Source organism: Oncorhynchus mykiss, chromosome 17 (assembly GCF_013265735.2).
Source record: "Oncorhynchus mykiss isolate Arlee chromosome 17, USDA_OmykA_1.1, whole genome shotgun sequence".
Taxonomy (NCBI): domain Eukaryota; kingdom Metazoa; phylum Chordata; class Actinopteri; order Salmoniformes; family Salmonidae; genus Oncorhynchus; species Oncorhynchus mykiss.
Genome location: NC_048581.1, coordinates 73,131,168 through 73,203,256, shown reverse-complemented (window position 1 = coordinate 73,203,256; position 72,089 = coordinate 73,131,168). Strand labels below are relative to the sequence as shown.

General features: G+C 43.6%; 1 protein-coding gene, 1 long non-coding RNA gene, 1 other non-coding gene and 1 pseudogene across 3 annotated transcripts; all 4 read left to right on the top strand.

The window, feature by feature from the left end:
* Positions 1-631: 631 nt before the first annotated feature.
* LOC110493248 lies at positions 632-11,392 on the top strand (annotated as a pseudogene).
* A 20,101-nt stretch (positions 11,393-31,493) lies between these two features.
* LOC110494530 (G-protein coupled receptor 22-like) lies at positions 31,494-50,597 on the top strand. Its single transcript, XM_021569665.2, has 2 exons — positions 31,494-31,762; positions 48,907-50,597. Exon 2 carries the CDS (start codon positions 49,020-49,022, stop codon positions 50,526-50,528), a length of 1,509 nt encoding a protein of 502 aa, XP_021425340.2. The 5' UTR covers positions 31,494-31,762; positions 48,907-49,019; the 3' UTR covers positions 50,529-50,597.
* A 6,851-nt stretch (positions 50,598-57,448) lies between these two features.
* On the top strand, positions 57,449-59,972 carry LOC110494528. Its single transcript, XR_005036707.1, has 3 exons — positions 57,449-57,697; positions 57,847-58,041; positions 59,731-59,972. It is a non-coding gene; the product is annotated as an uncharacterized LOC110494528 (long non-coding RNA).
* Positions 57,477-57,549, top strand: trnaf-gaa. Its single transcript has one exon. It is a non-coding gene; the product is annotated as a tRNA-Phe (tRNA).
* Positions 59,973-72,089: the final 12,117 nt, after the last annotated feature.

The window sequence follows — 72,089 nt, the reverse complement described above, 5'->3', positions numbered from 1 at the left end:
TTCATAACATTCTGGAGTATATGCAAATTGCCATCATACAAACTGAGGCAGCAGACTTTGTGAAAATTAATATTTGTGTCATTCTCAAAACTTTTGGCCACGACTGTAGACAGAAGATTTAATGACAGAACTTTATAGCTGTGAATGTATGAATGTTAAATGGATTTCATTAGCACCATTTTTATTTAATTGTGTGTATATAGTGAATAATTACCATACATTATTTTTGTAAAAATGTATTCCTTTTGGACAGACAGCCACGAGACTATTATAATGAAGTGTTGTCTGTGGTCGGATACATTAGGATACTGATATTTCAATTGTCTATTGTATGTGACAAGACATATTCCATCTGTTAGTGGGCTGTCAAGGGTTGCCTTTTCTATCCAGAAATATTGCTGTTTGGAGCTGTAATTATGGTTTACTTGTCTTTGTCAGTCATGTTTCTCTCATACAAATGTTTTAAATATTTGTAAAAAGATCCCCAGTATTGTGTTCAGTCAGTGTGATGGTAGCCTTCACTGCTGCTGATGTTGTTGTAACTGCAGTGTAAAGACTACATTGGTGAATTGTTCCCTGTTCATCTCCAGGTGCTGTTAGCGGTGGATCCTGGTAGCAGTGGATCCAAAGGATGGATAATGCTATGAAGTCCCTCAGTCTCCTGTCCTCTGCTTTTCTCTCCAAGTAAGTGCCTGATGCCGCAGATGGGATAGGGCAGTGAGCAGTGCGATGGCGATTGCATAATCTGTGGACCTGTTTTAGGTGGTATGCAAACTGAAGTGGGTCTAAGGTGGCCAATAAGGTGGCGGTGATATGATCTTTGACTAGACTCCTCAAAGCACCATGGTGATGGAAGTGAGGGCTACAGGGCAGTAGTCATTTAGTTCAGGTATCTTTTCCTTCTTGGGTACAGGAACAATGGTAGCCATCTTGAAGCATCTGAGGACAACAGACTGCGATAGGGAGCGATTTAAATATGTCCGTAAACACACCAGCCAGCTGGTCTGCACATGCTCTGATGAGGTGGCTAAGGATGACGTCTGGGCCAGCAGCCTTGCGAGGGTTAACATGTTTAAATGTTTTACTCACGTCAGCCACTGAGAAGAAGAGGGGGGGCCGCAGACTTTGTTAGCGAGCCGCAACGGTGGCACTGTATTATCCTCAAAGTGGGCAAAGAAGGTGTTTAGTTTGTCTGAAAGCGTAACTTCGGCATCCATGATGTGGCTGTTTTTTTAGTCCGGGATTTCCTTTAGACCCTTCCACATCGTTCTCATGTCTGAGCCGTTGAATTGCGACTCCACCTTGTCCCTGTACCGGCATTTCGCTTGTTTGATTGCCTTGCGGAGGGAATACGTACACTGTTTATATTCAGCCATATCGCCAGATCTCTTCCCATGGTTAAATGCGGAGGATCCCGATTTATTTTTTTTTGCGAATGCTGACATCCATACACAGTTTCTGGTTAGGGTAGGTTTTAATAGTCACAGTGGTTACAACATCTCCAATGCACTTATTTATAAACTCACTCACGGAGTCAGCGCATTGATCAATATCATTCTCTGGAACATATTCCAAAACATGATCAAAACAATCTTGGTGTGTGGCTTCCGATTGGTCAGTCCAGCGTTGAATGGTTCTCGTCACTGGTACATACTGTTTGAGTTTCTGCCTATAAGCCGGCATGAGCGTTGTGGTCGGATTTGCCGAAGGGAGGGCGGGGGAGGGCTTTGCATACATCGCGGAAGTTAGAGTAGCAGTGGTCGAGAGTATTAGCCAATACGTGTCGCAAAATCAATATGATGATAACATTGAGGTAACATTGATCTCAAATTTGCTTTGTTAAAATGCCCAGCTATAATAAATGCAGCCTCAGGGTATATAGTTTCCAGTTTACATAAAGTCGAGTGAAGTACTTGGTGTTTGCTTGAGGGGGGGATGTACACAGCTGACGAGAATACTCTTTGTTGGTAGAATGGCCGGCATTTGATTGTGAGGAATTCTAGGTTGGGTGAGCAGAAGGACTTGAGTTCCTGTGTGTTGTTATGATCACACCATGAGTTGTTAATCGTAAAGCATACACACCCGCCCTTCCTTTTCGCAGAGAGGTGTTTATCTCTTTCGTCACGATGCATGGAGAAGCCCGGTGGCTGGACCGATTCCGACAACATATCCCGAGAGAGCCATGTTTCTGTGAAACAGTGAGAGAGAGAGAGCCATGTTACAGCCTCTGATGTCTCTCTGGAAGGCAACCCTTACTCGAATTTCGTCTACCTTGTTGTCAAGAGACTGGACATTGGCTAGTAGTATACTCGTGAGCGATGTGCCCGTCTACGGAGCCTGACCAGAAGACCGCTCCGTCTGCCCCTTCTGCGGCGCCGTTGTTTTGGGTCGCCTACTGGGATCCGATCCATTATACTGGGTGGTGGTCCAAACAGAGGATCCCCTTCGGGAAAGTTGTATTCCTGGTCGTAATGTTGGTAAGTTGATGTTGCTCTTATATCCAATTGTTCTTCCCGGCTGTATGGAATAGGACTTAAGATATCCTGGGGTAACAATGTAAGAAATAATACATAAACTAAATACTGCATAGTTTCCTAAGAACGCGAAGCGAGGCAACCATCTCTGTCGGCGCCATCTGGAACCAAACCCTTTTGGAACAGTTTTTTCTGAGTGCACTATCCTGGCGTAGCAAGCGCCATGCTTTACCAACTGAGCTACAGAGGACCACATTTAGAGTCAATATCAGCATAATTTTCCAATACATTTGACAGTTTTTGACTCTGTGTGTTTGCATGTGTCTCCCCCAGGTGTGTGACAGCCAGTGTGTCAGCCAGTGCCTCCATGACCCAGCAGCTCCTTGTCAGGTCTCGTCGGCCTAAGCCCTTCCGGGTCACCATCGCTGACCGCAACGTTGAAAGGGAATCATGGCTAACGGGCTACGAGACCTACTCAACAAGGTAAGGAGAACAAAGGAGGAAATGTGGAAGGGATGAAAGAGAAGGAAGAGGGTGCTTGAGAACGAGTACACATTTAATAAGAGAGAAGAGTGGTAGGTGGGGAGTTTGACCGGGGCGGTACACCTGTCAAACGGTAACGCAGGTGTCCTAAGGCGAGCTCAGGGAGGACAGAAACCTCCCTTGGAGCAAGAGTGGAGTGATGTACAGTAAGGGAGGAGAAGGAAAGAGTCAGGTACTACCTCTTCATCATAAATTTAAGCCACGGAACAATGTGACTCAGATGGTTAAAAGAATGGAGGACTGAAAGGATGGGTGAGTCAGAGACTTTCGAATGGAAGCAGAGAACTGGCAGAGAACTCATAGGCTTGTATGCTGCAGTACGTGCCAGTGGTGTAGGCAGAAATCCACTGATGGCAGGGCCAGCAAAAATGTTGGTGTGGCAAAAATATGAGCACTCAAAATATTCATTCAATTATCATAAAAACCTACCCTATACACTAATGTAGTCGATTGCACACAACAAACCATCTAACGTGATTTCACATTACAGACCAAATGGTCTTGTAAATCAACGACTCTTGCAGTTAACATGCGACTCACATAGACCTACACATAATAAACCATAGGCCTATAGTTAATAGACTATGGGACTAGAACATAATGCCCTGCTATAACAGTAATAATCACAATATGCAGCCATAGCCTATATAGACTAGAACAGTGGTCACCAACCTTTACTTTGTCGAGATCACTTTGAGTCAAAATGCAAGGGGGGTGCAATTCCCAGTCGGTCGTGGGAGATCAAGTGTGATAGGAAATTTACATTGACTGGAAATATTGTTTCATGCAGAGAGGTCTGATTTTCTCCTTGTAGGCCTACCTTTTATTATAAATAACATGGAATCAAATCTTGAGGCTAGGCTTAATGATGACACTGGTAATAGACCAGTTGTTGCAATTTCACTGGACTGATGGTTATGTTTCAGCGGAGTGAGGAAGAGAGTATGAGTTGAAGTGGAGAAGCATGTTTCATGATTTCAAAAAGTGTTGAAAAAATGATCAGCACTACAACGCTGTATTTGTCTCTGCATGTATTGAAACTGTCTTTTAGGTGAAAATCACTGATATCATTTAACTTGGCAAATATGCTAACATCCTCTTTTATGCACAGTCTCTTGAAAATGGCAATTGGACTTATTTTTGGCTATTGAGTCTTGGCTAGTTAATGGTGAGTAGCCTACACTGTGTAGCCTAGCCTACACAGCGATAGCTACTGTTTACTGCAAATGGTATCCGTGCGAAGTGACACATGCCAGAACCCGCCCATTATTTTGAAATTGATTGAAGTTCAATGTTTGTTTGTTTTTTAACACTTTTTTGGGGGGTGGGGGGTAAATAATAGGCCTAAATGAAATAGTTTCCATGTGCAGTACTAGATTTTATGTAAGATGGCCTTGAATGTCCTGAGGCATCTGACAGATAGCTTATTTTGTTACGTTACAGCCTTATTCTAAAAAATTTGTTTTTAAATCCTCGATCTACACACAATAACCCATAATGACAAAGCAAAAACAAGTTTGTAGAAATGTTTGCAAATGTAAAAGATGTATAAAAAATAAATAACACATTTACATAAATATTCAGACCCTTTACTCAGTACTTTGTTGAAGCACATTTAGCAGTGATTACAGCCTTGATTCCTCTTGGGTATGACGCTACAAGCTTGGCACACCTGCATTTGGGGAATCTCTCCCATTCTCTGCAGATCCTCAAGCTCTGTCAGGTTGGATGGGGAGCGTCGCTGCACAGCTTTTCAGGTCTCTCCAGAGATGTTCAAGTCTGGGCTCTGGCTGGGACACTCAAGGACATTCAGAGACTTGTCCTGAAGCCACTCCTGCATTGTCTTGGGTGTGTGCTTAGGGTTGTTGTCCTGTTGGAAGGTGAACCTTCGTCCCAGTCTGAGGTCCTGAGTGCTCTGGAGCAGGTTTTCATCAAGGATCTCTCTGTGCTCCGTTCAACTCTGCCTCGATCCAGACTAGTCTCCTACAATCCTGTCTCGGAGCTCTAAGGACAATTCCTTTGACCTCATGGCTTGGTTTTTGCTCTGACATGCACTGTCAACTGTGGGACCTTATATAGACAGGTGTGTGCCTTTCCAAATCATGTCCAATCAATTGAATTTACCACAGGTGGAATCCAATCAAGTTGTAGAAACATCAGTGTGATCAATGGAAAGAGGATGCACCTAAGCTCAATTTTGATTCTCATAGCAAAGGGTCTGAGTACTTATGTAAATATGGTATTTCTGTTATGTTTAATACGTTTGCTAAAATGTCTAAAAATCAAATTTAGCTTTGTCATGATGGGGTATTGTGTGTAGGGGTATTGTTTATTTAGCATGAGGCTGTAACGTAACAATGTGGAAAAGTCAAGGGGTCTGAATACTTTCCGATGGCACTGTGTGTGTATACAGTACCAGTCAAATGTTTGGACACACCTACTCATTCCAGGATTTTTCTTTATTTTTACTATTTTCTACATTGTGTGTAGATTATTGAGGGAAGAGAACAATTTAATAAATTATTACAATAAAGCTGTAACCTAAGAAAATGTGCCAAAGTGAAGGTCTGAATACTTTCCAAAGACACTGTACAGTATATATAACCTCTGAGCCTTCTTCCCAGAGTCCACTAGGTGGTGCCATTACACCGGGTCACGCAGGTAGAATGGAGAAGAGGCCTCACTTCTGTGTATTATCATCACATTTTATTTGTCACATTCACCGAATACAACTGGTGTAGACATTACCGTGAAATGCTTGCTTACAAGCCCTTCCCAACGATACAAAGTTTAAAAATAAAGTGACACAAGGAATAAAATAAAATACCCAAGAATGGAGCTCTATACAGGGAGTACTAATACCAGGTCAATGGGTAGAGGTACAAGGTATCTGAGGTAGATGTGGATATGAAGGAAAGGTAAAGTGACTAGGCATCAGGATGAATAATAGTAGTCAAATAAAGAACAGAGTAGCGGCAGAAAATAAAAGTGTGTGTGTGTAATATTTTGTCAGTATGCTCGTGCGTCTGTAGTGAATGTGTGTGGGAGTGTCAATGTTTTTTAGTTTTTTTTTTCACCTTTATTTAACCAGGTAGGCCAGTTGAGAACAAGTTATCATTTACAACTGCGACCTGGCCAAGATAAAGCAAAGTAGTGCGACACAAACAACACAGAGTTACACATGGGATAAACAAACGTACAGTCAATAACACAATAGAAAAATCTATATACAGTGTGTGCAAAAATAAATAACAATATAGGGATGAGGTAGTTGGGTGGGCTATTTACAGATGGGCTATGTACAGGTGCAATGATCGGTAAGCTGCTCTGACAGCTGATGCTTAAAGTTAGTGAGGGAGATATGAGTCTCCAGCTTCAGTGATTTTTGCAATTTGTTCCAGTCATTGGCAGCAGAGAACTTGAAGGAAAGGCGGCCGAAGGTGGAGTTGGCTTTGGGGGTGACCAGTGAAATATACCTTCTGGAGCGTGTGCTTCTGGTGGGTGTTGTTATGGTGACCAGTGAGCTGAGATAAGGTGGGGCTTTACCTAGCAAAGACTTATAGATGACCTGGAGCCAGTGGGTTTGGTGACGAATATGAAGCGAGGGCCAGCCAATGAGAGCATACAGGTCGCAGTGGTGGGTAGTACATGGGGCTTTGGTGACAAAACGGATGGCACTGTGATAGACTACATCCAATTTGCTGAGTAGAGTGTTGGAGGCTATTTTGTAAATTACATCGCCGAAGTCAAGGATCGGTAGGTTGGTCAGTTTTACAAGGGTATGTTTAGCAGCGTGAGTGAAGGATGCTTTATTGCGAAATAGGAAGCGGATTCTAGATTTAATTTTTGATTGGAGATGCTTAATGTGAATCTGGAAGGAGAGTTAACAGTCTAACCAGACACCTAGGTATTAACCTATTACATAATACTCAAATGTTCCCTATGTAAATACCCATCATGAGGTTGCAACAACATAGCCTACGAATTCATAACATAAGTTCATAACATAGAGAATCTGTCCAGAATGAGCCCTATGTGTTTCGATGGGCATAATATGCAGAGTTAAACTTGTCACCTGCTTCCCCGCCCTTGGTACCAAAACTCCCATTGTTAGGATGGAGACATGAGCACCTCGTCATTTACAGTAGGTGCACAGGTTGAGAGACGAATTGGAGTAATCAAGATGACAAACTGTGACACTTTCAATACAATCTTGCCTGCGTCTAGCTGATCTAGGGTGTAGACATTAGTCCTAACAGTTGCAGACCAGAGTTTCTATTGGACACATTTAAGTAGGTTTATCCCTGTTTTTGTTCCTTTTGCTTCCATTTAAGAAACTATTTTCAACTGAAAAATAATGAATCAATCACACATACAGTTCACTTTCATAGCAGCCACATATAAACAGCATCATCACTTTGCTCATTATAAAATTCCTTCTCACATCTACGCACTCTCCTCCACTTACCTTTTCCCTTCGCTTATGGACTTCAGTGCACAACACAACAGCTGTCTGTGACCAGACGAGAAAAAATAATTTCCAAGCCAATCCTTCATACCATAACCACTAACCACTACACACAGCCTACATCGTTGTCAATTTCACCATATGGGCTAACATCATAGTCAACATTGCTACTAGAACTAAGGCGCTAGTAAACCGCTACAATTACGCAGTGCAGTTTAGTAGTTACACCCGGTGGCAATAAATTCATTAAAACCAAAAGCTTACCTTGGGTTCCTGTGATAGCTGTAGCCAGCTAGCTAACATAAATGGCATTCCTCTCTGTTTGAGCTGGGTGTTTTGAGTAGGCTAAATTAGCAAGCTGCATTAGTTAGTTAGCTGTGAACGTGAGAAAAATATAACTCTCTCTCTCTCTCTCTCTCTCTCTCTCTCTCTCTGCTGCTTCTCCAGGGTTTACCAAGAATGGCGAGACAAACTAAAAACATCCAGTCAGCTCAGTCCTGTGGGCAAAACCGCTCTATGATGAGAGGTTGAAGGAAAATGTCACGAATTGTGCAAGCTAACAGGCGGGCAGCAAACAGACAAATAACGGCGAAGATCCTTGTCATGGATGGGCTATTGCAGTAAACATCGGGTTCCATTCCCGTCAGCTAAAAACAATAAGAAGTGGCTCAAGCAGGCATGCAATCATCAACACTGGACAATTGAGGAGTGGAAAAACATCGCCTGGTCTGACGAATCCCAGGGGTGTCAAAAACAAAAGTAACAGTCAGTATCTGGTGTGGCCACCAGCTGCATTAAGTACTGCAGTGCATTTCCTCCTCATGGACTGCACCAGAATTGCCCGTTCTTGCTGTGAGATGTTACCCCACTCTTCCACCAAGGCACCTGCAAGTTCTCGGACATTTCTGGGGGGGAATGGCCCTAGCCCTCACCCTCCGATCCAACAGGTCCCAGACGTAGTCAATGGGATTGAGATCCGGGCTCTTCGTTGGCCATGGCAAACACTGACATTCCTGTCTTGCAGGAAATCAAGCACAGAACGAGCAGTATGGCTGGTGGCATTGTCATGCTGGAGGGTAATGTAAGCATGAGGCTGCAGGAAGGGTCCAACATGAGGGAGGAGGATGTCTTCCCTGTAACGCACAGCGTTGAGATTGCCTGCATTGACAACAAGCTCAGTCCGATGATGCTGTGACACACCGCCCCAGACCATGACAGACACTCCACCTCCAAATCGATCCTGTTGCAGAATAAAGGCCTTGGTGTAATGCTCATTCCTTCGACGATAAACGCAAATCCGACCATCACCCCTGGTGAGACCAAACCGAGACTCGTCAGTGAAGAGCACTTTTTGCCAGTCCTGTCTGGTCCAGCGAAGGTGGGTTTGTGCCCATAGGCGACGTTGTTGCCAGTGATATCTGGTGAGGACCTGCCTTATAACAGGCCCTCTCTCAGCCTATTGCGGACAGTCTGAACACTGATGGAGGGATTATGCGTTCCTGGTGTAACTCGGGCAGTTGTCATCCTGTACCTGTCCGGCAGGTGTGATGTTCGGATGTACCGATTCTGTGCAGGTGTTGTTACATGTGGTCTGCCACTGCGAGGACGATCAGCTGTCCATCCTGTCTCCCTGTAGTGCTGTGTTAGGCGTCTCACAGTACGGACATTGCAATTTATTGCCCTGGCCACATCTGCAGTCCTCATGCCTCTGTGCAGCATGCCTAATGTATGTTCACGCAGATGAGCAGGGACCCTGGGCATCTTTCTTTATGTGTTTTTCAGACTCAGTAGAAAGGTCTCGTTTGTGTCCTAAGTTTTCATAACTGTGACCTTAGTTGCCTACCGTCTGTAAGCTGTTAGTGTCTTAATGACCGTTCCACAGGTGCATGTTCATTAATTGTTTATGGTTCATTGAACAAGCATGGGAAACCGTGTTTAAACCCTTTACAATGAAGATCTGTGAAGTTCTTTGGATTTTTACGAATTATCTTTGAAAGACAGGGTCCTGAAAAACGGACCTTTCTTTTTTTGCTGAGTTTAGATGGGTGTAACTAATAAACTGGCTAGTCAGTGTATATGATAAATCATAAACCCCTCATTTAGTTACCTCTACAATCGTGGGTATAATAAAAGCACCATTTGAGCAAGAGTTGAGTGGTGTTTGTTTATCCAAAGCAGGACATTTTTATATTCATTAAATGATGAGCTGCCACCTGAATGGCATAACCCTGTGTGTTTACTTGGCTCCTGTCATGCTGAGCATCTCTCATTAACATAATGCCATTTAATCTCCCGTTGTCCATCTACCGTTCAGAATGAATTAATCTGTATTCTATAGCTAGTTATATTCTTTTGCAGATGAATGAAGCCCTTGGGTGGAGGGGTGTGTGCATGGGGGATCTAACTAGTCTTGCATTCATTTATCTTAGTTTGACAGCCAGAATAAGAGTTTATCAATGCAGTTTTCCTTCACACTCAATTTGAGTTTCCCATCGAAAATAAGCTGTTGGAGACCAGACTTAATTCCTGGGGGAAATTGATTTGCTTTTGTTTCTCTTTCTTTCCCCATCTCAATATTTCTGCTCCCAGACCACTCTTTGCAGAATGCGAAATGAGCTCAAACCCCAGGCAAGGAAAGATGTGGCTAAAATAACCTTTGACCTGTACAACAACAACCCTCAGGATTTCTTTGGCTGTCTGAATGTGAAGGCCACCCTTTATGGCATCTATTCTGTGTCCTACGATGTGCGCTGCTACGCTGCAAGAAGATGTTGAAAGTGAGTGATCTGTAAGTGTGTGTGACTGTCTGTTTATGTGTGTACACAGAGGTGTGGCGGTTAGACGTAGGAGGAGGTTATTGATATGTTCAGATTCATTTTGGAGGATTATGTCATCCATATTGAGCGCTGCCGATTTTCGGTTTTAGCTGAGCGGTTGTGACAGCAAGGATTTAAATTGTGCAAAATCGACAAATAATGTTTTCTAGGCTCCTTTATTTTCTGCTTGTATTGTTCTCTATAAAAAGTCAGTGGAAAGAGAATGGAAGTTTTATCTAAACTAGGAGAGATCAAGGAGATGCGGGTTCCATCCCTGTAAAGTTAATCACACTGTGATTCCCATCTGTCTGACTCTGGAGGCCACTAATTTGTTGGTGTTTCTCCATTTGCCTTACTATATGCTTATGTCTATCGGTTTGCCCCTCACCTGTTTGATCACTGATCTACAGTCCAGGTATTAGTGTCTGTCTGTCTTGCATCTGTTTCCCTGTTCCTGTAGGGAGGCTCTGAGATGGACCCTGTTCTCCATGCAGGCCACAGGCCATGTCCTTCTGGGCTGCTCCTGCTACATCGAGCAGCTCCTGTACGAGGATGACCGGGCAGACAGGGGTCTGCCACCACTGCCACAGGAAGGCGAGGTCAAACAACAACAGAGCATCCTGATGTGCTGGACTGCTGTGATGGGCAAGACTGTTGTTTGACCTATTCCAATACTATTAACTTGCATCCTTCCCTTCTCCCTAATAATCCCCATCTAAATTGATTGTGCAGGTGAAATAGAAAGTTCCACCACATAGCTTGTCCAGTCATGGCAGATTAGTGGTCATTTCATGGAAGAGAGAAAGGCAGAAAGGATGGATTTTCAGGATATTCAAACAGGGAATTGACTGTGCTAAAAAAAAATGGGTACACAGTGTTGCATCAGTCTGATGATGTCATGGTTACTGCGGCAGGTACACACGCCTTTTGGTTAGGTCACTCCTCTAGATTGACTTTTGGGATAGGAAATGCTATGTTGTCCCACACTATGTAAATACCTGGCTGCAGTCACTTGTGCTTTGTTACATATGTTTGTGTATATGGCTTGCAACACCCCACAAGAAAATGCCTACTTTTCTATTGCAGTGACTGCTTATGGACTATACTTTCAACTGATATTCATATTAATAAGCAAAAATAAATAATATGATTATCAACCTTTTTGAGTGACTTTATTCCCCATTCAACATAGATATGTGTGCATGCACACACAATCCCACCTGGCTCCACAGTGTTGGAGGTCATTATGGATGACATGTCTGACTGGCTCAAGGCACACTAATTGGCATAAGGTATGGTTGTCTCACCCACACTGCTCTAATTGTCCCCCAGCCTGTCCTGTCCTGCCAGCTGGAGCCCATCCTTCTTTGGCCTGCCAGGGGGTGGGAGAGGGCCAGGGAATGGCACCCAGCTGTAGGGGGCTGAGGGGGCCAAGGAAATGAGCCATTACATAGACACACAGAGAAGATGATGCTTTTGGCAGCAGCAGCACCAACAATAGGCCCACTCTCCCTCTACCATCTCAAGGAAAATGGTGTAATTTGCTTCAAACAAATTTTGGAACATTCTAGCCAACCTGCCCGACTTCATGCGTCTCATTAATTCTCTCCATTGACTCCAGACACTTAATACTCTCCATTGACTTCAGACACTCCATTGACTTCAGACACTACTGCTCTGATCATCGTAGCACTTGATGTTACTAAAAAAAATAAAAAGACTATTCCAATATTGAAGTGGTCAATAATTGTTTCCTTTCAGGGTTATTTGATGCGAGTCATGAAAGCAATAGAAAGGAACGGATGTAACTACAAACCCAGACACTTCAAACTCTCTTCCTCACATTTTCATAATCCTTTTGCTATTTGTTCTATTGACGAAGCCTCCTCTCTCCCCTATAGACACACACATACACATGATCAGTTGGTACAGTAAGTGGCCACTTCACAAGCATTTACCCAATGCTCCATGAGGCTGGTTTGTTTGCATTGTTCTGTGGAGCGAGAGAGATGGCCACAGTAAATGTAGAGGGCCTCTCTAACCCAATTCCATCCAGCTGACATATCTTAATGTGATTGTGGTTAATGGAAACAAGTATTTTGAATGTAAACCATGCAATAATGTGTTCACATGGATGGTTTCTGTTTACTGTTGCAGCCAAATGTACAGTCGTGGACGAAAGTTTTGAGAATGACACAAATATTAATTTTCACAAAGTCTGCTGCCTCAGTCTGTATGATGGCAATTTGCATATACTCCAGAATGTTATGAAGAGTGATCAGATGAATTGCAATTAATTGCAAAGTCCCTCTTTGCCATGCAAATGAACTGAACCCCCCAAAATAATTTCTACTGCATTTTAGCCCTGCCACAAAAGGACCAGCTGACATCATGTCAGTGATTCTCTCGTTAACACAGGTGTGAGTGTTGACGTGGACAAGGGTGTAGATCACTCTGTCATGCTGATTGAGTTCGAATAACAGACTGGAAGCTTCAAAAGGAGGGTGGTGCTTGGAATCATTGTTCTTCCACTGTCAGCCATGTTTACCTGCAAGGAAACACGTGCCGTCATCATTGCTTTGCACAAAAAGGCAAGAATATTGCTGCCAGTAAGATTGCACCTAAATCAACCATTTATCGGACCATCAAGAACTTCAAGGAGAGCGGTTCAATTGTTGTGGAGAAGGCTTCAGGGCGCCCAGGAAAGTCCAGCAAGCGCCAGGACCGTCTCCTAAAGTTGATTCAGCTGCGGTATCGGGGCACCACCAGTACAGAGCTTGCTCAGGAATGGCAGCAGGCAGGTGTGAGTGCATCTGTACACACAGTGAGGCGAAGACTTTTGGAGGATGGCCTGGTGTCAAGAAGGGCAGCAAAGAAGCCACTTCTCTCCAAGAAAAACACCAGGGACAGACTGATATTCTGCAATAGGTACAGGGATTGGACTGCTGAGGACTGGGGTAAAGTAATTTTCTCTGACGAATCCCCTTTCCGATTGTTAGGACATCCGGAAAAAAGCTTGTCCGGAGAACACAAGGTGAGCGCTACCATCAGTCCTGTGTCATGCCAACAGTAAAGCATCCTGAGACCCTTCATGTGTGGGGCTGCTTCTCAGCCAAGGGAGTGGGCTCACTCACAATTATGTCTAAGAACACAGCCATGAATAAAGAATGGTACCAACACATCCTCCAAGAGCAACTTCTCCCAACCATCCAGGAACAGTTTGGTGACGAACAATGCCTTTTCCAGCATGATGGAGCACCTTGCCATAAGACAAAAGTGATAAGTGGCTCGGGGAACAAAACATCGATATTTTGTGTCAATGGCCAGGAAACTCCCCAGACCTTAATCCCATTGAGGACTTGTGGTCAATCCTCAAGAGGCGGGTGGATAATCAAAACCCCACAAATTCTTACAAACTCCAAGCATTGATTATACAAGAATGGGCTGCCATCAGTCAGGATTTGACCCAGAAGTTGATTGACAGCATGCCAGGGAGGATTGCAGAGGTCTTGAAAAAGAAGGCTCAACACTGCAAATATTGACTCTTTGCATCAACTTCATGTAATTGTAAATAAAAGCCTTTGACACTTATGAAATGCTTGTAATTATCCTCACAGGGTACGTGGGATGATTCAAAAACAGAAATACTCATTATTAAAATTCATAAAATATACATGTGTTCTACATCGGTTTAAAGATTCACTTCTTGTTAATCCAACCATTCTGTCAGATTTCAAGAAGGCTTTATGGCGAAAGCATACCATGCGATATTCTGAGAACAGCACCCAGCAGAGAAATCATTACAACATTTACCAGTCAAGTAGAGGAGTTACACAAGTCAGAAATAGCGATTAAAATAATCACTTACCTTTGATGATCCTCATATGGTTGCACTCACAAAGTTCCCATTTACTCAATAAATGTTTGTTTTGTTCAATAAAGTCCCTTATTATATCCAAAAACCTCCATTTTGTTTGTGTGTTTTGTTCAGTAATCCACAGACTCAAACGCAGTCACAACAGGCAAATGAAAAATCCAAATAGTATCCGTAAAGTTTGTAGAAACATGTCAAACGATGTTTATAATCAATCCTCAGATTGTTTTTAGCCTAAATAATCGATAATATTTCAACCGGACAATAACGTTGTCAAAATAAAAGGTAAACAAGAAAGGCTCGCTCTCGGTCGTGCGCATGAAGGTCTTACACCCTCATTTTTCAGAATACAAGCCTGAAACAATTTCTAAAGACGGTTGACATCTAGTGGAAGACATAGGAAGTGCATTTTGAGTCCTAAATCAATGGATACTGTAATGGCATTCAATAGAAAACTACAAACATAAAAATCCCACTTCCTGAATGGATTTTTCTGCCAAATCAGTTCTGTTATACTCACAGACATTATTTTAACAGTTTTGGAAACTTTGAGTGTTTTCTATCCAAATTTGCCAATTATATTCATACCCTAGCCTCTGGTTCTGGGCCTGAGTAGCAGGGAGTTTACTTTGGGCATGCTTTTCATCTGGAGGTGAAAATAGTGCCCCCTACCCTAGTGAAGTTATACTTCAGTATTCCATACTAACATCTGACAGAAATATCTAAAGACACTGAAGCAGCAAACTTTGTGGAAATTAATATTTGTCTCATTTTCAAAACTTTTGGCGATGACTGTATATGCACCCTTGCACTGAAATAATTCTCTATTTCTTCTAAAATAATACAAACAAATGTTTGTTCTCCTCCACACCTTGTTATTGGACTTTAAACATTGCAGATGCAATTTTATTTTTGTCAACTTAAGTTTACAATTTTAATTTAGGAAAAGGAAGATGTACTAAATTATTGGCATCCCAGAGCTAGTATTTGGTTGCACAACCTTTGGCCAATAACTGCAGACCCACGGTTCTTGTAGCCATCAGTGAGCTTGCTGCACCTTTCTGCTGTCAATTTGGTTCACTCTTTAGCAGCTAACTGCTCTAATTGGTCAATGTTTGAGGGGTGCCCACCACCAACTGCTATTTTCAGCTCTCGTCATAGGTTTTGGATGTGATTCAGATCTGCCCTCTTCGTTGGCCACTCTAGAAGTCCAGTGTTTCTTCTTGAACCGTTCTGGTGCTTTTTGACGTGTGTATGGGGTTGTTGTCCTGTTGGAAGACCCACAACATTCAATAGAGTTTTTGGACACTGGGTTGAATATTGGACTCCAAAGCACCTGATAATCTGCCGATTTCATGATGCCTTGCAGTTCAAGGCCCTCAGTACCACCACACAGCAAATTTGAGATCAGAATTTTAACATAAATTGTGACCCACCGAAATCGTGTTAAACGGAGAAGGAAACTGAGATTTTAAGGAAAAAGATCAGGGTGCCTTGTGAGGATCAGGCGACGAGTGGCTAATCTGCCTTTGCCTTCCGTCCTGCTTTTCACTTGAAAATAAATGGGACGAATTAAAAGCACATATATCCTACCAACGGGACATTAAAAAGTCTTATAATTAACCAAATCATGGCTGAACGACGACATTAAGAACATACAACTGGCGGGTTATACACACTATCGGCAGGATAGAACAGCAGCCTCTGGTAAGACACAGGGCGGGGGCTTATGCATATATGTAAACAGCTGGTGCAAGATGTCTAAGGAATTCTCAAGGTTTTGCTCGCATGAGGTAGTGTGGTCTACAGCTTATCATGAGATACACTATCTACCTAGAGAGTATTCATCCGTATTTTTGTAGCTGTCTACATACCACCACAGACCGATGCTGGCACTAAAACCGCACTCAATGAGCAGTATACCACCATAAGCAAAAAGGAAAATGCTCATCCAGAGGCAGCGCTCCTAGTGGTTGGGACTTTTATTTTACCCTTTTTCTCCCCAATTTCGCGGTATCCAATTGGTAGTTACAGTCTTGTCTCATCGCTGAAACTCCTGTACGGACTCGGGAGAGATGAAGGTTGAGAGCCATGCGTCCTCTAAAACACAACCCAGCCAAGCCGCACTGCTTCTTGACAAAATGCCCACTTAACCCAGAAGCCAGCAGCACCAATGTGTCGGAGGAACTGGCGACCGTGTCAGCTTGCACTGTGCCCGGTCCGCCACAGGAGTCGCTAGTGCGTGATGGGACAAGGACATCCCTGCCGGCCAAACCCTACCCTAACCCGGACGACGCTGGGCCAATTGTGCGCCACCCATGAGTCTCGCGGTCGCGGCCGGCTGCGACAGAGCCTGGACTCCAACCCAGAATCTCTAGTGGCACAGCTAGCACTGCGATGCAGTGCCTAGATCACAGAGCCCCTCAGAAGGCCCCTGGGGACTTTAATGCAGGGAAACTTACATTTCTATCAGCATGTTAAACGTGAAACCAAAGGAAAACTATTCTAGACCACCTTTACTCCACACACAGAGACTTGTACTAAGCTCTCCCTCTCCCTTCCTCCATTTGGCAAATCTGACCATAATTATATCCTCCTGATTCCTGCTTACAAGCTCAAATTAAAGCAGGAAGCACCAGTGACTCGGTCTATGAAAAAGTGGTCAGATGAAGCAGATGCTAAACTACAGGACTGTTTTGCTAGCACAGACTGGAATGTGTCCTGAGATTCTTCCGATGGCATTGAGGAGTACACCACATCAGTCACTGGCTTTATCAATAAGTGCATCGAGGACGTCATCCCCACAGGGACTGTATGTACATACCCCAACCAGAAGCCATGGATTACAGGCAACATTTGCACTGAGCTAAAGGGTAGAGCTGCCGCTTTCAAGGAGCGGGACTCTAACTTGGAAGCTTATAAGAAATCCCGCTATGCCCTCTGACGAACCATCAAATAGGTAAAGAATCAATACAGGGCAAAGATCGAATCGTACTACACCGGCTCAGACACTCGTCGGATGTGGCAGGGCTTGCAAACTATTACAGACTACAAAGGGAAGCACAGCCGAGAGCTGCCCAGTGACACGAGCCAACCGGACGAGCTAAAGAACTTCTATGCTCTCCTCGAGGCAAGTAACATTGAAACTGAAACTGAAATGCATGAGAGCATCAGCTGTTCCGGACAATTGTGTGATCACGCTCTCCACAGCCGATGTGAGTAAGACCTTAAAACAGGTCAACATTCACAAGGCCGCAGGGCCAGACAGATTACCAAGACGTGTACTCTGAGCATGCGCTGACCAACTGGCAAGTGTCTTCACTGACATTTTCAACCTCTCCCTGTCTGAGTCTGTAATACCAACATGTTTCAAGCAGACCACCATAGTCCCTGTGCCCAAGAACGCTAAGGTAACCTGCCTAAATGACTACCGACCCGTAGCACTCACGTCTGTAGCCATGAAATGCTTTGAAAAACTGGTCATGGCTCACATCAACACCATCATCCAAGAAACCCTAGACCCACTCCAATTTGCATACCGCACCAACAGATCCACAGATTATGCAATCTCTATTGCACTCCACACTGCCTTTTCCCACCTGGACAAAAGGAACACCTATGTCAGAATGCTGTTCATTGACTACAGCTCAGCATTCAACACCATAGTGAGCTCAAAGCTCATCACTAAGCTAAGGACCCTGGGACACCTCCCTCTGCAACTGGATCCTGGACTTCTTGACAGGCCATCCCCCAGGTGGTAAGGGTAGGTAACAACACATGCACCACGCTGATCCTCAACACAGGGGCCCTTCAGGGGTGCGTGCTCAGTCCCCTCCTGTACTCCCTGTTCACTCATGACTGCACGGCCAGGCACGACACCAACACCATCATTAAGTTTGCTGATGACACAACAGTGGTAGGCCTGATCACCGACAATGATGAGACAGCCTATAGGGAGGAGGTCAGAGACCTGACCGTTTGGTGCAAGGACCACAACCTCTTCCTCAACGTGATCAAGACAAAGGAGATGATTGTGGACTACTATGGGGCTGTAGTGGAGCAGGTTGAGAGCTTCAAGTTCCTTGGCGTCCACATCACCAACAAACAAACATGGTCCAAGCACACCAAGACAGTCATGAAAAGGGCACGATGAAACCTATTCCCCCTCAGGAGACAAGATTTGGCATGGATCCTCAAATCCTCAAAAGGTTCTACAGTTGCACCATCAAGAGCATCCTAACGGGTTGCATTACTGCCTGGTATGGCAACTGCTCGGCCTCCGACAGCAAGGCACTACAGACGGTAGTGTGTACGGCCCAGTACATCACTGGGCCAAGCTTCCTGCCATCTAGGACCTCTATACCAGGCAATGTCAGAGGAAGGTCCTAAAAATGGTCAAAGACTCCAGCCACCCTAGTCATAGACTGTTCTCTCTGCTACCTCACGGCAAGCAGAACAGGAGCGCCAAGTCTAGGACCAAGAGTCTTCTAAACAGCTTCTACCCCAAAAGCCATAAGACTCCTGAACATCTAATCAAATGGCTACCCCGACTATTTGCACCCCCCCCCCCAACCCTCTTTTCCGCTGCTGCTACTCTCTGTTATTATATATGCATACTCACTTTAATAACTCTACCTACATGTACATATTACCTCAATTACCTCAACACCCGTGCCCCCGCACATTGACTCTGTGCCCGTACCCGCTGTATATAACCCCGCTATTGTTATTTACTGCTGCTCTTTAATTACTTGTTATTCTCATCTCTTACTTCTTTTTGTTGGAATTTTCTTAACTGCATTGTTGGTTAAGGGCTTGTGGGGTAAGCATTTCACTGTAAGGTTTTCACCTGTTGTATTTGGCGCATGTGACAAATAACATTTTGATTTGTTTAAAACTAACACTTCTCAATGTGTTGATAAACTAACACACCCAGAATGTTGGGTCCCTAACACTGTGGATGTTGAAAATTCCAACTTAATTAACACTTTATTAGAGCTGATGCAGTTACACTTTCTCAGTGTTGGTGAATAACACATGTAGTGTTTTTTTGTTGTTGTTATTCATCAAAGTGTATTTTTAAGGTGGCAAAGCAGTCAATGACACTGTGGCTTAGTTGCCCAAGAAGTTCACCCTCAATGGACATGGCTGCAAGCCTTTTCTGACCCATTGTCTTACGCAACCAGGAGTGGAGCCGGCGCAGTGCACTGAAGGACCTTTCACAGGAGCAGCTGCTCACTGGAATTGTGAGGGCAACCTGAATGATTTCCTTCAAAGAAGGAAACATCATCATCCAGGAGGTTATGCACAGCAAGCATGTGTTTGGAAGGACATCCAAACTCTCTTTTCAGGGCAAGTAAGTTTCTGGCCACCAACACCTCTTCTGTTTTAACATCAAGCATGATGTATCTAGGATGTTTTTTGAGTTGGGGCTGCATGCCTGTATGCCTTTGAGCAGACTTGCGTCTACAGTCGAGAATATCTGGTCAAGCTCACAAACCATCCTGTCCAAGCAGGGGAGCAACAACACTGTTTTCGTTGTTTGGGAACATGACAATTCTGTGCCTAAACCCAAGGAGGTCTCCACTACAAAATCTCCCATTTTCCTTTGTTTGCATTTTGTTGCTGCATCTGCCTCTGGAATACTGTGAATTTCACAGAGTGCTTTGGTTCTGTCATAAAATTCTGTGGCAAATGCATCTGTGCGTTTGCCTATCAGTGTGTCACATACAGCTTATTTGCCGAAACAAGCTTCTGCCAGGTCTACAGTCTCTTTCTGGAGGAACTTAGGAAGTCCCTCAGTTATAGAAAGAAGAGACTGAAACATCAGTAGCAAATACATGGTGGAGAACATATGAAGCTTTGCTCTAAGACCGACAGCCATGGGGGATCCAATGGCAGAAAGACAATCAAAAATAGCAGTTAGTGTCCAGGACTGCATTTAAGGACCGCAGCTAGCATGCCCAGAGAGTGTTTGAGAGCTGTCCAAGTTCAGCTGATGCTATTCCAAGTTTGGACTGAGCTTCTTTGAACTTGTGGTGGTTAACTAGGGATGTACTGAAAAATGAATAAACATTCTCCAAGAAACTGAAAACTCAGCAGCCTCCAGAATAGCCCTGCATGTATGACTCAATACCAAATTAAGCTCACAAGCATAGCAATGTACATAAATTGCCTCCGGATGCAACACTCTGAATTGTGCTTGCACACCTCCATTGGACCCACTCATGACAGCTGCACCATCATAGGTCTGTGCAACGCACTTTAGGCCTGCTACCCCTCTCATTTGGAGCTGCTGTTGCAACTAATTTGCTATCGATTGGGCATCAAATGAATTGATTTCTGCTAGTGCTAGTTAACTCTCCCCTCTGTCACATACCTAACACACAGAGCCAACTGTTCAGACTGTCCATCCCTGGCCTCATCCTCCATAATGGCATACATTCCAGACGTTGACATCTCAGAGGCCATGGTGTCCATAATCTCTTGAGCACAGCATTCGATCATGTCATTCTGAGATTCTGGAGAGAGAGACATCGCATTTGATGGAGTATTGTACCTTTCCTGCAAAGGGTAAAACTCCTTCAAAAGCTCCATACATTCAAGAAAGTTCCCTCTATTTGTGCTTTCACTAGATTCAACATTGGCACGGAAAGAGTCTTCCTAACATTGAGGTGACCGCAACAATTCTCCTCAGATACTCCCTTCTCTCTGCAGTATCACTAGCATTGGCAGATGTTAAAATCTGAGCAATGTTCCCGTGATTGCTAGTTGCCTGGTAGCTTTGCCATGCCACAATACTGTATCTGTGTGTTTGTGCCATCTCATGTTTACCAAAGATAAACAAAGCTTTTTTCCCATTTTTACAGCCATTACTGACAAAATAATTACATTTTATGTTTTTGCCAAAAACTGGACATGAAAGCAGAAAGCTGCGTTTTTGTGGACAAAGTACACTACCAAATGTATTTCACAAACCAGCCGTGTTGAAATGGCCTTTTCTGTGTCCCAAAACTTTTGTGTGGGTAGCTATTCAGCTTCACTTGTCTGAGCCCAGTGTCTTTGTCACCTAAATCGCTCTCATTTCTGGAAGGAGTTGCTGCAGCGGCTTGATTACTTTCTCTCTCTGGATCTGTTAGTTGTCCCTCTTTCTCTGGATCTGTTAGTTGTCCCTCTCTCTCTGGATCTGTTTGTTGTCTCTCTCTCTCTGGATCTGTTAGTTGTCCCTCTTTCTCTGGATCTGTTAGTTGTCCCTCTCTCTCTGGATCTGTTTGTTGTCTCTCTCTCTCTGGATCTGTTAGTTGTCCCTCTCTCTCTGGATCTGTTTGTTGTCCCTCCCTCTCTGGATCTGTTAGTTGTCCCTCTCTCTCTGGATCTGTTTGTTGTCCCTCTTTCTCTGGATCTGTTAGTTGTCCCTCTCTCTCTGGATCTGTTTGTTGTCCCTCTCTCTCTGGATCTGTTTGTTGTCCCTCTCTCTCTGGATCTGTTTGTTGTCCCTCCCTCTCTGGATCTGTTAGTTGTCCCTCTCTCTCTGGATCTGTTTGTTGTCCCTCCCTCCCTGGATCTGTTAGTTGTCCCTCCCTCTCTGGATCTGTTAGTTGTCCCTCTCTCTCTGGATCTGTTAGTTGTCCCTCTCTCTCTGGATCTGTTAGTTGTCCCTCTCTCTCTGGATCTGTTAGTTGTCCCTCTCTCTCTGGATCTGTTAGTTGTCCCTCTCTCTCTGGATCTGTTAGTTGTCCCTCCCTCTCTGGATCTGTTAGTTGTCCCTCTCTCTCTGGATCTGTTAGTTGTCCCTCTCTCTCTGGATCTGTTAGTTGTCCCTCTCTCCCTCTCTGGATCTGTTAGTTGTCCCTCCCTCTCTGGATCTGTTAGTTGTCTCTCCCTCTCTGGATCTGTTAGTTGTCTCTCCCTCCCTGGATCTGTTAGTTGTCCCTCTCTCTCTGGATCTGTTAGTTGTCCCTCCCTCTCTGGATCTGTTTGTTGTCCCTCTCTCCCTGGATCTGTTAGTTGTCTCTCTCTCTCTGGATCTGTTTGTTGTCCCTCTCTCTCTGGATCTGTTTGTTGTCTCTCTCTCTCTGGATCTGTTAGTTGTCTCTCCCTCTCTGGATCTGTTTGTTGTCCCTCTCTCTCTGGATCTGTTTGTTGTCCCTCTCTCTCTGGATCTGTTAGTTGTCTCTCTCTCTCTGGATCTGTTTGTTGTCCCTCTCTCTCTGGATCTGTTTGTTGTCCCTCTCTCTCTCTCTGGATCTGTTAGTTGTCCCTCCCTCCCTGGATATGTTAGTTGTCCCTCTCTCCCTCTCTGGATCTGTTAGCTGTCCCTCTCTCCCTCTCTGGATCTGTTAGTTGTCCCTCTCTCCCTCTCTGGATCTGTTAGTTGTCCCTCTCTCCCTGGATCTGTTAGTTGTCTCTCTCTCCCTGGATCTGTTAGTTGTCTCTCCCTCCCTGGATCTGTTTGTTGTCCCTCCCTCTCTGGATCTGTTAGTTGTTCCTCCCTCTCTGGATCTGTTTGTTGTCTCTCTCCCTCCCTGGATCTGTTTGTTGTCCCTCCCTCTCTGGATCTGTTTGTTGTCTCTCTCCCTCCCTGGATCTGTTAGTTGTCTCTCCCTCCCTGGATCTGTTTGTTGTCCCTCCCTCTCTGGATCTGTTAGTTGTCCCTCCCTCTCTGGATCTGTTAGTTGTCCCTCCCTCTCTGGATCTGATGGTTGTCTCTCTCCCTCCCTGGATCTGTTTGTTGTCCCTCCCTCTCTGGATCTGTTAGTTGTCCCTCCCTCTCTGGATCTGTTTGTTGTCTCTCCCTCCCTGGATCTGTTTGTTGTCCCTCCCTCTCTGGATCTGTTAGTTGTCCCTCCCTCTCTGGATCTGTTAGTTGTCCCTCCCTCTCTGGATCTGTTTGTTGTCTCTCCCTCCCTGGATCTGTTAGTTGTCCCTCCCTCTCTGGATCTGTTAGTTGTCCCTCCCTCTCTGGATCTGTTAGTTGTCTCTCCCTCCCTGGATCTGTTAGTTGTCCCTCTCTCTCTGGATCTGTTAGTTGTCCCTCCCTCTCTGGATCTGTTAGTTGTCCCTCCCTCTCTGGATCTGTTTGTTGTCTCTCCCTCTCTGGATCTGTTAGTTGTCCCTCCCTCCCTGGATCTGTTAGTTGTCCCTCCCTGTCTGGATCTGTTTGTTGTCTCTCCCTCTCTGGATCTGTTAGTTGTCCCTCCCTCTCTGGATCTGTTTGTTGTCTCTCTCTCTCTGGATCTGTTTGTTGTCCCTCCCTCCCTGGATCTGTTAGTTGTCCCTCCCTCTCTGGATCTGTTAGTTGTCCCTCTCTCTCTGGATCTGTTTGTTGTCTCTCCCTTTCTGGATCTGTTTGTTGTCCCTCCCTCTCTGGATCTGTTAGTTGTCTCTCCCTCCCTGGATCTGTTTGTTGTCTCTCTCTCTCTTTCTGGATCTGTTTGTTGTCTCTCTCTCTCTCTGGATCTGTTAGTTGTCCCTCTCTCTCTCTCTGGATCTGTTAGTTGTCCCTCTCTCTCTGGATCTGTTTGTTGTCTCTCCCTCTCTGGATCTGTTAGTTGTCCCTCTCTCTCTGGATCTGTTAGTTGTCCCTCTCTCTCTGGATCTGTTAGTTGTCTCTCTCTCTCTGGATCTGTTAGTTGTCCCTCTCTCTCTGGATCTGTTAGTTGTCTCTCTCTCTCTGGATCTGTTAGTTGTCCCTCTCTCTCTGGATCTGTTAGTTGTCCCTCCCTCCCTGGATCTGTTAGTTGTCCCTCTCTCTCTGGATCTGTTAGTTGTCCCTCCCTCCCTGGATCTGTTAGTTGTCCCTCCCTCCCTGGATCTGTTAGTTGTCCCTCCCTCCCTGGATCTGTTAGTTGTCCCTCCCTCCCTGGATCTGTTAGTTGTCCCTCCCTCCCTGGATCTGTTAGTTGTCCCTCCCTCCCTGGATCTGTTAGTTGTCCCTCCCTCCCTGGATCTGTTAGTTGTCCCTCCCTCCCTGGATCTGTTAGTTGTCCCTCCCTCCCTGGATCTGTTAGTTGTCCCTCCCTCCCTGGATCTGTTAGTTGTCCCTCCCTCTCTGGATCTGTTAGTTGTCCCTCCCTCTCTGGATCTGTTAGTTGTCCCTCCCTCCCTGGATCTGTTTGTTGTCCCTCCCTCCCTGGATCTGTTAGTTGTCCCTCTCTCTCTGGATCTGTTTGTTGTCTCTCTCTCTCTGGATCTGTTAGTTGTCCCTCCCTCCCTGGATCTGTTAGTTGTCCCTCCCTCCCTGGATCTGTTAGTTGTCCCTCTCTCTCTGGATCTGTTAGTTGTCCCTCCCTCCCTGGATCTGTTAGTTGTCCCTCCCTCTCTGGATCTGTTAGTTGTCCCTCCCTCTCTGGATCTGTTAGTTGTCCCTCCCTCCCTGGATCTGGTAGTTGTCCCTCCCTCCCTGGATCTGTTAGTTGTCCCTCCCTCTCTGGATCTGTTAGTTGTCCCTCCCTCTCTGGATCTGTTAGTTGTCCCTCCCTCCCTGGATCTGTTAGTTGTCCCTCCCTCCCTGGATCTGTTAGTTGTCCCTCCCTCTCTGGATCTGTTAGTTGTCCCTCCCTCCCTGGATCTGTTAGTTGTCCCTCACTCCCAGGATCTGTTAGTTGTCCCTCCCTCTCTGGATCTGTTAGTTGTCCCTCCCTCTCTGGATCTGTTAGTTGTCCCTCCCTCCCTGGATCTGTTAGTTGTCCCTCCCTCCCTGGATCTGTTAGTTGTCCCTCCCTCCCTGGATCTGTTAGTTGTCCCTCCCTCTCTGGATCTGTTAGTTGTCCCTCCCTTTCTGGATCTGTTAGTTGTCCCTCTCTCTCTGGATTTGTTTGTTGTCCCTCCCTCCCTGGATCTGTTAGTTGTCTCTCTCTCTCTGGATCTGTTTGTTGTCCCTCTCTCTCTCTCTGGATCTGTTTGTTGTCCCTCCCTCCCTGGATCTGTTAGTTGTCCCTCCCTCTCTGGATCTGTTAGTTGTCCCTCTCTCTCTGGATCTGTTTGTTGTCTCTCTCTCTCTGGATCTGTTTGTTGTCCCTCCCTCCCTGGATCTGTTAGTTGTCCCTCCCTCTCTGGATCTGTTAGTTGTCCCTCTCTCTCTGGATCTGTTTGTTGTCGCTCCCTCTCTCTCTGGATCTGTTAGTTGTCCCTCCCTCTCTGGATCTGTTTGTTGTCTCTCTCTCTCTGGATCTGTTTGTTGTCTCTCTCTCTCTGGATCTGTTAGTTGTCCCTCCCTCCCTGGATCTGTTTGTTGTCTCTCTCTCTCTGGATCTGTTAGTTGTCCCTCCCTCCCTGGATCTGTTAGTTGTCCCTCTCTCTCTGGATCTGTTTGTTGTCTCTCTCTCTCTGGATCTGTTAGTTGTCCCTCCCTCCCTGGATCTGTTAGTTGTCTCTCTCTCTCTGGATCTGTTTGTTGTCTCTCTCTCTCTGGATCTGTTAGTTGTCCCTCCCTCTCTGGATCTGTTTGTTGTCTCTCCCTCTCTCTCTGGATCTGTTTGTTGTCTCTCTCTCTCTGGATCTGTTAGTTGTCCCTCCCTCCCTGGATCTGTTAGTTGTCCCTCCCTCTCTGGATCTGTTTGTTGTCTCTCTCTCTCTGGATCTGTTTGTTGTCTCTCTCTCTCTGGATCTGTTTGTTGTCTCTCTCTCTCTCTGGATCTGTTAGTTGTCCCTCTCTCTCTGGATCTGTTAGTTGTCCCTCCCTCCCTGGATCTGTTAGTTGTCCCTCTCTCTCTGGATCTGTTTGTTGTCTCTCTCTCTCTGGATCTGTTTGTTGTCTCTCTCTCTCTGTATCTGTTTGTTGTCTCTCTCTCTCTGGATCTGTTAGTTGTCCCTCCCTCCCTGGATCTGTTAGTTGTCCCTCCCTCTCTGGATCTGTTTGTTGTCTCTCTCTCCCTGGATCTGTTTGTTGTCTCTCTCTCTCTCTGGATCTGTTTGTTGTCTCTCTCTCTCTGGATCTGTTTGTTGTCTCTCTCTCTCTGGATCTGTTAGTTGTCCCTCTCTCTCTGGATCTGTTAGTTGTCCCTCTCTCTCTGGATCTGTTTGTTGTCTCTCCCTCTCTCTCTGGATCTGTTTGTTGTCTCTCTCTCTCTGGATCTGTTAGTTGTCCCTCTGTCTCTGGATCTGTTTGTTGTCCCTCTCTCTCTCTGGATCTGTTTGTTGTCCCTCTCTCTCTGGATCTGTTTGTTGTCCCTCTCTCTCTCTGGATCTGTTTGTTGTCCCTCTCTCTCTGGATCTGTTTGTTGTCCCTCCCTCTCTCTCTGGATCTGTTTGTTGTCTCTCTCTCTCTGGATCTGTTTGTTGTCCCTCCCTCTCTCTCTGGATCTGTTTGTTGTCTCTCTCTCTCTGGATCTGTTTGTTGTCCCTCTCTCTCTCTCTGGATCTGTTTGTTGTCCCTCCCTCTCTCTCTGGATCTGTTAGTTGTCCCTCCCTCTCTGGATCTATTTGTTGTCTCTCCCTCTCTCTCTGGATCTGTTTGTTGTCCCTCCCTCTCTCTCTGGATCTGTTAGTTGTCCCTCTCTCTCTCTGGATCTGTTTGTTGTCCCTCTCTCTCTGGATCTGTTTGTTGTCCCTCTCTCTCTCTCTGGATCTGTTTGTTGACCCTCCCGCTCTGGATCTGTCTGTTGTCCCTCTCTCTCTGGATCTGTTTGTTGACCCTCCCTCTCTGGATCTGTTTGTTGACCCTCCCTCTCTGGATCTGTTTGTTGACCCTCCCTCTCTGGATCTGTTTGTTGACCCTCCCTCTCTCTCTGGATCTGTTTGTTGTCCCTCCCTCTCTCTCTGGATCTGTTTGTTGTCTCTCTCTCTCTGGATCTGTTTGTTGTCCCTCTCTCTCTCTCTGGATCTGTTTGTTGTCCCTCCCTCTCTCTCTGGATCTGTTAGTTGTCCCTCCCTCTCTGGATCTGTTTGTTGTCTCTCCCTCTCTCTCTGGATCTGTTTGTTGTCCCTCCCTCTCTCTCTGGATCTGTTAGTTGTCCTTCCCTCTCTCTCTGGATCTGTTTGTTGACCCTCCCTCTCTGGATTTGTTTGTTGACCCTCCCTCTCTGGATCTGTTTGTTGACCCTCCCTCTCTGGATCTGTTTGTTGACCCTCCCTCTCTGGATCTGTTTGTTGACCCTCCCTCTCTAGATCTGTTCGCTGTTCCTCTCTCTCTGGTTCTTTTTGATCTCTGCCTTGCACAAAAGCCACTCTTTCTGCATGACTCTTTAAGAGTGCTGTCATATGCTTGGGGCGGCTTGGGGCGGCAGGGTAGCCTAGTGGTTAGAGCGTTGGACTAGTAACCGGAAGGTTGCGAGTTCAAACCCCCGAGCTGACATGGTACAAATCTGTCTTTCTGCCCCTGAACAGGCAGTTAACCCACTGTTCCCAGGCCGTCATTGAAAATAAGAATTTGTTCTTAACTGACTTGCCTGGTTAAATAAAGGTAAAAAAAAAAAATAAATAATTAAAAAAAAAAAAAAAAAAAAAAAATGCTGTACAAATTTAACTGAAAGCTTAAACATCTACTCGCTTTTTTTTTATCACTAAACACCTGTCTCAACGTCAAGAGTGAAGAGGCGACTCCAAGATGCTGGCCTTCTAGGCAGAGTTGCAAAGAAAAAGACATATCTCAGACTGGCCAATAAAAATATTAAGATGGGCAAAAGAACACAGACAGTGGACAGAGGAACTCTGAAAAATCCGTTTTCAGCTGTGCTAACATAATTGCAAAAGGGTTTTCTAATGATCAATTAGCCTTTTAAAATGATAAACTTGGATTAGCTAACACAACGTGACATTGGAACACAGAAGTGATGGTTGCTGATAATGGGCCTCTGTATGCCTCTGTAGATATTCCATAAAAAATCATCCATTTCCAGCCACAATAGTCATTTACAACATTAACAACGTCTACACTGTATTTCTCACCAATTTGATGTTATTTTAATGGACAAAATAAAAAATAAAAATATAAAAACAAGGACATTTCTAAGTAACCCCAAACTTACTCAGTTTCTTGGCAATTTCTTGCATGCCTTAATTTCTCAGAACAAGAATAGACTGATGAGTTTCAGAAGAAAGGTATTTGTTTTTGGCCATTTGAGCCTGTAATCGAACCCACAAATACTGATGCTCCAGATACTCAACTAGTCTAAAGAAGGCCAGTTGTATTGCTTCTTTAATTAGAAAAACAGTTTTCAGCTGTGCTAACATAATTGCAAAAGTGTATTCTTATGATCAATTAGCCTTTTAATGATAAACTTGGATTAGCTAACACAACGTGCCATTGGAACACAAGAGTGATGTTTGCTGATAATGGGCCGTTTCCAGCTACAATAGTCATTTACAACATTAGCAATGTCTACACTGCATTTCTGATCAATTTGATGTTAATGGTAAAAATAAAATAAAAATCTTTAAAAAACAAGGACATTTCTAAGTGACCCCAAACTTTTGAACGGTAGAGTAAGTATTCACACCCCTGAGTCAATACTTTGTAGAAGCACATTTGGTGGCGATTAAAGTTTTTAGTCATCTTGGGTATGTTTATCAGCTTTGCACATCTGTATTTTAGGATTTTCTCCCATTCTTCCTTGCAGATTCTCAAGCTCTGTTAAAGTTAGATGGGGAGCAGCTGTGAACAGCAATCTTCAGGTCTTTCCACAGATTTGAATGGGATTCAAGTCTGGGCTTTGGCTGGGCTACTCAACGAGTTTCATATTCTTGTTCCCATAGAATGATCATGCTAACACCATGCTTGCCAGTAGGGATGGTGTTAGACGGGTTATGAGCTGTGCCTGGTTTCTCCAGACATAGCGCTTTGCATTCAGGCAAAAGAGTTCCATTTTTGTCTCGTCAGACCACAGAATATGTTGCCTAATGCTCTGCGTCTTTCACGTGCCTTTTTGCAAAGTCCAGAGTGCTATAGAGAATGTTCTCCCATCTTAGCCAAGGGAGCTCTGTAGTTCTGTCTGTGGTCATTGGGTTCTTGGTCACATCTCTGACCAAGGTCACTCTTGCCCGGTTGCTCAGTTTGGTTGAACGGCCAGCTCTAGGCAGAGTCTGGGTAGTTTTATTTTACATTTCTGAATGATGGAAACCACTGTACTCTTGTAAACTTTCAACACTCTAGAAATGGTTTTATATCCCTCCCCAGATATACTGTATGCCCTCATTACAATTCTATCTCGGAGCTCAACGGACAAACAGTTCCTTGGACTTCATGGTATAGTTTCTGCTCTGACGTGCACTGTCAACTGTGGGACCTTATATACACTGCTCAAAAAAATAAAGGGAAGACTTAAACAACACAATGTAACTCCAAGTCAATCACACTTCTGTGAAATCAAACTGTCCACATAGGAAGCAACACTGATTGACAATAAATGTCACATGCTGTTGTGCAAATGGAATAGACAACAGGTGGAAATTATAGGCAATTAGCAAGATATCCCCCAATAAAGGAGTGGTTCTGCAGGTGGTGACCACAGACCACTTCTCAGTTCCTATGCTTCCTGGCTGATGTTTTGGTCACTTTTGAATGCTGGCGGTGCTTTCACTCTAGTGGTAGCATGAGACGGAGTCTACAACCCACACAAGTGGCTCAGGTAGTGCAGCTCATACAGGATGGCACATCAATGCGAGCTGTGGCAAGAAGGTTTGCTGTGTCTGTCAGCGTAGTGTCCAGAGCATGGAGGCGCTACCAGGAGACAGGCCAGTACATCAGGAAACATGGAGGAGGCCGTAGGAGAGCAACAACCCAGAGGCAGGACCGCTACCTCCGCCTTTGTGCAAGGAGGAGCAGGAGGAGCACTGCCAGAGCCCTGCTAAATTACCTCCAGCGGGCCACAAATGTGCATGTGTCTGCTCAAGCGGTCAGAAACAGATTCCATGAGGGTGTTATGAGGGCCCGACGTCCACAGGTGGGGGTTGTGCTTACAGCCCAACACCGTACAGGACGTTTGGCATTTGCCAGAGAACACCAAGATTGGCAAATTCGCCACTTGCGCCCTGTGCTCTTCACCAATGAAAGCAGGTTCACCCAGGCCATGTGACAAACGTGACAGTCTGGAGACGCCGTGGAGAACGTTCTGCTGCCTGCAACATCCTCCAGCATGACCGGTTTGGCGGTGGATCAGTCATGGTGTGGGGTGGCATTTCTTTGGGGGGCCCTCCATGTGCTCGCCAGAGGTAGCCTGACTGCCATTAGGTATCGAGATGAGATCCTCAGACCCCTTGTGAGACCATATGCTGGTGCGGTTGGCTCTGGGTTCCTCCTAATGCAAGACAATGCTAGACCTCATGTGGCTGGAGTGTGTCAGCAGTTCCTGCAAGAGGAAGGCATTGATGCTATGGACTGGCCCGCCCGTTCCCCAGACCTGAATCCAATTGAGCACATCTGGGACATCATGTCTCGCTCCATCCACCAACACCACGTTGCACCACAGACTGTCCAGGAGTTGGCGGATGCTTTAGTCCAGGTCTGGGAGGAGATCCCTCAGGAGACCATCCGCCACCTCATCAGGAGCATGCCCAGGCGTTGTAGGGAGGTCATACAGGCACGTGGAGGCCACACACACTACTGAGCCTAATTTTGACTTGTTTTAAGGACATTACATCAAAGTTGGATCAGCCTGTAGTGTGGTTTTCCACTTTAATTTTGAGTGTGACTCCAAATACAGACCTTCATGGGTTGATAAATTTGATTTCCATTGATAATTTGTCTGATTTTGTTGTCAGCACATTCAACTATGTAAAGAAAAAAGTATTTAATAAGAATATTCCATTCATTCAGATCTAGGATGTGTTATTTTAGTGTTCCCTTTATTTTTTTGAGCAGTGTATACATATAAATCATGTCCAAACAATTGAATTGACCACAGGTGGACTCCAATCAAGTTGTAGTGACGTCTCAAGGATAATCAAAGGAAATTGGATGCACCTGAGCTCAATTTGGCGTGTCATAGTAAAGGGGTGTGAATACTCATGTAAATTACATTTCTGTATTTCATTTTCAATAAATGTACAACAATATCAAAAACTATGTTTTCGCTTTGTCATTATGGGATATGGGGTATGAATGTTTTTGAAGGCACTGTCCTTTTAGTTTAATCTAAAATAAACCAGACACTATAGCCTTCTTTTATTTCAACTTGACTGCATTCGTTACAGGGTGTGTATTTTGTTGTTCCTCTTGGCTACTCAATGAAATCCTGCCTTTACAGGATTTACCATATGCTTTTCTACACGCTAGAGTTGACCTTCCTTGTAAAATGAAGCACCTCCCTCCTGTCACTCAGGGCGCGAAATAAAGTAATTACTGAATCCTACGCCGCACTGTGCAGAATGTGCAAGCCCGTTATCGGATGGAGGGAAAGCAGCTCTACGTCTGATGTGACTAGTGGTAGCGTACTCTCTGCTGAGCAGCATGTGGTCTCCGAAGACACTCACAACATGTTGATGGGATAATACTGTTGCAGGACAATCATCTCCAACACAGAGGCAACAGCGCAGCTTTTACATGAGAGTGACAGGGATGTAGACGACAACAGCATTAATATAATCACATTACATAGCAATTAAACATGATATGAAATACAACAAATAGAAGACCGAGAGCTACAAACAGGTAAGTCCTGTTCCACAATTTACCCTAGCAACTTCAAATAACATCTTAAATGTAAACACACTGCATGAATTAATAAATGTTCAAATGAATGTGGCCCTCTATAGTATGTGTCTACATTATTTGGCTACTTTCTTGTAGTCCAATAACACCTTGTACCTTATCTTCCATATAATATTGTAATAACATCAATAGTAATACATTGTTGAACATGAAAACAAAAAAGCCTACATCTTTGTGTGTATTATTATGTCATAGCTCTATTTTCCTTGTGGTAGAGTCCTAGCGTGTTATTTTATCTACCAAATAGGTCAGTGTTTCTTTTGCAACAAATTACTTTTGAATATTGATTTGTTATTTCTAGATAATAATGTAAACTGTAGTCAGAGAAATGAGACTAATTTTGCTTTCTTGGGTTTTTGGTGGTAAGTCTGTAAGTAGGCTAAATAGTATTGATTGACTTGAGTATGAGTATGAGCTATTTTCAACCCACCGGGCTTCATTGTGGGAACATATACAGGCGCAGAGGCTGTGTGTTTCTCCCACACTCCTCTGGGAATACCTCCACTGCAGTCTTCAGAGGTCTGACTAGGAAACCATCTCTCTCTCTCTGCATTCAATAGGCCAATATCCAGGTAGTGAATGTGTGATGTGCAGATACATCAATGATACTGGGAGAGAAGATAGAAAGAGAGGTGGAAGTGAACCTATTGACAGGGAATGGAAAGTGCAGCCAGGTCATTCAAGATTGACTTTGAAATTGAATGTCTAGCCATGTCCTGAGGATGTTGGGAAATGCCTTCAAAACCGGTACTCATTGGGGTTAAGGTTTGGGGTTAAGTTTAGGCACACATTCCAAATGGTTAAGATAAGGGTTAAGGTCTGGGATAGGGTTAAAAACAAAAATAAGAAACCAATGTCCACAACTGGGATTGATCCAGAGTCAGAAGGTTGCGTGTGCGATCCCAGTTGTGGACACTGGATTTTTATTTTTCAGAATGAGAGCCTAACTTCAAAATGTGAATGTCTAATTCTGCAGTGAGACTGTGAGAGTTAGTTGGGAAAGTGATACTAAAAGCAGATGGCTCCAGCTGATGAAATACAAATTGAGAAAGGGGAAATGGAGAAGGGAATGGGAAGATAAAATGTCTATGGGGGGAGTGGTGGAGAGAGGGAAAGGTGGAAGGAAGGAATTAATGAGAGAGGGGTATGGTCTTAATGAAAGGATTTGGGTGTGAACTCTCCTACCTCCCTGTAGTGCCTTGTGTGTGTTCTTCTGTGAAATACTTTGATAGTGAACAGAGGGCAACCTCTTTACAGACATACAGAGCCACATTCATAATGGCGGGAATGTTGGCAGCAGAGACATCACTCTGCTCTCTGTCTCCCTGCAGCCAGAAGATTAATTGGATTAATTGTCCTCTAATTGCCTTCTGCTGTAGATAAGTAACCTCATCATTTTAGCCAAGTGGATTTATGTCCAGCATTCCTCATCCTCTGCCCCTCCCCTACACACACACACACACACACACACACACACACACACACACACACACACACACACACACACACACACACACACACACACACACACACACACACGGTATAGTACAGCTAACCTTGTGGAGACACAATTCAGTCCAATTCAAAATCCTATTTACCCTAGCCCGTACTCTTACCTTAACCTTAACCCTAAACCTAACTTTAGCACTAACCCTAGCTCCTAACACTAAAACTAACCCTAGCTCCTAACCCTAACCCTTAATGTAATTTTAACCCTAACACTAATAGCATTTGACCTAGTGGGGACTAACAAAATGTCCCAAGTTGGTCAAATTTAGTTTTGTTTACTATTATTGTGGGGATTTCTGGTCATCCACACACACACAACGTCACATGCACACATGTACAGTTGAAGTCGGAAGTTTACATTCACTTAGGTTGGAGTCATTAAAACATTTTTCAACCACTCCACAAATTTCTTGTTAACAAACTATAGTTTTGGCAAGTCGGTTAGGATATCTACTTTGTGCATGACACAAGTCATTCTTCCAACAATTGTTTACAGACAGATTATTTCACTTTTAACTCACTGTATAACAATTCCAGTGGTTCAGAAGTTTACATAAACTAAGTTGACTGTGCCTTTAAACAGCTTGGAAAATTCCAGAAAATTACGTCATGCTTTAGAAGCTTCTTGATGGTCAAATTGACCTCATTTGAGTCAATTGGAGGTGTACCTGTGGATATATTTCAAGGCCTACCTTCAAACTCTGTGCCTCATTGCTTGACATCATGGGAAAATCAAAAGAAATCAAGTCCTCAGGGAAGAATTGTAGGCCTCCACAAGTCTGGTTCATCCTTGGGAGCAATTTCCAAACACCTGAAGGTACCACGTTCATCTGTACAAACAATAGTACGCAAGTATAAACACCATGGGACCACGCAGCCGTCATACCGCTCAGGAAGGAGACGCGTTCTGTATCCTAGAGATGAACGTACTTTGGTGCGAAAAGTGCAAATCAATCCCAGAACAACAGCAAAGGACCTTGTGAAGATAATGGGGGAGACGGGTACAAAAGTATCTATATCCACAGTAAAACAAGTCCTATATCGACATAACCTGAAAGGCCATTCAGCAAGGAAGAAGCCACTACTCCAAAACTGCCATAAAAAAGACAGACTACGGTTTGCAACTGCACATGGGGACAAAGATCATGCTTTTTGGAGAAATGTCCTCTGGTCTGATGAAACAAAAATAGAACTGTTTGGCCATAATGACCATCGTTATGTTTGGAGGAAAAAGGGGGAGGCTTGCAAGCCAAAGAACACCATCCCAACCGTGAAGCATGAGGGTGGCAGCATCATGTTGTGGGGGTGCTTTGCTGCAGGGGGGACTGGTGCACTTCACAAAATAGATGGCATCATGAGGTAGAGAAATTATGTGGATATACTGAAGCAACATCTCAAGCTGTTCAGCCAGGAAGTTAAAGCTTGGTCGCAAATGGGTCTTCCAAATGGACAATGACCCCAAGTATACTTCCAAAATTGTGGCAAAATGGCTTAAGGACAACAAAGTCAAGGTATTGGAGTGGCCATCACAAAGCCTTGACCTCAATCCCATAGAAAATGTTTGAGCAGAACTGAAAAAGCATGTGCGAGCAAGGAGGCCTACAAACCTGTCTCAGTTACATCAGCTCTGTCAGGAGGAATGGACGAAAATTCACCCAACTTATATTGGGAAGCTTGTGGAAGGCTACCCGAAACGTTTGACCCAAGTTTAACAATTTAAAGGCAATGCTACCAAATACTAATTGACTGTATGTAAACTTCAGACCCACTGGGAATGTGATGAAAGAAATAAAAGCTGAAATAAATCATTCTCTCTACTATTATTCTGACATTTCACATTCTTAAAATGAAGTGGTGATCCGAACTGACCTAAGACAGGGAATCTTAACTAGGATTAATGAAATTGAAATAGGAATTGTGAAAAACTGAGTTTAAATACATTTGGCTCAGGTGTATGTAAACTTCCGACTTCAACTGTACATGTACTAATGCATACGTGGGTATACACACACGCACACACCCACAAACAAACACACACACTATCAAAAGGCTCTTCTTCCTCTGCATCTCCTCTTGCTCTCGTTCTCTCTCTATGTCTAACCTGCTCAAGTTTTCACAATCGTTCAATTTCAGGTCCATATTTCTGTAAAAGCCCAACCATAAATCATTCAGGTGATAGGGCAACACAGTGAACATGTGTCTCTGCCTCTCAAGGTCCAACCTTATCTGACCAACATGCTGTTTGGACAGTTTTCCCGCAAAATTAAAAAGCTTCACAATGTTTACCTAAACTAGAGGAATCTTGTAAAGATAAAGCACATTTAAAAAACGTATTATGTAAATTACATTTTACTCCCTAAATAGGCCTTACATAAGGCCTCTAAATATAACGACTTTTAATAGATTGTTTGACCTAGCTATATTAAATGTTACTTTTACAGAAGGCCTGATCTTCTACATCTCCGTCACACCACCAGTACACCATCTTCGTCTTTTCCTGCTTTCATCCGCTTGCCTCTCCTTGTGCTCCTTGTATTTTCTACCAATTCATGCAACCTCACTTTCAACCAGAATAGTTGTGGTTCTAACTGCTCCTTAGTGCCATTTTGAAATTAACAAAAATATTTATGACCTGGAAAGAAATGTTAATTGGATTTCTGCAATAAAAGAAAGGATTGGTCCGTAACACAGAATGAGTGGCTGTTAAAATTCCAAACAGATGGTCAATAAGAAAATCACAGTTGAACAGGCCTGTAGCCCTCGATTGGCTATGTTTTGTATGCTATTGGTGAAGGTCAGAGCACTGGAATAGACAGATAATTCACATTTCAAGTCTTGGAGTTAATGAGTTGAAAATATGGCTCTCTCAGTGTGTTACGGAGTTGGTCACATGACTAATTAGAAGACCGTTGCCAGTACCTCACGATATTTCATATTCAGCCATTTCCTTCTGTTTACAGGAAGGAAATGTTTTATACCAAAAGGAAGCACTCGTATTGACCAAGAAAAATGAGGTGCAAGGGACTATACATGTATGTGTACAAAACAATAGGAACACCTGCTCTTTCCCATGACATAGACTGACCAGGTGGATTCAGGTGAAAGCTATGATCCCTTACTGATGTCACTTACTGTATTAAATCCACTTCAGTCAGTGTAGATGAAGGGGAGGAGACAGGTTAAAGAAGGATGTTCAAGCCTTGAGGCAATTGAGACATGGATTGTGTATGTGTGTCATTCAGAGGGTAAATGGGCAAGACAAAAGATTTAAGTGCCACCGGTTTCAGTATGTCACGAAATGCAACACTGCTGGGTTTTTGACGCTCAACAGTTTCCCGTGTGTATCAAGAATGGTCCACCACCCAAAGGACATCAAGTCAACTTGACACAACCTTGGGAAGCATTGGAGTCAAAATGGGCCAGCTACCCTGTGGAATGCTTCCGACACCTTGTAGAGTTCATGCTCCAACGAATTGAGGCTGTTCTGAAGGCAAAAGGGGGTGCAGCTCAATATTAGGAAGGTATTCCTAATGTTTTGTACACTCAGTGTATGCCACTTTATAAAACACACTGTATTAGTTAATTGTCCATGTATTAATTTAGGAAACAAGTGTGTGTGTGTGTGTGTGTGTGTGTGTGTGTGTGTGTGTGTGTGTGTGTGTGTGTGTGTGTGTGTGTGTGTGTGTGTGTGTGTGTGTGTGTGTGTGTGTGTGTGTGTGTGTGTGTGTGTGTGGGAATCCGTAGTTGAAACTGGGGCAGCAGCATGACCAGGTGGACTGGGGACAGCATGGAGTCATCAGGCCGAGAGAGAGAATTAGAGAGAACTTAAATTCACACAGGACACCGGATGAGACAGGAGAAATACTCCAGATATAACAGACTGACCCTAGCCCCCGACACACAAACTATAGCAGCATAAATACTGAAGGCTGAGACAGGAGGGGTCGGGAGACAATGTGGCCCTGTCCGACGATACCCCCGGAAAGGGCCAAACAGGTAGGATATAACCCCACCCACTTTGCCAAAGCACAGCCCCCACACCACGAGAGGGATATCTTCAACCACCAACCTACTACCCTGAGACAAGGCCGAGTATAGCCCACGAAGATCTCCCCCACGGCACAAACCCGAGGGGGGAGCCAGCCCAGACAGGAAGATCACGTCAGTGACTCAACCCACTCAAGTGACGCAACCCTCCTAGGGACGGCAAGGAAGAGCACTAGTAAGCCAGTGACTCATCCCCCGTAATAGGGTTAGAGGCAGAGAATCCCAGTGGAGAGAGGGGAACCGGCCATGCAGAGACCGCGAGGGCGGTTCATCGCTCCAGTGCCTTTCCGTTCATCTTTGCACCCCTGGGCCAGACTACACTCAAACATAGGACCTACTAAAGAGATGAGTCTTCAATAAAGACTTAAAGGTCAAGACCAAGTGTGCGTCTCTCACATGGATAGGCAGACCATTCCATAAAAATGGAGCTCTATAGGAGAAAGTACCTGCCTCCAGCTGTATGCTTAGAAATTCTACGGGATAGTAAGGAGGCCTGCATCTTGTGACCGTAACATACGTGTAGGTATGTATGGCAGGACCAAATCGGAAAGATGGGTAGGAGCAAGCCCATGTAATGCTTTGTAGGTTAGCAGTAAAACATTGAAATCTGCCCTAGCCTTAACAGGAAGCCATTGTAGAGAGGCTAGTACTGGAGTAATATGATCACATTTTTTGGTTCTAGTCAAGATTCTAGCAGCTGTGTTTAGCACTAAACTGAAGTGTTTTTAGTGCTTGTATCTGGGTAGCCGGAAAGTAGAGCATTGCAGTAGCCTAATCTAGAATTGACAAAAGCATGGATTAATTTTTCTGCATCATTTTTGGACAGAAGTTTCTGATGTTTGCAATGTTACGTAGATGGAAAAAAAGCTGTCCTTGAAATGGTCTTGATATGTTTGTCAAAAGAGAGATCAGGGTCCAGAGTAACGCCAAGGTCCTTCACAGTTTTATTTGAGAGGACTGCACAACCATCAAGATTAATGGTCAGATCCAACAGAAGATCTCTTTGTTTCTTGGGACCTAGAACTAGCATCTCTGTTTTGTCTGAGCTTAGAAGAAAAAAAATGATGCCTTATGTCTGAAACACAGGCTTCCAGGGAGGGCAATTTTTGGGCTTCACCATGTTTCATCAAAATGTACAGCTATGTATCGTCCTCATAGCAGCGAAAGTTAACATTATGTTTCCGAATGACATCCCAAGAGGTAAAATATATAGTTAAAACAATAGTGGTCCTAAAACGGAACCTTGACGAATGCCGAAATGTACAGTTGATTTGTCAGAAGGCAAACCATCCACAGAGTCAAACTGATATCTTTCCGACAGATAAGATCTAAACCAGGCCAGAACTTGTCCGTGTAGACCAATTTGGGTTTCCAATCTCTCCAAAAGAATGTGGTGATCAATGGTATATAAAGCAGCACTAAGATTTAGGCTCACGAGGACAGATGCAGAGCCTTGGCCTGATGCCATTAAAGGTAATTTACCACCTTCACAAGTGCAGTCTCAGTGCTATGATGGGGCCTAAGACCAGACTGAAGTGTTTCGTATACATTGTTTGTCTTCAGGAAAGCAGTGCGTTGCTGCGCAACAGCTTTTTCTAACATTTTTGAGAGGAATGGGAGATTTGTTAAAGGCTGATTTAGTTTTAAAAAATATTTTCTTGGTCAAGGTTTGGCTTTTTCAAGAGAGGCTTTATTACTGCCACTTTTAGTGAGTTTGGTACACATCCAGAGGATAGAGAGACGTTTATTATGTTCAACATAGGAGGGCCAAGTACAGGAAGCAGCTCTTTCAGTAGTTTAGTTGGAATAGGTTCCTTGAAGGTTAAGAGGCCATGACTATTTTCATCAATGTGTCAAGAGATATAGTATTAAAAAACTTGAGTGTCTCCCTTGATCCTAGGTCCTGGCAGTGTTGTGCAGACTCAGGACAATTGAGCTTTGGGGAAATACACAGATTTAAAGAGGAGTTCGTAATTTGCTTTCTAATGACCATGATCTTTTCATCAAAGAAGTTCATGAATTTATCACTGCTGAAGTGAAAGTCATCCTCCCTTGTGGAATTCTGCTTTTTAATTAGCTTTGCGACAGCATCAAAAATACATTTTGGATTGTTCTTTTTCTCTTCAATTAAGTCGGATGATCGAGCAGCACTGAGGGCTCTTCGATACTGCACAGTAGTACCAATAAGACCATGTTATGGCAAGAACAGCTCAAATAAGCAAAGAGAAACGACAGTCCATCATTACTTGAAGACAGGAAGGTCAGTCAATAAGGAACATTTCAAGAACCTTGAAAGTTTCTTCAAGTGCAGTCGCAAAAACCACGAAGGGCTATGATGAAACTGGCTCTCATGAGGACCGCCACAGGAAAGAAATACCCAGAGTTACTTCTGATGGAGAGGAGACATTCATTAGAGTTACCAGCCCCAGATTTCAGCCTAAATAAATACTTGTTTATGTCTATTCCACCAATTATAAATGGAGCAGAACCCGCTTTCTTCTCCAAACTGTCCCCACTTTTATGAATACCACAGCCCTCATGATTCAAACACGGTCTCCCTCTGTCCCTTAAGTCGGGATTTTTCATCCCTGGCAATATTATACACTTTCTTTTTCCCTCCCTCTTCTCTCCCTTAAACTCTCAGTAGGTAAGTAAGTCAGTCTTCATTATAAACTCAGCAGAGTGCAAGGAGTAGTTATTGTATTCAGGCTGCTGACTCAACAGGTGCCCTGTTGGGCATTCATTAGATCCTGCTATACCGGGCTCTTATGAATTCCGTTGTTCTTGGTGGAGCAGAGCTTCCCTGTGGGCCTCCTCCTCTAGCAGCAACAGAGGTCTTAATTAGGAAGTTAGCTCCATAGCTGCTTCACCTGAGTTCACACTATCCAGAGCTTGGGACTGACTCTGAGGGTGCAGACCTGCGGAGCATGCTGATTATTCACTGCTGAGTGATCAGGATGGACATCTCGTAGCTGGTCTGGTGCCATGTTGAAATCTGGTAGAGCCCTTGTTGCGCTCTCTGCAGTGCTTTCATCACTGACTGTCTAGACACTGATCTAACAAGGGGAACTATTAACACTTTTCTGGTCTGCCAGATGGGAGCTCTCTCCCTTGAGATGGGAAAAACACTTTGACACTATGGTAACCAAGGTCTTCCACATGCAGGAGGTGAGGCTCCCCTGTGTTCAGTGATCAGACATGCGTCTGTAAAGGCCATGTGACCCTGTGGCCCTGTGTCGAGGTCAAACCAAGGTCATATTGGATGGTCTTTAAAAAATCAAAACACCTTGAGTGTCAATGTCTGCCTTTGCTCCTGAACCTATAATTTGCAAGGACAACGCAGGGCGACATAACCTAGTTTTTTTGTTCAACGTGGTGGTGGGGTGGGGTCCGTGAAGCACAGCCATGCAGGATAACATTAGAGACTCAGTACCTTCAGGATTCCACTCTACATCGATCCACTATCATCAACACAGAGACTGCAGTTCCTTACACTTTAGGTAGGAATGAAGTTGTCTCCCCCTATCAAGAGAGACGATAAGTGTCCCACCTGTTATCATGCAGCTCTCAACACAGGGTGGATGATGTGTGTGTGTAAGGTGAATGATGTCCATGTAAGGTAGATGATGTGTGGAAACTGAACGCCTAAAACTGAAATGTGTCTTCCGCATTTAACCCAACAACCTCTGAATCAGAGAGATGCGGGGGCTGCCTTAATTTACATCCACGTCTTCAGTGCCCTGGGAACAGTGGGTTTACTGCCTTGCTCAGGGGCAGAACGACAGATTTTTACCTTGTCAGCTCAGGGATTTGGTTATTGGCCCAACGCTCTAACCACTAAGCTACCTGCGTGTAAGGTAGAGGATGTGTGTGTAAGGTGGATGATGTGCGTGTGTAAAGTGGATGATGTGTGTGTGTGTGTGTGTGTAAGATGGATGATGTGTGTGTGTAAGGTGGATGAAGTGTGTGTAAGGTAGATGATATGTGTGTAAGGTGGATGAGATGTGTGTAAGGTAGATGATGTGTGTGTAAGGGGGATGATGTGCGTGTGTAAAGTGGATGATGTGTGTGTAAAGTGGATGATGTGTGTGTGTGTGTGTGTGTGTGTGTGTGTGTAAGATGGATGATGTGTGTGTGTAAGATGGATGATGTGTGTGTGTAAGGTGGATGAGGTGTGTGCAAGGTAGATGATATGTGTGTAAGGTGGATGATGTGCATGTGTAAAGTGTACGATAGGTGGATGATGTGTGTGTAAGGTGGATGAGGTGTGTGTAAGGTAGATGATGTGTGTGTAAGGTGGATGATGTGTGTGTGTGTAAGGTGGATGAGGTGTGTGTAAGGTAGATGATGTGTGTGTAAGGTGGATGATGTGCGTGTGTAAAGTGTACGTAAGGTGGATGATGTGTGTGTGTGTAAGGTGGATGAGGTGTGTGTAAGGTAGATGATATGGGTGTAAGGCCTTTGAGGAAAACACAGAGTAGTGGGAGCATTAGAGCAGGCAGGAACAGGGATATGCTGATGGGAGAGATTGGAGTGGAAAAAACACAACTCCATCTTCTCTCCCTGGGGCATCTTGTTTACCTGCGCAGCATGATTGCCATTCTTGCCTCCCTTCATCCCTCAATCCTTCTCTTAAAGCATCCAAGTGAGCGAAACAGCACCCCTCTGTCTCAGAATGTGTAAAGGATGTATCTGGCATGTCATACTATTTTTGAACAGACAGGATCATATACATGGGCTACATATATTAAGACAGAGGGGTGCTGTTTGGCTCGCTTAGATGATTTCTCCAGCAGAGAGGAAGAGGCGAAGCAAGAGGGCTCACTCTTACCAAAATAAGCCCAATGTGTTTTTATGGGCATATCATCCAGACCTAAGCTTGTAGCCTGCCTTCCCACCTTTGGGACAACGACTCCCATTGTTAGGCCAGAGACATGAGCATCTCGTTACTATATAGAGATCTCTAGTTTCAGCCACTTGCGAACTGGAAAGAATATTTGGCAATTGCATGGTGCACTGTTCGGATGCTGGCTTCCCCTAAAGTAAATTGATGTTTTGCCCAAATTATATAGTAACCCCTGTCTAAATAAAATCATTCAAAGTACTTCACCAGAGAGCTTGACTTAGACACAGAGGATCATTAGCTTATTTAAATAGCTGTGGATTGTTTCAACTCACAAGTGTGCAGGCTTACAGTATGCCTATTTTGGAAGCCCTCAAATTGGGCAGCGCGTGTGGCAATAGGCCGAGCTGATTGAGTTGAGGCTGTCAGTGAAAAGCATCTAAAATATGTGTGAAGATAATGTGTCTTGAGTATAATTTCAAATGTTGCAACAAGAAGAAGGAGAGGGGTGTGTGGCGAAGATATGGCCTGTCTCTCTCCAGAATACATGCACTCAGCTCTCCAGAATACATGCACTCAGCTCTCCAGAATACATGCACTCAGCTCTCCAGAATACATGCACTCAGCTCTCCAGAATACATGCACTCAGCTCTCCAGAATACATGCACTCAGTTCTCCAGAATGCATGCACTCAGCTCTCCAGAATACATGCACTCAGCTCTCCAGAATACATGCACTCAGCTCTCCAGAATGCACTTAGCTGTCTTCCGTCAATTCTTACACATTCGTTGTGTGAATTGTTTGCCCATTGATTGTATTTATTTTTCATAAATTCCCAATTTCGTATGTCACCAGTAGGCCAAGTAAATGTAAAAACGTTGTTTGCAGAGTTCAGAACCTGCTACACTTGTAAGAAGCAAGTTTTGGTTTATTTCATAACCATAATTGACGAGTTTTGTAAATTTTTTCATTGTCTTTTGTTTGGAGTGCTCCATGTGAGTAATGAGTGTCTGGTTTTTCTCTAGGAACATACAGAGGGAGTGCGTGCCAGAGCAGGCATAGAAGTAGGCCTAGCTGGCCTGCTGCATGCATATGTAGGAAAGTGCCCATTTGGGATGTCTGATTTTTGATTGTCTTAACTCACCACGTCCACTGCTAATAAGCTGAGCTTCTCATTCATTTTTTCTTCACCTCACACTGTAAGTCAAATCAAATCAAATAACATGTATTTATATAGCCCTTCGTACATCAGCTGATATCTCAAAGTGCTGTACAGAAACCCAGCCTAAAACCCCAAACAGCAAGCAATGCAGGTGTAGAAGCACGGTGGCTTGGAAAAACTCCCTAGAAAGGCCAAAACCTAGGAAGAAACCTAGAGAGGAACCAGGCTATGTGGGGTGGCCAGTCCTCTTCTGGCTGTGCCGGGTGGAGATTATAACAGAACATGGCCAAGATGTTCAAATGTTCATAAATGACCAGCATGGTCAAATAATAATAAGGCAGAACAGTTGAAACTGGAGCAGCAGCATGGTCAGGTGGAAGTTGAAACTGGAGCAGCAGCAAGGCCAGGTGGACTGGGGACAGCAAGGAGTCATCATGTCAGGTAGTCCTGGGGCATGGTCCTAGGGCTCAGGTCCTCCGAGAGAGAGAAAGAAAGAGAGAAGGAGAGAATTAGAGAACGCACACTTAGATTCACACAGGACACCGAATAGGACAGGAGAAGTACTCCAGATATAACAAACTGACCCTAGCCCCCCGACACATAAACTACTGCAGCATAAATACTGGAGGCTGAGACAGGAGGGGTCAGGAGACACTGTGGCCCCATCCGAGGACACCCCCGGACAGGGCCAAACAGGAAGGAGATAACCCCACCCACTTTGCCAAAGCACAGCCCCCACACCACTAGAGGGATATCTTCAACCACCAACTTACCATCCTGAGACAAGGCTGAGTATAGCCCACAAAGATCTCCAACATGGCACAACCCAAGGGGGGCGCCAACCCAGACAGGATGACCACATCAGTGAATCAACCCACTCAGGTGGGTCAACAAAGTATTTTTTTTTTTATTTACATCCTTTGCAAATAATAATAGTTCTTCACAGTATTTGGAAAAAAAATCCAACACTCTCCCAGCCTCGATATTCACCAAGCCTCGGTGTGAAAGAGAAACATAGCCATCTGATGGTCCCATATATCCAGTGAAAATGCCATGAAAAAAATCTGTCTGTCCCAAGCTCTCTGGTGCCGGGAAACTCAGGCGGAGTTTTCATCAGGATATTTTCTTCTGTTTTTATTTGTCGGCTTTAGGCCTATGTATTTTACTTAGTTGAAGATGGAAGTTATAGATTACTGCTGAATTTGGCCTATAGGCTATCTCTGAATTCCATACGGTAATTTCTTTAGCCACTAATGGATCACAGTGTAGGCAATCAATGTGTCCATATGGCAGAGGCTGGTGCTCTCATCTTAGTTGAATTTAGTTTTTTAGATTTATATATTTTTTAAATAATTAACCACGTTACACTGATTATGAGAAATGAAAACTTTATTATAGAAATGAAACTGTACCACAAAAATGTGCATATAAAAGTAATCATAACTCATGCCGATAGATTAGAAATGGTAGGATAAATAGTAAGCTCCCCCTGCCCCCCCACAAAAAAAGGTGTCCGCCTATGGAAATCAAAGGCCCGTCCAACTGATTCGTTCAGACGCAGTCCCTGTCTCACTGTATGTATCTCTCTATCATCTCATAGCCTAGTGGTGATTAGCCAGTCTGCCCACGAACCCAGCCAGCTGGAAATCTCTTTAATAAGTGAGCGTAGGACTGCAGTGCTCCATACACATCCCTCCCTCCCTAGTCCTACCCATCTAATTCTCACCTCATTTTCCCCTCTTTCCCCTCATCCCTTTCTACCTGACCTCTCCTTATCTCTTTTCACTATAGGTTCATTGTTTTCTCTTTTAGAGTATACTGGCAAAATGCCTTGGCATTTATCTCATCATGTCTTAATTGATGTTCTCACGCGCCTTCCAGTGCTGGAATAAACTCTACAAGTATTCCCTGTTTCTAGAACCCCAACAAGGAGGCTGTAATTGTAGCCTATTGTGGGTTGTTTAACACTGTCACCAACATGGTGTCACACAGTAGCTCCGTAGTACTACAGCATCTGTGTTCCCTGATTAATTTAGACCCTCGCAGCTCAGTTGCTATGGCAATGACAACATGAGAGATTGGGTCCATGTTCAACCAAATGTGTTATTTCTAGAGTAGTGCAGAGGGGGTTGGGATCTGGCGCAATTTCCTGATTGGTCTGATTTAGAGCAAAGATTGGGATTTCGATTAATCAATTGATTGCCCTCAGCAGCTGGCCCCTAATCAATGTTTGGGAATTGTGTCATGGACATCACCACTGGTATGCTGTCAATACAGCATGGGGTTATAGTCTGGCATGTAGACACTAATCTGATTACCCACGAGCACCTCAGTATAGAAAACAAATTATACATTTTATCTCTGAACGCTTCATTCCACTGACACACATGGCTTAGCACAGTACTTTGTTTGGCTGTTTGTGTTTCTGCGGGTGCATTGTACACAGCATATGTGAGAGACTGTGCAGTGGATCGGTGCGTTGGTTACATCTTTATTGTACAGCAATGTAAAAAGAGCTTGCAATTACTTACTGCAGTTGCATTAGTATATTTAATACTTCCTCCCATATCTTACACACAAACATGGATTCATCAGTTTCAAGTGGGAATGTCGGGAAATGATTGTACACCATAAATAATCAATGATATCTTCTTATAAAATATGTGTAGTTCATGCATGTTTGTCTGTTTTGCTGCGTGTCCTGATGTAACACTGTAAATACTCTCTTACAGTAGCTCTGTGAATTGTATGCCAAAGCCACCTTGACTAATGCTGACATTTAGTCAATCTCTTTGAGGAGATGAAAGAGGCCGTATCTGTCAGAGAGCCCTGACGTAGGTTTCTCCTCCAGGGGATTATACAGACGCTTCTAGATGACCTACTGCCGTTTCTCTGAATTTATTATGATGCCCTAAAATGTATTTCAAGAGCTGTCAATTCTGACAAACTGCTCAATAAAGTGTAAGCTTTTTACGCAGAAAATATATGCAAAAACGATCCTTTTAAAAGCCTCTTATATTCAATGAAGGACCATTTAATATAGACCACATGGAAAATTCAATCAATCAGATTTTTTGTATAAATAAAGACTTTGACATGTCCCTCTGTGACTTCTAGGGAAGATTTTAACCCACGTCACCTCTACATTTCTCCAGGTTTTCACCATTATTGTAAAGCCCTAGTTATTTTGTTGCTTTGACAAAGTAATTTCTGAGTATGATTATTTAGTTCATGTGATTAGTGATTCATTTACGTCTGTCCCTCATTTTAAGGTCAGCCCAACTCGTTTGAATATGGTGAAACTATTCCTTAATAAATATATTTTTTAAAATAAACATTGAACATCTAATAGTAAAATCATAATGTAAAAGCAGGTGAGCTGGTTCTACTATTTTTGGCCCTTTTCTGGTGTTTTGTGGTGGAAAACTGAGCAGGTCGAGCATAACACGTCAAATCTGTTACCCATAGACAACAGGCTAGAATGTCAAGGGAAAAAATGGTGGACCTTGCATTCAATTAACAATCCCTGTTGCACACAACAAGCTTCCATTACCCCTGTCACAATGGGATTCATGGCTGATTTAAGATGAAATCATCAACCCTGTTACAGAAACCCTGTTACTTTAATGGCACTTAATAGGCACTTACCAGTATACAGTGGGGCAAAAAAGTATTTAGTCAGCCAGCAATTGTGCAAGTTCTCCCACTTAAAAAGATGTGAGAGGCCTGTAACTTTCATCATAGGTACACTTCAACTATGACAGACAAAATGAAAAAAGAAATCCAGAAAATCACATTGTAGGATTTTTAATGAATTTATTTGCAAATTATGGTGGAAAATAAGTTTTTGGTCAATAACAAAAGCTTATCTCAATAGTTTGTTATATACCCTTTGTTGGCAATGACAGAGGTCAAATGTTTTCTGTAAGTCTTCACAAGGTTTTCACACACTGTTGCTGGTATTTTGGCCCATTCCTCCATGCAGATCTCCTCTAGAGTAGTGATGTTTTGGGGCTGTTGCTGGGCAACACAGACTTTCAATTCCCTCCAAAGATTTTCTATGGGGTTGAGACCTGGAGACTGGCTAGGCCACTCCAGGACCTTGAAATGCTTCATACGAAGCCACTCCTTCGTTGCCCGGGCGGTGTGTTTGGGATCATTGTTATGCTGATAGACCGAGCCACGTTTCATCTTCAATGCCTTTGCTGATGGAAGGAGGTTTTCACTCAAAATCTCACGATACATGGCCCCATTCATTCTTTCCTTTACACGGATGAGTCGTCCTGTTCCCTTTGCAGAAAAACAGCCCCAAAGCATGATGTTTCCACCCCCATGCTTCACAGTAGGTATGGTGATCTGTGGATGCAACTCAGCATTCTTTGTCCTCCAAACACGACGAGTTGAGTTTTTACCAAAAAGTTATATTTTGGTTTCATCTGACCATATGACATTCTCCCAATCTTCTTCTGGATCATCCAAATGCTCTCTAGCAAACTTCAGACGGGTCTGGACATGTACTGGCTTAAGCAGGGGGACACGTCTGGCACTGCAGGATTTGAGTCCCTGGCGGCGTAGTGTGTTACTGATGGTAGGCTTTGTTACTTTGGTCCCAGCTCTCTGCAGGTCATTCACTAGGTCCCCCCGTGTGGTTCTGGGATTTTTGCTCACCGTTCTTGTGATCATTTTGACCCCACGGGGTGAGATCTTGCGTGGAGCCCCAAATCGAGGGAGATTATCAGTGGTCTTGTATGTCTTCCATTTCCTAATAATTGCTCCCACAGTTGATTTCTTCAAACCAAGCTGCTTACCTATTGCAGATTCAGTCTTCCCAGCCTGGTGCAGGTCTACAATTTTGTTTCTGGTGTCCTTTGACAGCTCTTTGGTCTTGGCCATAGTGGAGTTTTGAGTGTGACTGTTTGAGGTTGTGGACAGGTGTCTTTTATACTGATAACAAGTTCAAACAGGTGCTATTAATACAGGTAACGAGTGGAGGACAGAGGAGCCTCTTAAAGAAGTTGTTACAGGTCTGTGAAAGCCAGAAATCTTGCTTGTTTGTTGGTGACCAAATACTTATTTTCCACCATAATTTGCAAATAAATTAATTAAAAATCCTACAATGTGATTTTCTGGATTTTCTTTTCTCATTTTGTCTGTCATAGTTGAAGTGTACCTATGATGAAAATTACATTTGCCCCACTGTATATATTTTTATATTTGAGATGGGAAAACATGTTTTTATGAAGTTGAACATGTGCTCTTTATGACAAAATGTTACCATTAGGTTAAATTACATATCTCAAAAGTCACCAAATTGGTAGAACGATCTAGCAGGTGATCCAAGTTATAGCTTACTGGCCAAAGATCAGAACCCATTTCTAAGTTGTTGAATGTGTCATTTCTGAGAATCCATTAAGAGCAATTGATTGCCTGTGTGTTTGATTACTTATCTTTGCCTTATAGCTTTTACCATTTCAAGACCCCCGTCAGACACACAATTTATCCCCCATCTCCCTTTCTCAACAGGACTGTTACTGCGCTGTTCTCCATCACCATCATCATGGAGCCAGTTTGCACAATGGGAACACATCATGGCTGTGACGGTTACTACTACCCCTGACGCTTGAGAAGTCACCACCATGGAGACGGACAGCTACACCCCGACCCCAGCCCCGAGCGACTGGGCTGGGACGGTGGTAAGTGTGGGGGCCCTGGAGGAGGTCTCGGGGGAAAGTGACTCCTCCAACACAGCCTGGTACATGCCCTACCCCCTGGGCTTCCAGGTGTCACTGACCGCCTTCCTCATGCTAGAGCTGGTGCTAGGCTTCAGCAGCAACTTGACCGTGCTGGTGCTCTACTGCTCTCAGTCCAACCTGGTCGACTCGGTCAGCAACATGGTCACGGTCAACCTACATGTGCTGGACGTGATGTTGTGCGTGCTGTGTCTGCCTCTGACCCTGGTGGTGGTGCTTCTGCCCCCAGGGCCCAACCTGGCCCTGCTCTGCTGCTTCCACGAGGCCTGTGTCACCTTCGCCTCCATCGCCACCGCCATCAATGTGCTGGTCATCAGCGTGGACCGCTATGACATCTCTGTCCGACCCGCCAACCGGTTGCTCACCCCGCAGAGGGCGGGGCTACTGCTGGCTGCCGTCTGGGCCACGTCTCTGGCCGTCTTCTTCATCCCCTTTCTGGAGGTGGAGTTTCTCACCGGAGGGGGTGAGAGTAGACAGCACAGCTCCACCTCTTCCCCCGACACCCCCCTGGCACTAGTGTGGCGTAACCGGACGCTGCTTTGTGTGGGTGGACAGGGCTACCACACAGGCCTGGCCATGCACTACCACCTGCTGCTGCAGGTGCCCATCTTCTTTATCACAGTGGCAGTCATGCTGTTCACATACTCACGGATCCTGCGGGCCTTGAACATTCGCATCGGCTCCCATGTTAAAAAGAGCCAGCGCTTCAGGGCACCCTCCTGCAGGGGGCGACGTAAAAGACAGAAACAGAAGGCAGGGCTGGGAGTGATAGAGGGAGGAGAGCATTGTACAGACACAACCAAGCACCTATCTCACCCTCCACTCATCCCATCCCCCACAGCCACCTCCCCCCGAGCCCTGTCCTCAGCCCCTCTGGTTAGCTCAGAAGGCGCTGCTGCTGCCCCTGCACCTGCTGCCCCTGTCACCAGTCCCACTGTTCAGGCATCTGTGTCGGCCATCATTGCCTTGCGGCGGGCCGTGAGGCGTCACCGGGACCGGCGGGAGCGCCAGCAGCGCGTCTTCAGGATGTCACTCCTCATCGTCTCCACATTCCTAGGTTGCTGGGCTCCTCTGTCCGTGGCCAACGTGTTGATCCTGGGCCTGGGCCCCAGTGACACCCTGGTCAGCCTGCGCCTCTGGTTCCTGGCCCTGGCCTATGGCACCACCATCTCCCACCCACTGCTCTATGCCTTCACCAGGCAGAAGCTGCGGCTGGCCCTCAGAGCCAAGGTGAAGAAGAGGGTGGTGTCACTACTGCAGGTGGACCCCTCGCCAGGAGAGACCGTCACACACAACTCCTGGGTGGAGCCAAGGAAGGGACGACAGTTACAGCTGGAGGGCAGCGAAACCATTGACCGTTGCCTGGTAGAGCCCCTGAAGAATAGCATACACTAGCTGTGAAGAATCAACAACAAGTGGGACACAATCATGAAGTGGAACGACATTTATTGGATATTTCAAACTTTTTTAACAAATCAAAAACTGAAAAATTGGGCGTGCAAAATTATTCAGCCCCCTTAAGTTAATACTTTGTAGCGCCACCTTTTGCTGCGATTACAGCTGTAAGTCGCTTGGGGTATGTCTCTATCAGTTTTGCACATCGAGAGACTGAAATTTTTTCCCATTCCTCCTTGCAAAACAGCTCAAGCTCAGTGAGGTTGAATGGAGAGCATTTGTGAACAGCAGTTTTCAGTTCTTTCCACAGATTCTCGATTGGATTCAGGTCTGGACTTTGACTTGGCCATTCTAACACCTGGATATGTTTATTTTTGAACCATTCCATTGTAGATTTTGCTTTATGTTTTGGATCATTGTCTTGTTGGAAGACAAATCTCCGTCCCAGTCTCAGGTCTTTTGCAGACTCCATCAGGTTTTCTTCCAGAATGGTCCTGTATTTGGCTCCATCCATCTTCCCATCAATTTTAACCATCTTCCCTGTCCCTGCTGACGAAAAGCAGGCCCAAACCATGATGCTGCCACCATCATGTTTGACAGTGGGGATGGTGTGTTCAGCTGTGTTGCTTTTACGCCAAACATAACGTTTTGCATTGTTGCCAAAAAGTTCAATTTTGGTTTCATCTGACCAGAGCACCTTCTTCCACATGTTTGGTGTGTCTCCCAGGTGGCTTGTGGCAAACTTTAAACAACACCTTTTATGGATATCTTTAAGAAATGGCTTTCTTCTTGCCACTCTTCCATAAAGGTCAGATTTGTGCAATATATGACTGATTTTTGTCCTATGGACAGAGTCTCCCACCTCAGCTGTAGATCTCTGCAGTTCATCCAGAGTGATCATGGGCCTCTTGGCTGCATCTCTGATCAGTCTTCTCCTTGTATGAGCTGAAAGTTTAGAGGGACGGCCAGGTCTTGGTAGATTTGCAGTGGTCTGATACTCCTTCCATTTCAATATTATCGCTTGCACAGTGCTCCTTGGGATGTTTAAAGCTTGGGAAATCTTTTTGTATCCAAATCCGGCTTTAAACTTCTTCACAACAGTATCTCGGACCTGCCTGGTGTGTTCCTTGTTCTTCATGATGCTCTCTGCGCTTTTAACGGACCTCTGAGACTATCACAGTGCAGGTGCATTTATACGGAGACTTGATTACACACAGGTGGATTGTATTTATCATCATTAGTCATTTCGGTCAACATTGGATCATTCAGAGATCATCACTGAACTTCTGGAGAGAGTTTGCTGCACTGAAAGTAAAGGGGCTGAATAATTTTGCACGCCCAATTTTTCAGTTTTTGAAAGTTTGAAATATCCAATAAATGCCGTTCCACTTCATGATTGTGTCCCACTTGCTGTTGATTCTTCACAAAAAAAATACAGTTTTATATCTTTATGTTTGAAGCCTGAAATGTGGCAAAAGGTCGCAAAGTTCAAGGGGGCCGAATACTTTCGCAAGGCACTGTAGATACACAAATACATATCCTTTTGGATCTGCTAAATACAGATGTAGGACCTTAATTGAAGCCAGTTCGCTACAACAGGAAAATAATCCTGCATCAACAGGAAATGTGAATTATTATGTGGATTATAATTAATGGACATTTTTTATACGGTTTGTTAAAAATTGTATAGAGTAAATCAAGTCTGACATTTTAAAGTGGAAATTATAAAATATAAATGCCTTTTTAAAACTTGAATGCACAGCAAGATTACATTTCCTGCTGAGCAGGAAAATTGTCAGCAACAAAAGAGTGATCAAATGAAGATCATACATCTGTATTACACATGCCTTAACTATTTTAAGAATGGGTTTAAAGGTGTCATTGATTCTGAACAAGAAGATGTATATATCCTACTGATATAATATAAGATGGAACTATGTACATAGTGTACACTATTATCTATTCATATATACAGTGACTTCAGAAAGTATTCAGACCCCTTGACTTATTCAATATTTTGTTGAGTTACAGATGGAATTCAAATTGGGTTGAATAGAGTTTTGGGCTCACCCATCTGCACACAATACCCCATAATGACAAAGTGAAAACATGTTTTTGGAAATGTTAGCAAATTTATTTAAAAAATAAGTATTCACACCCCTGAGTCTATACATGCTAGAATCACATTTAGCCGTGATTACAGATGTCATTCTTTCTGGGTAAGTCTCTAATAGCTTTGCATACCTGGATTGTACAATACTTGCACATTATTATTTTAAAAATTCTTTAAGTTTTGTCAAGTTAGTTGTTGATCACTGCTAGACAGCCATTTTCAAGTCTTGCCATAGATTTTCAAGACAATTTAAGTCAAAACTGTAACTAGGCCACTCAGGAACATTCAATGTCGTCTTGGTAAGCAACTCCAGTGTATATTTGGCCTTGTGTTTTAGGTTATTGCCCTACTGAAAAGTAAAATTGTCTCCCAGTGTCTGTTGGAAAGCCTAATGAACCAGGTTTTCCTCTAGGATTTTGCCTGTTTTATGCTCTATTCTGTTTATTTTTACCAACAACAAAACACTCCCTAGTCCTTGCCAATGGCAAGCATACCAATAACATGATGCAGTCACCACCATGTAAGAAAATGTGATCAGTGGTACTCAATGATGTATTGTGTTGGATTTTCCCCAAACATTATGCACATTATTTATTATTCATTATTCATTATTCAGGACATTAAATTAATTTTTGGCCACATTATTTGCAGTTTTACTTTAGTGCTTTATTGCGAATAGGATGCATGTTTTGGAATATCTGTATTCCTTCTTTTCACTCTGTCAATTAGGTTAGCATTGTGGAGTAAATACAATGTTGTTGATCCATCCTCAGTTTTCTCCTTTCAAAGCCATTAAACTCTTTAACTGTTTTAAAATCACCTTTGGCCTCATGATGAAATCCGTGAGTGGTTTCCTTCCTCTTTGGCAACTGAGTTAGGAAGGAAGCCTGTATCTTTGTAGTGACTGGGTGTATTGATAGACCATCCAAAGTGTAATTAATAACTTCACCATGCTCAGAGGGATATTAAATGTAAAAACTTTTTTTTTTACCCATCTACCAATAGGTGCCCTTCTTTGCGAGTCATTGGAATACATTCCCTGGTCTTTGTGGTTGAATCTGTGAAAGAAATTCACTGAGGGACCTTACAGATAATTGTATGTGTGGGGTACAGAGATGAGGTAGTCCTTCAAAAATCATGCTAAACGCTATTATTGCACACAGAGTGAGTCTATGCAACTTACGTATGTGACTTATGCACATTTTTACTCCTTAACTTATTTAGGCTTTCCATAACAAAGGGGTTGAATATTTATTGACTCAAGATCTTTCACCTTTTCATTTTTTATGAATTTGTAAAAAATTATAAAATCATAATTCCACTTTGACATTATGGGATATTGTGGGTATGCCATTGACACAAAATCTAAATGTAATTCATTTTAAATTCAGACTGTAACACAACAAAATGTGGAAGAAGTCAAGGGGGTATGAATACTTTCTGAAGGCACTGTAAATAGAGAGAGGAGGGGAGATACAGAGAGGTTAAAGATCTCCCTATGTAATAGACTGTTGCATTGGATAGTTTGTAGTAAACAGATGACTGGCAATGTTTTAATGTTGACAAATAAACTTCCACAAAGCTCATAAATGTGTCCACAAATCAATAAATGCCAATATACAATTCCTCCCCTCCCTTCCTCCCTCTCTCTCTCTCTCTCATGCTGTTTAATCAGCTTCTTGATATGCCACACCTGTCAAGTGGATGGATTATCTTGGCAAAGGAGAAATGCTCAACTAACAGGGATGTAAACAGATTTGTGACCAATACGCTTTTTGTGCACATGGAACATTTCTGGGATTTTTTATTTCAGCTCATGAAACATGGGACCAACACTTTACAAGTTGTGTTTATCTTTTTGTTCAATATAGGTTGACAGCGAATCTGATGCTAATAAATGTCTGTCTGCATCGAGAGAGAGAGAGAGAGAGAGAGAGAGAGAGAGAGAGAGAGAGAGAGAGAGAGAGTGTGAGAGAGAGGAGAGAGTGTGAGAGAGTAAGTAAGAGAGAGAGTGTGAGAGAGTAAGTAAGAGAGAGAGAGAGAGAGAGAGAGAGAGAGAAAAAGAGAGAGAGAGAGAGAGAGAGAGTGAGAGAGTAAGTAAGAGAGAGAGAGAGAGAGAGAGAGAGAGAGTAAGTAAGAGAGAGAGAGTGTGAGAGAGAGAGCGAGAGAGAGAGAGAGAGAGAGAGAGAGAGAGAGAGTATGAGAGTATGTAGTATGAGGATGTAATATACAGTGTTGTGTTGGATAGTTTGTAGTAAATAGATGGCAAACAATGTTTAATTGTTGACAGATGAACTTCCACAAAGTTAATAAATATGTCCACAAATCACTATTTGGCACAGAATTTGTAATCATGTATTGATATTTGTCTGTTGTGATGTATTGTATATAAAATAGACATTGTAACTTATTCAATGTGATTTCCACCTTGTCGGTTGATCCCCACATCATTTGGTCGTGTTACAAAGAGTGATGTTGTTATAGTAGAGGACATCTGTCATAGCCATCTTGTCAACCCTTGTGTCAAACCAATTAAACACCTTTGTACCTGTTTAAAGTCCCCAGAGCCGGCTCAAATGAACAGGACCGTGTTTTTGTAATAATTTGCCTGTAGGAATAATTTGCCTGTAGGAAACACAGGTAGGTTTGTGTACTACTGGTATATTTAGGGTTAGTAAACAAGCATTCTATGGTAAAGTCTACAACAGTTGTATTTGGTGCATGTGACAAATAAATATGCCGGTAGTAGATTTGATTTTAGCGTACATAGTTTTTAAAAATGTTTTCGTTATTTGCGCATACGGGTAAAAAAATTAGATGAGAAAATAAAGGACTGAAAAAAGAAGTTAAACGTGTATGCCACAGGAGGTTGGTGGCGTTTTAATGGGGAGGACAGGCTCATGGTAATGGCTGGAGTGGAATTAGTGGAATGGTATCAAATACATCAAACACATGGCCATTCCATTTTCTCCATTCCAGTCATTATTATGAGCCGTCCTCCCCTCAGCAGCCTCCACTGGTGTGGGCGAGGTAAAAACTAAACAGAACACTATTGGCTAATTGTTTGATTTCAGCACCGTACTGTTCTGTGGTGCACACACAGACCTTCAACTCCCAGTGGGACTGTGTCTTATAGACTTATCATCATAAAACCTGAGACAAATGTGATGGATTTATGCTACTGAATGTTCATACCTGCTTTATATACGCACATGCATCACATGTATTCATTGTATAAATTCCCATTGTGTTGTTTTCTTGTATCTAAATGTATAGAGAGAAGACAATGAAAATATCAATAAATGTGACTATTGTATTGGGGCTTGTGTTTGCAGTCAATCACCTTTAATCTGGCTTCTATTTTTCTGCGTTCTTGTTGTCATCTATGGGTTTTTCAATAACAGGCACATTTGCCATGAATAAAGACGAGTACCACACAGTGCTACATGAATACAGCCACTTTAGAATACATGGTTTAAAATTGCTTGGAATTGAAGCCTGGGGAGCTACAGTGCTTCATGAAAGTCTTTCCTTCAGTAGAGAAATGTGTTAAGGGGAGGCCTGCTGTGAGGGCTGCAGCTGGAGGCAGATGAAGAAGAAGGTAACAACTTTATCATGCATGTCCACACACACTCATGTACACAGCCACACTCACTCACGTACACAGCCACGTGTGTGTGTGTGTGTGTGTGTGTGTGTGTGTGTGTGTGTGTGTGTGTGTGTGTGTGTGTGTGTGTGTGTGTGTGTGTGTGTGTGTGTGTGTGTGTGTGTGTGTGTGTGTGTGTGTGTGTGTGTGTGTGTGTGTACAAATTATGGGTTCTCTGTTCTCACTATCTACAGTTTGAGTACAGGCTGAATTGAGCATGGCAAGGCAAAATAAGTTATATGTGTGGGCTGTAGCTGCAGGACATGCAAAGCACAGGAGCAATAGTTCAACAACCATCAACAGAGCGAGCTGCAGGCACTACTATTGAGATTAGATTTAAAAAAATGTTTATTTCACCTTTATTTAAATAGGCCATGGTGGTGAAGTAGTTACAATATAGCAATTAAACACTGGAATGGTAGAATGTGCAGAAGATGAATGTGCAAGTAGAGATACTGGGGTGCAAAGGAGCAAGATAAATACATACACACAGTATGGGGATGAGATAAATTGGATGGGCTATTCACAGATGAGCTATGTACAGGTGCAGTGATCTGTGAGCTGCTCTGACAGTTGGTGCTTAAAGCTAGTGAGTGAGGTAAGAGTCTCTAGCTTTAGTGATTTTTGCAGTTCGTTCCAGTCACTGGCAGCAGAGAACTGGAAGGAGAGGCGGCCAAAGGAAGAATTGGCTTTGGGGGTGACCAGTGAGATATACCTGCTGGAGCGCGTGCTGCTATGGGTGCTGGTGGGTGCTGCTATGGTGACCAGTGAGCTGAGATAATGTGGGGCTTTACCTAGCAAAGACTTGTAGATGACCTGGAGCCAGTGGGTTTGGCAAGGAGTATGAAGCGAGGGCCAGCCAACGAGACCGTACAGGTCGCAGTGGTGGGTAGTATATGGGGTGTATGTTGTTTTTTGGGGTGTATTTCATATTGTTGTTTTTTGGTCAATATAGTGTTTTGTTTACAATGTAACACAATGTAATACAATAATATTCAACATAAATTATACCAAACGTTTGCTGTGCAGAAAGACAATTCTAAGCCATCTTTGGTTACACGTCACATTACAATCTTTAGCCTTATGGCGACCTCTGCAGGTGTATCTGTCAAGTTGCACAGAAACTAACATATCCCACAAGGCATTGGAGTTGTTCAAAATGTCTGTTGGATTCGTTCATAGCATGTCTGCCGAAATAGCTCAGTTGGGAGAGCGTTAGACTGAAGATCTAAATGTCCCTGGTTCGATCCCGGGTTTCGGCAGAGACTTGAATGTCATTTTTACATTTTCAAGGAAAATACATACACGTTCGCATTTTTGAAAAAACACGAAAGAAATTATACATCAGTCGGATAGTAGTCTATGACATCTAATGGAGAGTAAATAAATTGCAGTAGCCTAACTGTAAAGGTAGGCTATTAGTGATGAAATTGTAACCTTCCTACGTATGTAGCAATCCACACGATGCGAAGATACGTTTACTATTGTGTTTAAAATGTAAAACCACTGAACTGGCATAATATAAATATATAGTGGGACTTTCGTTTGTTTTTCAACAGGACAATGACCCAACACATGTCCAGGCTGTGTAAGGTCTATTTTACCAAGGAGAGGGATGGAGTGCTGCATCAGATGACCGGGCCGTCACAATCACCCGCTCTCAACCCAAGAGATGGTTTGGGATGAGTCGGACCGCAGAGTGAATGAAAAGCAGCCAACAAGTGAATGAATAAGTGTTCTAAAACTTTTAACCGGTAGAGTATATATTTTTATTTCAGAAAAGGATGTGCTTATTTCAGAGTGCTAGACATGTCAAAACCGAGAAGCAGTTAACAGCATGATTACCTTTGTTGTAACTTCAGGTTTCAAAAATAAAACAGGGAAGGCAGGGATCTCACCATTGTTGAACTGGCAAGGTCATAAGATAGGCAGTAGTAAAATATAATTTGAGTTTATTAGCTGTTAATAAGCTCTGAACCTATTGCATTGACACATTGTGATGATAGGGTTGTTCAGTGACAGCCCATCCGCTCAGCCACTGCATGGCATTGGAGGGTCAATTCTAGCCTAACTTGTGAGTGTCACTTTACTTGATACACGTGTTTCTTAGCTAGTAATATATGCACATCAGTTCCATAGTTCCCTGTTTGTAGGCCTCTGTAGTGCAGTGGTGGAAAAAGTACTCAATTGTCATACTTGAATAAAAGTAGAGATGCCTTAATAGAAAATGACTCAAGTAAATGCTCAAGCTGTAACTCTGTATGTCAGCTTATCACGTGACTGAATAACTGGACCCTCCTCCTGTGTAAACTTCCATTTTATCCAGAAGTCTGAGTCACACCTTGGCAGTAAGTCCCCTCTTCTCCATGGAGAACATCTTGTGATTGATCCCAACGTTGTGCAGGGTTGTAGAGCCAAACTGCTGAGCCAAATATACTCTGAGGCACCAAAGAAGGAAGCCACACTCATCCTGAGGGTCTGGAGAACCACCTGTCTGCGGGCCTTGGAATGTCAGTCGCCAATGGAGAAACAGAGGCCAATTTCCACTTGAGGTGGAAGAGATTCTAGCCTCTGTGAATGATCAACTGGCCCAGCGCTCTGACTGGTCGAGCACAAAGATGATCCTTCAGTACAATGTCTCCTCTAAGAGCCAAATGGTGTCCAGAGACATTGCCTGCCTGATTGTGAGAGCCATGATGTAGCTCTTTCCCAGTGTGTACTCTCAATGGTACCCTGTGAGACCTGGTGACTGTGGAGAGTACTGCAGAGTTGAAGAACACAAAGCTGTGAACTACTGGACCCTAATGTCCACTGGAACTATGCCTAATTCCCAATTTCTGTGCATCTTTTCAATTGACCCCGTCATGACTATGATCGATAAAGACATGACGACGCACTTTTGCTTTGCAAATCAGCTTTGGTTCATAGTCCAAAACAAGTTTGCCAAAGCTCCAAAGAGCAAAGCTCTCCTGAGAGCCTTGAATATATTACCTGAATGTGAAGAGAACCTGGGAAAGGTCGACTCTGATCTGAGAGATACGCTCTACTCTGGATACGTTTCAGCATTCCCTGCAAACCAACTTCATATTGATGCCTTCATGGAGGACAAGGAGCTGTGTTTTATTGTCTCCAGGATGGTTGTGGAAAGGTTGATAGGTCACTGAACCCCATCAGTGTTGTTCTCGGATCCCATTGTTGTTGGATCAGAGTTAATCAGCTACAGAGTAAGCTCTCTCTAAGAATACAATTAAAGTTTTTTAGTCACTCAAATATGCTGTTTACAATGTGGACTAGCAGACTATTCAGCCTCATACACTCTTCGCAGATCATTGACATATGAGGACCTTTCAAGTGTGTCAACAAATCAATGTACAGAACATGGTCTGCAAAGAGTACAGTAGATTTGGAGGTGAACACAAATATGACTTCTTCCTATCTTTCAGGTGACCGTAAATTGCCCCAGAAATAAGGGAGGATTCCTCCGCCATGTTTGGAGAGCAGTGAAGCGACTCACCTGTGGCTGCTGCCGACATGCTAGAGCTTGACCAAGCAAGGACTAAAATACATAGCCTAGACAAGTAGTCATTGTTATATGATCATGTGCAAGCCCTACCTTTTCAAAATCAGTTATTTCATTATTAAAATCGTTATGTTGTACTGATATGAATAAATTGCTTATTCATTAGATTGACTTGTCCCTGTCATTAATTTCAGCTATCATGTTTTGATGTCCAACAGACCTATTCTGGTGTATAAATGAAGCAACATTTCAAGCAAACATAGCCCCGTTTATAGCATTATCAGATATCCTTTGGTCTTAGACAGAGCCCTATGTATTATTTGGTATCAGAGGAGGCTGGTAGGAGGAGCAATAGGAGGAAGGGCTCATTCTAATTGCTGGAATGGAATCAATAGGACGGTATCAAACACATCAAACATATGAACACCAGCCATTACAATGAGCCTGACCTCCTATAACTCCTCCCACCAGCCTCCTCTGGTATTTACAGTAGTGCCATTAAGTGTTTTAAAAAACAATTTATATTGTCAAAAGGTTCCTCGATTGAACACAAGGTGGTGCTGTTATATAGTTTGACATTTATCCACCCTGGTCTTTGGCCTGGGCCCTGGCCTGTAGTATAGTTTCAAACTACTCTAATGATCAAAAATATCAATAAGAAAAGATAATACCTACAGCACTACAAAACATGTATAGAATATTCTCAATTGGTTAATTATTATAATTGGCTTGTTGAATAATTAGTGTTAATGATTGGCATTGTTTATGTTTGAGATTTGAGTCATGATACAGAGTCATGTCAGGATAGCATTGTTGACAGTGCCACATAGGTAACCTACGACCCCATGTATCCACCTCAGAGAAAGTGTTTTCACCACCAGCAGGGGTATGACAGACAGACAGGAATATTGGGCCTGGTCCAGTCCAGTCCACATAGGGATTCTGGCCCACTCATAATTAGTTTGTCTGTCCACCTGCCAGCAAGGTCAAGATTTGTAAGAACGTTGGTCGAAGAGAGCAGGCCCAGGATTTCGGAGTACAAAACAGGTCAGGGATTTGCGTCATCTCCATTGAAACACGAGTGAATGGTGCACTCCCTCTCTGCCTCTCTCAGTGGCAGTGTTCTAAACAGCAGTGCATTCTAAATGAATGCAGCGAGAGTGTTTTAGAGCGAGAGAGCGGAGAGAGTGAGGCGGGAGATTGACAGGGTCAGAGTGAGGCGCACAATTTTCTGGGTACTGCTAGGCAATGACGACTATGTAGAGGAAGAGGTTGATAGTGTGTGTGTGTGTGTCTGTGTGTGTGTGTGTATATATGTGTGTGTGTGTGTGTGAGATCATCAGAACACTCTGTTCATTCCACGGCCTCTCATTTTCATCCCTACCCACACAATGTCAGATAATATGTTACCGTATATGTATCATCTCAACAAATATGTTCACATGTGTTACTAGGTTATTTGTGGCAAGGTGTGATTATGCAAGACGCTGCTAAACAAGGCAGCTACTGAACGTTTCTTTAAGCAACAGTCCTCTCTCACTCTCATTCGTTTGTTCTCCATGCCTGCCAGCTGTGTGTTACTTGGAAAGTCTAGCAGACTGTCCAAGTCTCTTTGTTTAGGCAGCTCCTCAAAAGGAAACTGCCTGAACATGCCAATCAAGCCACTTACTGATTCAATTTGGTAATAGAATGAAACATTGAGGCAATGGGAAGAACATTAACTGTTTTTGCTCTAATGAATCCAACCTTCATTCAGTCCTGTTTCAAACCGCTCCCACAAGTATTCTGGTAAAGTTGGCATCAGTTGAAGGCTTGAATAACCTGAACAACAATGACTTCTACAGGCTCGGTAAACACCCTATGTCCTGTCCCTTAGTTCCTGGGCCTTTTTAAACAAGCACTGAGCCGGACAGACAGACTAACAGACACAGGAGGCAGTTGCAGAAAGACAGAGTGAGGGGTAGAGAGAGGGTGACAAGGCAAAATAGTGAGAGTTGGTCACATAATAACTTGTTTACAATACAAATAATGATTAGGGTAAACAACCATTAAAAGTGAGAGAAGTGGGATCTCTGACAGTTGCTACTGGTAGTAATTATCTGTGTGGTCAACTTCATAGCCAGCCCTTGGTGGGCAAAAGAGATCCTAACAAACCACAATAAACAACAACAATAAAAACAACTAACCTTTTCCTGAAGTTGCTTTGGGCAATATTGTTCTATAACACTAAATGATACTGTTGAACCATTAGTAGTTTAGTATAGCCTATTAGTATAGCCTAGTATAGCCTAAGATTATGACAACACTATATATCTCAGAAAGTCTACATAATTGCAATGAGTGAAAAGTGTTCCTCGGTTAACAATTTCCTGCATGTTGCACTGATGCTTATAGGTCCACCACCACTGTTTCACATTATGTGTAATTTTAGTTTTTTCCCCTTTCAGCACATTGGCTAATATTCTTTCCATGGTTCTGTACACTACTGTACTATGTTGTCTTATGTTATGGGAGGTGAAACAGCTTTATTCACCATTTTCAAACATGTTCAAAAAGCATAAATAGCTAGATTCCTTTTAGACACATGTCCGTACACAATAAAACATGTTGACAGAATTAAAATGGACTGCTAGCCCTAAAACACGAGGACAGTTCGCATGTGGCCGCACGCAGCACCTGTCATGTGGTTCTTGTTTTCCATTTTCAATTCCGTTACCAATCATAATAGACGGCCTATTCAATTGTCGCTCTACAATTTGAGGAAATGTTCTGGCTACATCAGGAGAGAAAGAGTGATTGACATGACGTATTTGTGACTATCCCACTCCATTATGACATAACAGCATTACCATCAAAAAACATTTCTTTCTTCACAAAATGTCAAAGCAGTTTTGTCCCTGGGTAAGGGGATAGAATGTGCCTTATCCCTGTCATTGTGTGGGGTGTAAAGCGCTCTGTTGTCCCTGCTGTGTGATTGAGCAGAAAATAACTAACCCACGCATGTTCCCTCCAACCAGTTCTGGGCTAGGGAACAACCGGGGGATTGTTCTGTGTGTAATTTATACACAGGGTTGGGGAGTAACTGATTAAACTATTAAATGTAATCAGTAACATGTAATCTGATTACAAAAACTATAACTGTTACTTTACCAGCAACAACAAAAAATGTATTACTTTTAAATTCAGAAGGGATGTTTGCAAGAAGAAAAAAAAATCATTATGACACCTTTCTGTTCAACATTGAAAAAAGGTGCAAGTTAAAGTTTGTTCCACCTGAGAGAGTGTCATAGACAGCTATGATGACGTACAAAATACATTTGATGGATATTTTTTGTTTTCTTCTAATACCTGAAAGGAAAACTCCATCCAAAAACTATATTTTGGTATTTGTTTCATTGGTCCATTGTTGGCATAGTCCCAAAATGTTTTTCTTCTCAGCAATCAAGTTTTCAAGATAAGTAACTTTAAAAATACAGAAATTATCCCATATTATTATTATTTTTTAGTTATCTAAAAGTCACAGAACGTAATCATATTACGTACCGAGTTTAGGAAAAGTTATGTTACCGATTACAAATTTGGACAGGTAACTACTAACTGTAATGAATTACATTTGGAAAGTGACCTACTGTCATAACTGTCCTGTAAGGATCCAAATGGGTCAGATTAGCTTTGCAATAAATAACTTCAACCAGATCCCCTTTCACCTGCAGAGGGGGGAGAATTTCAGAACATTCAGCTATCTCCCTTTCCAAATTCACCCAAGGAATGTGACTTTGTCTACACAGACCTTTTTCCACCAAAACTCTAACATGTTCTGAAGCGAATAGTGGAACAACATATCTAACAAAGAACATGGGGAATAGTCAGAGGCAATATGGAGAACACTGGTGATGTTTCAGGTGTTGTTTTGTGATGTCATTAAAAATGTTATAAAGGAAATACTGTAACTTGAAAAGTATACACACTATTTGTGTGAAGTGTCCGTCCGATGCGCTGTGCATGAAATATGAAAAATTATGAAAGTGTTTTTGTCGAGAGAGGGATATGATTTTAGGAGCCATAAGAGATAAACGTTTCTATAACTTTATACAAGTAAGTAGTCACAGCCCCCTTGAGTGAGGTCACATAGCGTGTCAGCCTGAAGGAACCCCCCCCCCCCTTTTTTTTTGAACGAACAGTATAAAATGATGGGTTAACAATTAACATGTCACACCAGAAAAACATCAAGCTGCAGCTCACATTTAAAGGTGGTTGGAACTTTGAATCTCAACACTAGATAGAGATATAAAGTCACCACCTGGACAATCACTGGTATTGCTGATTAGCTGTCCTAAGTATCTAGAAAAGCGAATTTAAGTGTGATCATTCTACTACTCTCTTCAAACCATCGTATTCTACTACTCTCATCAACCCATTGGGAACCATCAACACAGCTGGCTAGCCTATCTTCAAAGGAGCATCTTCCAGAGTGAATGGAAGTAGAATAAACTCTGTAGTTCTGTTCAGGACTACACGACAAGTCACCGGATAACGGACGACAGCAGAGAAGAACAACAGTAGAAGACGGGTGGGGACCCCTTTTGGACAATCAGAGCCTCACAAGCGTGCCGCAAAAAGGCCCAAAACTCTTTCCAAGAAGGCCTGGTTCTGACAAAATACACAAAGAACCAAGATATTTCACATAAATACATGTGATTTCTTATTCATGTTCGTTTGCAAAGTATATGATTACTGTGAGAGTAGTTTCCAAATGTACCAAAGTGTTATGTCCCTGTCCCTCAGATATTGGCAAACTGCTTGCTCTATTGTACTTATTGGAGAAAATGTAAGCTGAGTCATACATTTAATGTGTTATGCAATCAAGGATACAGGAGGCTAGGGTTGCACATTTTGGGGAATATTCAGAGGGGGAAACTTTCCGTGGGAATGAACGGGAAAATATGGGAATTGTAAGGGGTGCGTACTGGCGACAGAAGTCAGACACAGGAGAGCAAAAACTGTTTCCAAACAGATAGCAGATCTGCTCATGAATAACGGAGAGTTGAAGAGAGGATTTTGTTTAAATATCAAGGTACAGTATCTTAACGGGGACCAACTCTGTTTAAAAGATATATACATATCTACTCTCATGCCATTTGTTTATCACACATTTTCTACCGAAGCTCTCATATGGGCAGCAACACGAGACAGCGCAGAGAAACGGGGAAATGTTACAGCAGTATTTTGACATGCATAGGCGAGATGTACTTTGATAATGCAACCTATGGATTATAGAATAAAGTTAGGAATTTTCATTCGAGACAGGAGTCAGGATTGGGAAGATAGGAATAGCTCAGGCTCTATATAAGGCTACAGAAGGTTAGCATACTAGATAAATGATGACTACACTTGATTTAGGGTACATAATTGCATGCTAAATGTTTCTGATCAGTGAACGAATAAATGAGCTAGCACTTCCACTTGTCCAGCCAGAGATCAATTGACCAAATATACAGACAGAGATTCAGTGAAATAAAATCACATTGACTTATTAGACAATTCACAAGCTTTTGGTCAGGAGTAGGCCAGGCTACTACGCAAGTGCATAGCAAAATCCACTTGTATTTTTTTCATACCTAAACGGGTCCTAAAATTCTAAATCAAATAGCTAAATGATCAATATAATGACCATCTTAAAACAATTGCATATGTCTGCTTAGCGGCTTATCAGTATAGGCTGCTGTTTTCTAGAAATCGGGTTGGGGCTCATTTATTTTCTGTGATGTCAGATCAGGCCTGGGCTCGGGCTTCATTTCACCAGGCTTTGGTCTGAAAGGGATCGAATTTTCAGTTCTGATGAGAACTCTAAACTGCAACTCGGGTCATGTGCAGTCCAACAGTGTCAATTATGCATGTGCTTCGAATTTATGGTGACTTTGTGTTAAGCAAATACGCTAAGGCTTCCATGAGACAACCTGTTAATATAATGTGCTATTTCATTTTTAATCTGCTGCTGCGCATGTTGTGTATTTCGTGGAATTGCATTAGTGCCGACATTGGGGGAAAATTTTGTAATTTCCTAAGGTCTTGTCACTTCCTTTTTGGGGGGAATTGTGAAGCATGGTCCCGGGACAGTCCCGGGACCCCAGTTACCAGTGTAAATCCCTAGTATGGTGGTTATGCAACATGTCAACATGTGTATAAGAATTATGTTAAATTTACTCTCTCTGTAGGCCTACTCTAGTTAGACCCTGCACTGTGTACATTCAAAACACATGTCCTTGATAGGCATTTCCAAATATTCATGTCTTGATGTTTCACCTCAAACTCTTCATATATACAGTATGTTTCTCTGCTGTAATGTGTCTAATCTTCTTTAAAGTAAAATATTTTGGTAGTTTCTGTAAATATTTGAGCTACAGGCATGAAAAATTACCTTGGAGTCTGGTCAGATAAAAACCATCTGTCTCCCTCCGTTCCTTGGCTTCTGTAGCCTCGTTTCTGAATTGACAACATCTGTTCTGGCGCACTCCTGCTGGCCCTTCTCTCCCTCTCCATCCATGCACATACATGGACATGCTTCAGAGCATGCCCCTGCTATGTAAAATTGTATAACTGCCTTAATTTTGCCGGACCCCAGGAAGAGTTGCTAATGGGGATCCATAATACAAATACTCCCCTCCTCCTACCACCTGTTTTAAAGCAGCAGCTGCAGCCAAATGGGCTGTTTTTCTCCTTATATCCCCCCTACATTATTTTATTTACAACACAGTGTGAAAAATAGAGGTAGGGTGTAGATAATCAAAGGACGATGAATGTAATAAGAAATCTTAGGTGCTAGCTTAAGGCTGGTAGCAACCACTACAGAACGTCCTGTCAAAACAAGGATGAGGCGGATGTCCAGGTTAAGGCGAGTTTAATGGAAGAAGAAGTCCACATTCACACACACACCCGACAACAAAACCATATCAGACAAGAGCCTTCCTTGTAAAGAGACATGCTTGCATAAGTGTAGGGGGTGGGAGACTAATTTAGAGTCCCACCTGTCTAATCACTTGAAATGATTGGGTTCACTCAATCTGTGTGTGTTTGTCATTAGGCTCCTAAACTGTGTCCATATACACTCATAAAACTGGCTTCCCATAAAATCTACTAGGACTGTGAGTTTACTGAACTCATGGTTCAGATAACTGAGAATCATGTCCAGTGAGAACTGACATTAACTATGGTTCTGAAAGGAAATAGGAGAAAGAGAACTTAGGCTACAGCACTGCTATTTATGAGCGACATGGCTTGTATAACACAGGTAAATACAGTTGAAGTCGGAAGTTTACATACATTTAGGTTGGAGTCATTAAAACTAAATTTTCAACCACTACAAATTTCTTGATAACAAACTATAGTTTTGGCAAGTTGGTTAGGACATCTACTTTGTTTATGACACAAGTAATTTTTCCAACAATTGTTTACAGACAGATTATTTCACTTATAATTCACTGTATCAGAAGTTTACACACACTAAGTTGACTGTGCCTTCAAACAGCTTGGAAAATTCCAGAAAAGGATGTCATGGCTTTAGAAGCTTCTGATAGGCTAATTGACATCATTTGAGTCAATTGGAGGTGTACCTGTGGATGTATTTCAAGGTTTACCTTCAAACTCAGTGCCTCTTTGCTTGACATCATGGGAAAATCAAAATAAATCAGCCAAGACCTCAGAAAAAAAAGGTAGACCTCCACAAGTCTGGTTCATCCTTGGGAGCAATTTCCAAATGCCTGAAGGTACTTCGTTCATCTGTACAAACAATAGTACGCAAGTATAAACACAATGGGACCCCGCAGCCGTCATACCGCTCAGGAAGGAGATGCGTTCTGTCTCCTAGAGATGAACGCACATTGGTGCGAAAAGTGCAAATCAATCCCAGAACAACAGCAAAGGACCTTGTGAAGATGCTGGAGGAAACAGGTAGAGAAGTATCTACATCCACAGTAAAACGAGTCCTATATCGACATAACCTGAAAGGCCACTCAGCAAGGAAGAAGCCACTGCTCCAAAACCACCATAACCAAGCCAGATTACGGTTTGCAACTGCACATGGGGACAAAGATCATACTTTTTGGAGAAATGTCCTCTGGTATGATGAAACAAAAATATAACTGTTTGGCCATAATGACATTGTTATGTTTGGAAGATAAAGGGGGAGTCTTGCAGGCCGAAGAACACCATCCCAACCGTGAAGCACAGGGGTGGCAGCATCACGTTGTTGGGGTGCTTTGCTGCAGGAGGGACTGGTGCACTTCACAAAATAGATGGCATCATGAGGTAGGAAAATTATGTGGATATATTGAAGTAACATGGTCGTTGATCCAAGATGGCGTAGCAGTGAAGACGTGTTTTTGTTCATCCTCTCGTATACCTTTGTATTTTTTGTATTTTTTGTATATATTTACATTTTATTTTAAATCTCTTTTCGATTTTTAATTCGATTATAACTTCCGGTAACCTGCCTCACCCAATGTGATACGGAATCGCTATTATTTTTAATTTTAGAACACATTCAAGAACCACCAGAAGCTAACCAACTAATTAGCTACAAGCTATTTAGTCATTGTTAGCCACTGCTAGCGGCTTTGACCTTCTGCACAGATACCAGCCCTGTTTTTTAGCCTGGATAATACTCGCCAGTTTACCAGTATCGGACTGTCTCTCCTGTCTGTCTCTTTTTATCTGTCGGCCCCAGCCGCGAACTCAGGCTCTGTGTGTAGTTAATCCAACCCTCTCTGCCTAGTCATCGCCATTTTACCTGCTGTTGTTGTGTTAGCTGTTGTTTTAGCTAGCTCTCCCAATCAACACCTGCAATTTACTTTATGCCTCGCTGTATGTCTCTCGCAAATGTCAATATGCCTTGTATACTGTTGTTCAGGTTAATTATCATTGTTTTAGTTTACAATGGAGCCCCTAGTTCCACTCTTCATACCTCTGATACCTCCTTTGTTCCACCTCCCACACATGCGGTGACCTCACCCATTACAACCAGCTTGTCCAGAGATACAACCTCTCTTATCATCACCCAGTGCCTGGGCTTACCTCCGTTGTTCCCGCTCCCCACCATACCCGTCTGCACATTATGCCCTGAATATATTCTACCACGCCCAGAAATCTGCTCCTTTTATTCTTTGTCCCCAACGCTCTAGGCGACCAGTTTTGATAACCTTTAGGCCAACCCTCATCCTACTCCTCCTCTGTTCCGCGGGTGATGTGGAGGTAAACCCAGGCCCTGCATGTCCCCAGGCACCCTCATTTGTGGACTTCTGTGATTGAAAAAGACTTGGTTTCATGCATGTCAACATCAGAAGCCTCCTCCTCTGCCAACCCTGATGTCCTTGCCGTGTCTGAATCCTGGCTTAGGAAGGCCACCAACAATTCTGAGATTTCCATACCCAACTATAACATTTTCCGTCAAGATAGAACGGCCAAAGGGGGAGGAGTTGCATTCTACTGCAGAGAGAGCCTGCAAAGTAAAGTCATACTTTTCAGGTCCATACCCAAACAGTTCAAACTTCTAATTTTAAAAATTAATCTCTCCAGAAATAAGTCTCTCACTGTTGCCGCCTGCTACTGACCCCCCTCAGCTCCCAGCTGTGCCCTGGACACCATTTGTGAATTGATCGCCCCCCATCTAGCTTCAGAGTTTGTTCTGTTAGGTGACCTAAACTGGGATATGCTTAACACCTCGGCAGTCCTACAATCTAAGCTAGATGCCCTCAATATCACACAAATCATCAAGGAACCCACCAGATACAACCCTAAATCAGTAAACATGGGCACCCTCATAGACATTATCCTGACCAACTGGCCCTCCAAATACACCTCCGCTGTCTTCAATCAGGATCTCAGTGATCACTGCCTCATTGTCTGTATCCGCTACGGGTCCGCGGTCAAACGACCACCCCTCATCACTGTCAAACGGTCCCTAAAACACTTCTGCGAGCAGGCCTTTCTAATCAACCTGGCCCGGGTATCCTGGAAGGATATTGACCTCATCCCGTCAGTTGAGGATGCCTGGTCATTCTTTAAAAGTAACTTCCTCACCATCTTAGATAAGCATGCTCCGTTCAAATAATGCAGAACTAAGAACAGATAGAGCCCTTGGTTCACTCCAGACCTGACTGCCCTCGACCAGCACAAAAACATCCTGTGGCGGACTGCAATAGTATCTAATAGTCCCCGCGATATGCAACTGTTCAGGGAAGTCAGGAACCAATACATGCAGTCAGTAAAGGCCAGCTTTTTCAAGCAGAAATTTGCATCCTGTAGCTCTAACTCCAAAAAGTTCTGGGACACTGTAAAGTCCATAGAGAACAAGAGCACCTCCTCCCAGCTGTCCACTGCACTGAGGCTAGGTAACACGGTCACCACCGATAAATCCATGATTATCGAAAACTTCAACAAGCATTTCTTAACGGCTGGCCATGCCTTCCTCCTGGCTACTCCAACCTCGGCCAACAGCTCCGCCCCCTCCCGCAGCTACTCGCCCAAGCCTCCCCAGCTTCTCCTTTACCCAAATCCAGATAGCAAATGTTCTGAAAGAGCTGCCAAACCTGGACCCTCTATTTCTGAAACTATCCGCCGCCATTGTCGCAACCCCTATTACCGGCCTGTTTAACCTCTTTTTCGTCTCGTCTGAGATCCCCAAGGATTGGAAAGCTGCCGCGGTCATCTCCCTCTTCAAAGGGGTCACACCCTGGACCCAAACTGTTACAGACCTATATCCATCCTGCCCTGCCGGGGCGGCGGGGTAGCCTAGTGGTTAGAGCGTTGGACTAGTAACCGGAAGGTTGTGAGTTCAAACCCCCGAGCTGACAAGGTACAAATCTGTCGTTCTGCCCCTGAACAGGCAGTTAACCCACTGTTCCCAGGCCGTCATTGAAAATAAGAATTTGTTCTTAACTGACTTGCCTGGTTAAATAAAGGTAAAATAAAAATAAAAAAAAATCTAAGGTCTTCGAAAGCCAAGTCAACAAACAGAACGCTGACCATCTCGAATCCCACCGTACCTTCTCTGCTGTGCAATCCGGTTTCCGAGCCGGTCACGGGTGCACCTCAGCCACGCTCAAGGTACTAAACGAGGTCTTCATCGACCTGGCCAAGGCTTTCGACTCTGTTAATCACCATATTCTTATCGGCAGACTCAGTAGCCTCAATTTTTCTAATGACTGCCTTGCCTGGTTCACCAACTACTTTGCAAACAGAGTTCAGTGTGTCAAATCGGAGGGCATGTTGTCCGGTCCTCTGGCAGTCTCTATGGGGGTAGCACAGTGTTCAATTCTCGGGCCGACTCATTTCTCTGTATATATCAATGATGTTGCTCTTGCTGTGGGCGATTCCCTGATCCACATCTACGCAGACGAAACCATTTGGTATACTTCTGGCCCTTCCTTGGACACTGTGCTATCTAACCTCCAAACGAGCTTCAATGCCATACAACACTCCTTCCGTGGCCTCCAACTGCTCTTAAACGCTAGTAAAAACCAAATGCATGCTTTTCAACCGTTCGCTGCCTACACCCGCACGCCCGACTAACATCACCACCCTGGATGGTTCCGACCTAGAATATGTGGACATCTATAAGTACCTAGGTGTCTGGCTAGACTGTAAACTCTCCTTCCAGACTCATATCAAACATCTCCAATCCAAAATCAAATCTAGAGTTGGCTTTCTATTTCGCAACAAAGCCTTCACTCACGTCGCCAAACTTACCCTAGTAAAACTGACTATCCTACCGATCCTCGACTTCGGTGATGTCATCTACAAAATAGCTTTCAATACTCTACTCTCTAAACTAGATGCAGTTTATCACAGTGCCATCCGTTTTGTTACTAAAGCACCTTATACCACCCACCACTGCGACCTGCATGCTCTAGTCGGCTGGCCCTCGCTACATATTCGTCGCCAGACCCACTGGCTCCAGGTCATCTACAAGTCCATGCTAGGTAAAGCTCCGCCTTATCTCAGTTCACTGGTCACGATGGCAACACCCACCCGTAGCACGCGCTCCAGCAGGTGTATCTCACTGATCATCCCTAAAGCCAACACCTAATTTGGCCGCCTTTGGCCGCCTTTTCTTCCAATTCTTTGCTGCCTGTAACTGGAACGAATTGCAAAAATTGCTGAAGTTGGAGACTTTTATTTCCCTAAACCAACTTTAAACATCTGCTATCTGAGCAGCTAACCGATCGCTGCAGCTGTACATAGTCCATCTGTAAATAGCCCACCCAATTTACCTACCTCATTCGCATA

Excerpts from the sequence above, each read along its gene's own strand:
- LOC110494530 (XM_021569665.2), top strand. The coding sequence starts at position 49,020 with ATGGAGACGGACAGCTACACCCCGACCCCAGCCCCGAGCGACTGGGCT.